General features: G+C 47.1%; 1 protein-coding gene across 3 annotated transcripts; it reads left to right on the top strand.

Moving 5' to 3' along the window:
* Nucleotides 1-19,241: 19,241 nt before the first annotated feature.
* LOC125512192 (beta-1,3-galactosyltransferase GALT1-like) lies at nucleotides 19,242-29,768 on the top strand. 3 transcript variants are annotated; one of them, XM_048677273.1, is made up of 8 exons: nucleotides 19,242-19,390; nucleotides 21,990-22,818; nucleotides 22,907-23,121; nucleotides 23,601-23,882; nucleotides 24,056-24,184; nucleotides 24,271-24,450; nucleotides 24,527-24,634; nucleotides 29,203-29,768. In XM_048677273.1, exons 2-8 carry the CDS (start codon nucleotides 22,107-22,109, stop codon nucleotides 29,407-29,409), a joined length of 1,833 nt encoding a protein of 610 aa, XP_048533230.1. In that variant the 5' UTR covers nucleotides 19,242-19,390; nucleotides 21,990-22,106; the 3' UTR covers nucleotides 29,410-29,768. The 3 variants fall into 3 exon arrangements, with proteins under 3 accessions (XP_048533230.1, XP_048533231.1, XP_048533233.1); XM_048677274.1 differs by having other exon boundaries at nucleotides 21,961-22,818; XM_048677276.1 differs by having other exon boundaries at nucleotides 19,243-19,390; nucleotides 22,201-22,818; nucleotides 29,203-29,765.
* Nucleotides 29,769-72,089: the final 42,321 nt, after the last annotated feature.

The following is a 72,089-nucleotide window of genomic DNA, read 5'->3' as shown; positions in this document are numbered from 1 at the left end:
TGGGGCCCGCCGGCTGGTGGGTCCCGCCGGCTACCAACTCCTTGGTCGACAGGCAGGCGCCACTGTCCGGGGCCAGGTCGGCGGCTGGTCACTGTAGCCTCATCTTGTTGACATGAGCTTCATCGTGGTAAGCGCGACTACAGTACCGCCGCCCGTCGGACGATCGTTGTAGACTTACCGCGTCTTGTCTCCTTAATGGGGCGTCTTCTTCGAGGGAGGCGGCAAGCCGGCTGCGGGGAGCCGGCTTCGTCTTGGGCCAGCTGGTTGGAAGCGTGGCCGCCTTCAGCCGTCTCTCTGCTCTAAGGGGCCCACCGCCTGTGGGCCGCGCTGGCGGCCCGTCGTGGGTGAGGCCAGGGTCAACATGGCAACAGTGCTGCGCCGGACGGGTCATGCCTACCCCGTACGGCGCACTGTGCCAGGCGTGCCCCGGGATTCGAGGGTGGCAGGCTCTTCTGTAGCCATGCCCCGTCGCACCGCCGTTAGGTGGGTGCAAACTTTGTGGGTACGGTCTTGACTGCTTTACGGGGAGCCGGCTCGTAGGAGTCGGCCTTCTCACAGCCGGCTTCTTGGAGTCGGCCCTCTCATGAGGGCTAAAGTCGGACCGCCTTCCGAAAGCCGGCCTTGATCGCAGCTGGCTAGGGGAAGGCGGCCCCTCATCTTGGGTTCTTGAGAGCCGGGCTGGCTCGTAATTTTCTCAGAAGTGCCAGGGGAGGCCGGCTAGGCTACCCATGGCTATTTACTCCGACAAAACACGATCTTCATCGAGCTCCCACTTGAGCTCAGTTGCGTCATCTGCACTGGAATCATCGGCACCTGCAACAGTTTGGAAGTATCTCTGAGTCACGAGGACTCAACAATCTCACACCCGCGAGATCAAGACTATTTAAGCTTATGGGTAGGAAAGGGTAGTGAGGTGGACCTGCAGCAAGCACTAAGAATATATGGTGCCTAACATACGCAAAGAAGAGCGAGAAGAGAAGCAACGCAACGGTCGTGAACTAGAAGTGATCAAGAAGTGATCCTGAAACTACTTACGTTCAAGCATAACATAAGAACCGTGTTCACTTCCCGGACTCCGCCGAGAAGAGACCATCACGGCTACACACGCGGTTGATTCATTTTAATTAAGTTAAGTGTCAAGTTCTCTACAACCGGATATTGACAAATTCCCATCTGCCACATAACCGCGGGGACGGCTTTCGAAAGTTCAAACCCTGCAGGGGTGTCCCAACTTAGCCCATAACAAGCTCTCATGGTCAACGAAAGATATTCCTTCTCCCGGGAAGACCCGATCAGTCGGAATCCCGGTTACAAGACATTTCGACAATGGTAAAACAAGACCAGCAAAGCCGCCCGATGTGCCGACAATCCCGATAGGAGCTGCACATATCTCGTTCTCAGGGCAACACCGGATAGGTCAAGCCGCGAGTAAAACCAGCCCTCAAGTTGCCCCGAGGTGGCCCGCAGGTTGCCCGGTTCGGACCAACACTTAGACAAGCACTGGCCCGGGGGGGTTAAAATAAAGATGACCCTCGGGAGCATGACTCCCAAGGGAAAAGTAGGTGGTGGTGAGGCAAAAGGTAAAACCAAGGTTGGGCCTTCCTGGAGGAGTTTTATTCAAAGCGAACTGTCAAGGGGTCTCCATAACACCCAACCGTGTAAGGAACGCAAAATCAAGGAACATAACACTGATATGACGGAAACTAGGGCGGCAAGAGTGGAACAAAACACCAGGCATAAGGTCGGGCCTTCCACCCTTTACCAAGTATAGATGCATTAAAGTAAATAAGATATATTGTGATATCCCAAACATATCCACGTTCCAACAAGGAACAGACTTCAACTTCACCTGGAACTAGCAACGCTATAAGAGGGGCTGAGAAAAAGCGGTAACATAGCCAAACAACGGTTTGCTAGGAAAGGTGGGTTAGAGGCTTGACATGGCAATATGGGAGGCATGATATAGCAAGTGGTAGGTATCGCGGCATAGCAATAGATCGAGAAACTAGCAAGCAAAGATAGAAGTGATTTCGAGGGTATGGTCATTTTGCCTGAGATCCCACAAGGAAGAAGAACGAGTCCATGAAGAAGACAAACGATCGAAGTCGAATGAAACCTCACAAACGCGACGTTATCGGAACTAACCTGAAGAAGCAACACCGGAAAGAAGCAAACAACATAGTAAACAACCATCACATAAACATGGCATGATGCACAAACAAGTATGATGCATGTCCGGTTTAATGAGGCATGGCATGGCAAAATGCACAAACAAACATAAAAATTAAGTGGAGCTCAATATGCAACTCAGTTGCATATTGACGAAACACCACGTGACTTATTTAGTTCTCTCTCGTTTATGTACCCAACAATCTTAAATGTTCTTAACATAGCAAGGGGTGAGGCATAGTAAAACTTCCTATCTAGGCAAGTTTAAATGAGGCCGGAACAACAAGCAACAAGTCCGAAAAATCCTCATGTGCATATTTTAGGTTTGGTACTGTTCTGCCCTAAACCATAATTTAGAGTTGTTAAACATGCAAAGTGATGCCACCATGTTAAACTAGGCATTTTTCTACCCCATTTACATATAAAGTTTATTTAAAACCGAGCTACGCTTATTTAGTTATGAAATAAAGCATTTTAACATGGCAAAATGGGAAATTATAAGCAAACAACAAGTTAAACATTTTAAACATTCATGAAAGTGTCATATTATGGAACTAGACAAGATTCTAAGCATTTTTCATATTAAGTTTGTTTTAATATGATGCACCGTTTGTGAGTAATAAAATGCATGAAGTTTAGGGGCTATTCTGTAAAACTGCAAACTCTCGAATAAAAGGAAAAACACAACAGGAAAAAAACACGCATGGGCTGAATCTATGCAAAGGCCCAACAAGAGCAGGCGCTGGGGCTGCTCACCCAGCGGGCTTGGCCCAGATCTGTGGAGAGGGAGAGGTCGGCAGGGCGCGCTGGGCCGGCCTGCTTGGATCGATCGGGGAAGGGCCAAAGTGGTCGTTCTCTCTCTCGGTGGAAGCAGAGGACGCGGCACCAGGGGCTTGCAGGCGAGGCAGGGGAACTTGGCGGCGCCATGCGACGGGGATCCGGTCGAGGACGGCGTTCTCCGGCGAGGCACCAGATCCAGGCTGCTGCGAGGGAGCGATGGAGATGGCGGGGCCCCGGGGTAGGCCTTCAGGTCTACACGGGGTCGGAGGAGGACGGCGCCACCATGACTACTCCAAGGTGCGGCGGCGCTGGAGGCAGGCTTGCGGGGCGGGCGAAGCAGCGGCTCTGTGGCGGCTGGAGACGGACTTGGCGAGGCAGGGACGCGCCATGGCCGGTCAACGAAGCTGGGGTCATGGGTCGAAGTGGTTGCCTGCGTTCCAGGAAGAAGAGTGGTGGCGGCGTTGGTGCTTCCGGCAACGGCGGACGGCGAGACGACCACCGGAGGCGGTGCGAGGTCGAGGGGAACCGATTCCCGGCGATGGGAGGCGGAACCGGTCCCCGGAGATGGGTCTAGACGGTGGTGCCCGATGAGCTCGAGCTCCGGGCGTCATGGCGTCGTTGTTCTTGTCGACAAGAGGTGAAAAGCAGGGGGTCAGAGAGGGGAATGGAGAGCAGTGGGAAGGGGAAGCAGAGGGAAGAGGGAGAGGCCTGGCTGCGCTCCGGTTGCCTGCTCCGGCGAGGAGCTGCAGGCGCGGTGAGGAGTTCGGGCAGGTGGGATTGGGTGCTGGTTGGTTCGGACACGGGTGGGCTCGGTGGATTTGGATCGGGGCAAGGTGGAGGCTGTCGGTTGTGTGGTGCTGAAAATGAAGGAGAAAAGGTGGCTGGATCAGGAGGGATCCCGAGGATGGACAGAGGTTGTCGGCTGGCTCGGTGGAGGATTAGAGGGAGAGTTGGTGGCGGCGCGAGGAGGGGAATAGGGTTAGGCTAGGGTTTGAACTGATTTAGTAGGTGGAGGACTAGATATATATAGTAGGTGGGTTTGACTTAGGGGTATATTGTCCCTCCGATCGTAATCGGACGGACGGGAAAAATAGGCTAAGGAGTCCAATTAAGAAAAACAGGGATGTTTTATAGATGTTTGGGCATGATCCGGACCCATCCGTAACGACTGCCCGGGTCGGGTCCGTGGAAGTTTCGAACACGCACTCGAGGGTGGTCGATGCACTGTGCAAGGAGGGGTTTCAGGGCCTGACGGTAGGTAGTGGACTGTGTAGACAGTCTAGGGAGGAAAGAGAGGGAAAGCCTGGCAATAGTTTTCGGAGACCGAAAATGTCCGGCGTATGACCGGCTATAATGCCGCTATGTTATCCGTTGGGGCGTCAAACGGACTCCGAATGCGATGAAATTTGGCAGGCGGCCTACTGACAACAAAACAACATCACACGCCAACTTTCATCCCATTCTGAGAACATTTTCCGGCCACTTATAAAATAATATTTCGGACATGCCGCGGGCGCGTGCAAGTGTCTATGGGCTCAGAACAGACAAAGGAGAGAACTGGGAGACCCGGAGGAATGCAAGTTTTGAAAACATGATGATGCAATGCGGATGATGACATGGCAAAATGCAACACGCAAACAAATGACAAGGCAACAACAGCGAATAACTGCAAGACACCTGGTGCAACGGTCTCGGGGCGTCACAACACTCCACCACAACAAGAGGATGTCGTCCTGAGATCTATGATGGCACTGGAGGGAAAACGGAAGAGGAAGAGAAGAGGTAAAGCTAAGTTGCTTCTTCGAAAAATGAGTGAAACCATGAACCTTGAGAGGTGAAACCAATTTGACAAAAGAATACAAGAGAGATAATCGAAGTTGAAAACACTCCGTTAGAAAAGAGGAACTAGGAAGAACAAATTCAAACAGCACTCCGGTTGAAAAGAGATGCAAGACTTGATAAGTTGAAAAGAACTTGAGCAGAGGACACAACACTCCGGTTAAAATGGATAAGCATGAAAAAGAACACGATCCTCACGATTCAAGATGATGAGTGAAAAGAGCAACATCACAATGCCTCCGGAACGAAAGAATAGAAGTTGGATCGTTGCAAAGGAAAGAATTGAGAAGAAAATGACAACTTCTGCCACACATGAGCTTGGAAAACACCCTTCCAAGAAAATTATAACGGAGTTGTTGGAAAACCAACAACGAAATGAATAAGCTTGTAGTGGGCTTATGAAAAACTTCTCAAAATTGAGGCGAAATTCTACCACTACGGAAACAATAGATTGGATTTATAGCAACAAGGAGACGAGAAGCTTATTTCACCGGGATAGGAAGGAGAAGATTGGATCATTGATAAGCATCATAATAGCAACATTCCCAATGGAAGGCTTTTGGTGAAATGTAAACCAAGATACTCCAACGAAGTAATTGTTGGATTTAATTATCTCATTCCTGACAACTGTTGAATCACGACATATGAAGAGAAATTGTCAAGAGTGGCATAACACCACCTCAAAAGATGAGATATGAAATAATTGCACTTCGGAATGCAAGATGAAGAATGCTTGACCTCGTCCAAACAAACATGTGTTGAGCACCATGTTTATTTTAGAGTATAGCTAGGCAGATCTTAGCTTCGAGAGAAAACTTGACGAACAATTGAAGAATGAAAGGAATCCTTGATGAACCACCATGTAGCCTCCATGAAGAACTCCGGTAATAAAAGAATGATCAAAAGAAGTGAAGGATGCAAAGAATAAGATTGAAGCCTTGCAATGATTAGATGGATCTTCGTGATGATGAGAGCTTGTAACTCCGGGAAAAGAAAAGATGAACCAATTGAAACCGAGAATTTGATGAACCTCCGGAATAAGGAATTGAATTCACTCGATGAAACAAGAATAAGAATTACATTATGCATATCCTTCACCACTTTAGATTGATGACAAGCAATGGATTTGGCATACTACTTATTCTCGTAGAAAGGATTAAGATAGATATAGCGCGAACTTGAGAAGGTCTTGATGGAACCACCGGTGGGATTTGGAAACAACGAATGAATCTATATGATAACAAAGGGATAGAACTCTTGAATGACCCACCGTAGCAAAGGCACAATTCACCAGGAAGAAATGGAAAAAAAACGAATGAATATACTTGATGGAATTTAGATACAAGGGAACAAAGATATCATGAACTGATTAGAGAACACTTAAACGATGCACCGGTAAGATTTGGATAACGAGAGCTGAAAGCTGGAATGAATAATATTTGAAAAGATGGCCTTCAGAGGAAAGAAATGAAAATAACTCATGAAATGCTCCGGATGGGTGAAAAGAATTCTCACAATCAAAACAATTATGAGAGGATGGCATCAAGCTTGAACTACCATCTTCGAGAGAACGGACCAAGATTTAAGAGAAAATCTTCTTCGGTCTTCAAATGTTGAGAATGACGATGAGAAACACCACCATGAATCATTGAGATACTCCGGGATGAATATTAGAAAGGTTGAACCGACGATGAAAATAATTTGAAAGATCTTGGAGAAAGACATATGACTGATGATAATTCATTCTTACGTCAACTTGGAGAAGAATTTGATAGTAGCTCCGGAAAATAGAAGAGTCAGGTAAGATCCTAGAAAAGACCTGTGGGTTAGGGCCCACTCAAAAGGTCCACCGTTGAACAACTTAAGAAATATTGCGCCGGTTGAATTAAATGGCTAGAATGAGATGACAACCTCGAGATATCTTGAACGGGTTGATAATGGAGACACAAATCTTCTGAGAAATCTTCAACACTCCGGATACAAAAATAACAAGAGGTGAATGATTAAGAGGTGCGTCGGCATGAGAATACATTTGAAACGAGGAAAGGAATACGATCAACACTGAAAGCTTGAGTTGGATCCACCGGAGAAGAAAATGAGTGAAGAGTGACGAACTTGAAGCTCCCTTAGCATCTTCCTGAGAATCACCGGATAAGAACATTGAAAGAAAAGAACGAAGAGACTTCACATGAATAAAATGGATACTTGATTAAGAAATCTGAATCCTTGAAGAAAAAGGGTGGGAGGGCGGGAAAAAACAAAGACAACTTGGGCAGATGGAAAATATACCGTTGAGAAAACTGAGGTTTGATCTTAGGAATGTTAAAAATGATCGGATCCACTTGAAGAGAAACACGCCGGATGAAAAAGGGTTGACATGACAATCTCGATGATCGAAAAGGATTAGCACTCCCATAGAAATATGAGAACACCACTTAGAAAGAGGCATGGGATCAACATTTGACTTCGAAGCAACTCGAATACCACAAATAAAAGAAAAGAAAGGACTGGCTTGCGGAATAAGCCGGAAACAAACATATGATAGATCTCGTATCGTATCATGTGTCTGTTGGAAAGATATTCTAGGAGCTACTTGAATTCCCACTTATAAACTTACAAAACTTTCTGGTTATGCAATCGGGTGTTGGGGATACAGGGGAAGCATAATATCTCACCCAAAACTAGCAAATCCTACATCCAGTTGTATCCATCCTTCAACACATAACCAAGAAACCTTCGGAAATCATTTACCTCAACCTTCGAAAAGCATCCGTTATACGAGTTATGGCAATACTCCCGAACTCCCGCCCCAGTACTGGGTGGCGTCGAAGTTATCTCACCAACAACTGCATAAAAGAGATTTTCGATGTCGGCGAACTCAGGTATTCCAGAACTGCAATGATAAAATTGTGACGACAACACCTCGGAGCTCAACTCCCCGGGACACTGCCACAACCCCTAAATGTCATGAGGCACCAAGAACAATGTTCTTGTCACAAAACCATCGAAACGATTCCAAGATACCCGCGTGATCCTAATTTTTTCATGAAATTTGAGGAGAGAAGAGTCAAAACTCTACGTCAGGAGGCCTCACCAGAGCAACGAAGGGACTAAGCAGTAAAAAGAATCCTACTCTCTGATATATATAATCCTAAGACTCAAAAACATTTTGTTCTAGACTCAACAATGTCAGTGATTCGATCAAGCAGGGGGCTCCTAAGTCGGGGATGGCTCTGATTACCAACTTGTAACACTCATGATGCGGCTATATCTCCCACGTGTCGGGGCACGACTTAGAGGCATAGCCGCATGGTAGGTTTGTTGCAAGAGGGGTAATCTTCACACAATCCCATGTACTCCCTCCGTCCGGAAATACTTGTCCTAAAAATGGTTGAAAATGGATGTATCTATAACTAAAATAAGTCTAGATACAACCATTTCTAGGACAAGTATTTACGGACGGAGGGAGTACTAAATAAGAAAGGGATAAAGAGTTGGCTTACAATCGCCACTTCACACAAATACAAGTTAAACATACATCATCCAGAATACAATCAAGGTCCGACTACGGAACCAAAATAAAAGAAGACAACCCCAAATGCTAGATCCTCGATCGTCCCAACTGGGCTCCACTACTGATATACTGGAAACAAAACAACACAACGAACACGATCTTCATCGAGCTCCCACTTGAGCTCAGTTGCATCATCTGCACTGGAATCAACGACACCTGCAACTGTTTGGAAGTATCTGTGAGTCACGATGACTCAACAATCTCACACACGCGAGATCAAGACTATTTAAGCTTATGGGTAGGAAAGGGTAGTGAGGTGGAGCTGCAGCAAGCACTAAGCATATATGGTGGCTAACATACGCAAAGAAGAGCGAGAAGAGAAGCAACACAACGGTCGTGAACTAGAAGTGATCCTGAAACTACTTACGTTCAAGCATAACACAAGAACCGTGTTCACTTCCTGGACTCCGCCGAGAAGAGACCATCACGGCTACACACGCGGTTGATTCATTTTAATTAAGTTAAGTGTCAAGTTCTCTACAACCGGATATTAACAAATTCCCATCTTCCACATAACCGCAGGCACGGCTTTCGAAAGTTCAAACCTTGCAGGGGTGTCCCAACTTGGCCCATCACAAGCTCTCACGGTCAACGAAGGTTATTCCTTCTCCCGGGAAGACCCGATCAGTCTCGGAATCCCGGTTACAAGACATTTCGACAATGGTAAAACAAGACCAGCAAAGCCGCCCGATGTGCCGACAATCCCGATAGGAGCTGCACATATCTCGTTCTCAGGGCAACACCGGATAGGTCAAGCTACGAGTAAAACCAGCCCTCATGTTGCCCCGAGGTGGACCCGCAGGTTGCCCGATTCGGACCAACACTTAGACAAGCACTGGCCCGGGGGGGTTAAAATAAAGATGACCCTCGGGAGCATGACTCCCAAGGGAAAAGTAGGTGGTGGTGAGGCAAAAGGTAAAACCAAGGTTGGGCCTTATTGGAGGAGTTTTATTCAAAGCGAACTGTCAAGGGGTCCCCATAACACCCAACCATGTAAGGAACGCAAAATCAAGGAACATAACACCGGTATGACGAAAACTAGGGCGGCAAGAGTGGAACAAAACACCAGGCATAAGGCCGGGCCTTCCACCCTTTACCAAGTATATAGATGCATTAAAGTATATGATATATTGTGATATCCCAAACATATCCACGTTCCAACAAGGAACAAACTTCAACTTCACCTGCAACTAGCAACGCTATAAGAGGGGCTGAGAAAAAGCGGTAACATAGCCAAACAACGGTTTGCTAGGAAAGGTGGGTTAGAGGCTTGACATGGCAATATGGGAGGCATGATATAGCAAGTGGTAGGTATCGCGGCAAAGCAATAGATCGAGCAACTAGCAAGCAAAGATAGAAGTGATTTCGAGGGTATGGTCATCTTGCCTGAGATCCCGCAAGGAAGAAGAACGAGTCCATGAAGAAGACAAACGATCAAAGTCGAACGAAACCTCACAAACGCGACGTTATCGGAACTAACCCGAAGAAGTAGCACCGGAAAGAAGCAAACAACATAGTAAACAACCATCACATAAACATGGCATGATGCACAAACAAGTATGATGCATGTCCGGTTTAATGAGGCATGGCATGGAAAAATGCACAAACAAACCTACAAATTAAATGAGGCCAAAACAACAAGCAACAAGTCCGGAAAATCCTCATGTGCATATTTTAGGTTTGTACTGTTCTGCCCTAAACCATAATTTAGAGTTGTTAAACATGCAAAGTGATGCCACCATGTTAAACTAGGCATTTTTCTACCCCATTTACATATAAAGTTTATTTAAAACCGAGCTACGCTTATTTAGTTATGAAATAAAGCATTTTAACATGGCAATATGGGAAATTATAAGCAAATAGCAAGTAACATTTTAAACATTCATGAAAGTGGCATATTATGAAACTAGACAAGATTCTAAGCATTTTTCATATTAAGTTTGTTTTAATATGATGCATCGTTTGTGAGTAATAAAATGCATGAAGTTTAGGGGCTATTCTGTAAAACTGCAAACTATGGAATAAAAGGAAAAACACAACAGGAAAAAAAACACGCATGGGCCGAATCTATGCAAAGGCCCAACAGGAGCAGGCATTGGGGCTGCTCACCCAGCGGGCTTGGCCCGGATCTGTGGAGAGGTAGAGGTCAGCAGGGGCGCACTGGGCCGGCCTCCTTGGTTCGATCGGGGAAGGGTCAACGTGGTCGTTCTCTCTCTTGGTGGAAGCAGGGGACGCAGCGCCAGGGGCTTGCAGGCGAGGCAGGGGAACTTGGCGGCGCCAGGCGACGGGGATCCGGTCGAGGATGGCGTTCTCCGGCGAGGCACCAGATCCGGGCTGCTGCGAGGGAGCGATGGAGATGGCGGGGCCCCGGGGTAGGGCTTCAGGTCTGCACGGGGTCGGAGGAGGACGGCGCCACCATGACTGCTCCAAGGTGCGGCGGCGCTGGAGGCAGGCTTGCGGGGCAGGCGAAGGAGCGGCTCCATGGCGGCTGGAAACGGACTTGGCGAGGCAGGGGCGCGCCATGGCCAATCAACAAAGCTGGGGTCATGGGTCGAAGTGGCTGCTTGTGTTCCAGGAAGAAGAGTGGTTGCGGCGTTGGTGCTTCCGGCGGCGGCAAACGGTGGGACGACCACCGGAGGCGGCAGACAGTGGGACAACCACCGGAGGCGGCGCGAGGTCGAGGCGAACCGATTCCTGGCGGTGGGAGGCGGATCCGGTCCCCGGAGATGGGTCTAGACGGTCGTGCCGGACGAGCTCGAGCTCCGGGCGTCATGGCGTCGTTGTTCCTGTCGACAAGAGGGGAAAAGCAGGGGGTCAGAGAGGGGAATGGAGAGCAGAGGGAAGGGGAAGCAGAGGGAAGAGGGAGAGGCCTGGCTGCGGTCCGGTTGCCTGCTCCGACGAGGTGCTGCAGGTGCGGTGAGGAGTTCGGGCAGGGGGGTCGGGTGCTGGTTGGTTCGGACGCGGGTGGGCTCCGTGGATTTGGATCGGGGCAAGGTGGAGGCTGCCGGTTGGGTGGTGCTGAAAACGAAGGAGAAAAGGTGGCTGGATCCGGAGAGATCCCGAGGATGGAGGGAGGCTCTCGGCTGGCTCGGTGGAGGATTCGAGGCAGAGTGGGTGGCGGCGCGAGGAGGGGAATAGGGTTAGGCTAGGGTTTGAACTGATTTAGTAGGTGGAGGACTAGATATATATAGTGGGTGAGTTTGACTTAGGGGTATACTGTCCCTCCGATCGTAATCGGACAGGCGGGAAAAATAGGCTAGGGAGTCCAATTAAGAAAAACAGAGATGTTTTATATATGTTTGGGGATGATCCGGACCCATCCGTAATGACTGCTCGGGTCGGGTCCGGGGAAGTTTCGGACGCGCACTCGAGGATGGTCGATGCACTGTGCAAGGAGGGGTTTCAGGGTCTGACGGTAGGTAGTGGACTGTGTAGACGTTCTAGGGAGGAAAGAGAGGGAAAGCCCGGCAACAGTTTTCGAAGACCGAAAACGTCCGGCGTATGACCGGCTATAATGCCGCTATGTTATCCGTTGGGGCGTCAAACGGACTCCGAATGCGATGAAATTTGGCAAGCGGCCTACTGACAACAAAACAACATCGCACGGAAAATTTCATCCCATTCTGAGAACATTTTCCGGCCACTTATAAAATAATATTTCGGACATGCCGCGGGCGCGTGCAAGTGTGTCTGGGCTCAGAACGGACAAAGGAGAGAACTGGGAGACCCAGACGAATGCAAGTTTTGAAAACATGATGATGCAATGCGGATGATGACATGGAAAAATGCAACACGCAAACAAATGACAAGGCAACAACAGTGAATAACTGGAAGACACCTGGCGCAACGGTCTCGGGGCATCACACCGTGAGACTGAAATCTCGTTGTGACGAGAATGATCGATGTTGGCATGTTGGGACATGCCAATTGGTGACCCTGTTGGGTACCACCAAGGATATATAGTGTGCTAACCACTTCAGGAAAACTTAAATCTCCTGAGTTGACCATAGATCGAGTCTTATTCCGGTAACCCCCATACTTGAATCGTTATACCACATGTCCCTTCCATAGGTGGGGTATGGTTCAATAGGTTTTCAACCCCTTTCCTTGCACACTTCATATAGATAGGCCATAGTGAATGATACCATTGGCCCTGGTAGTCTTGTCACTTGGTCCGGGGGTATGAATGGCCAGTCTGGGACCGAAGCTGAATGTTCATGCTATTGGAGGTTATTGCGTCAGGCCTTCCCAGTTAGAGTTTTACTTTACCGTTACCTTGGGTGATTCCTGGCCCTTGAGAAACTAAAACTGTGTGTGCTGGTTAGGTGTGTTTTCAACCCAAAAACCGTAATCGGAATTAGTCAACGTCTCAGGGTTGACTAAAGAAATCCTTTACTTGTGGGTAAAGAGTACAACCTCTACAGAGTATAAAAACCTATTCAAAGTTAAGAACTACAGTCTGGGATGGGTCAAATGTCGGTCTTAGTGCTGGTCTTTGGAGGAAAATAACTAAATCAGTAATTGATTATGATTTATGATGGAAGATTATTACTGATGTTATTATGGACTAACCCTTTCTCTTATATGAAATGTCGTGTATCTTTGGGAAGTTTGTACCACCTGGATACTCGTGCTTTTATTTTCTTATAAGCCATTTATGAGGTGTCGCTTCAGACACCCGACTGTGATAGTTATTTTCAAGACCTTTCGAGGCGTCGCTTTAGACGCCCGACTGACGCATATATTATTTTCTTTTGCAATTCACCGGGCAGTTCTACCGCCTAGAATTCCCTTTGCCTTTGATTTCATTTGAAGTAAAGCCCTTTGCGTGGCGTCGTGAAGACGCCCAACTGGGACATTCTTTTATAACTTTTATCTCTCGGGTTCATTTAGAACGGTCCTACATTCTGAACCCCGACTTTAAAATTTTGGTAACAACATGATTACTTATACTTTGCTCATACCATATGGCTAACCTGTACTTTCTATGCAATTATATTACTCTACATGATTACATTAAAACTCTTGCCATGTCATAAAAATTGTTGAATGTGTTTAAAATTAATTGCATGCATTCTGCCTGTGTTTATTATATCTTTTGTTCATGATGTTTGCGAGTATATTCAAACATACTCACTGACTTGTCCCTGACTATTGTCTTGGTCAGATCACGACTTGGAGAAGAGCACTACGAAGACACCCTGCAACCTAGGAATCGGAGATATCAGCCACGCGAGATAGAAATTAGCCAGGTCAGCTGTACCTGTGGAAATGGAGTCCCATCAACGTTGGAGATCCACGAGTCGCTTCCATCATCCACCGCTAGAGATCATTGTGATAACCAATGGACCTTTATGGTATTGTATTCAAATTCTTGTAACTGCTTGGAATTCTGTATCAAGTGTCCACCAGCAAACAGTAATCCTGGGGATGGTGATGACACAAGGGTCATTTACTGGGATTTTATGTCCCGAAAACCCGGCCCTGACAGTGGTTCGTTAGATAAATCATTTTAAGAGTGAATCTAGCAAGTAATGTGATGATGTTAACATTAGATTGGAGATTCTTGCATGCATGGATGTGCTCTCTCTATAAGGGAAAACAAAAGGTCCAGAACCAATCTTGAACTTGTAAATGAAAGCTAAATTAAACCGTGAACTTCAAATCCTTGAAATCGCCACACCAAATTCTCTGCTCCCGGACCATTTTGAACCTTGGGAGCATTTATCTGGTATTCGCCTGTTCTGCTCTGGCTTTTCTTTTCTTTTTCTTTTTTTGTTTCTTTTGTTTTTCCTGTGTTTTTTCACTGGTTTTTTGGTTTTCTTTTTTCCCTTCCTTATACTTTCCTTTTTACTGGTTTTCTTTGGTTGCTTTTTGCTTTGCTATACTTTGGTTTTTTTTTGTTTCTTTGTTGATTATTTTCAAATTGTTTTTTTGCTTTTCTTTTTGTTTCTTTGCCGGTTTTAATTGGTTTTATTTTTTACGCATGTCTAATTTTTCTCAATACACAATGTACATTTTTATCGCACATATGAAACATCTTTTGATACACTTTCGATATTTTCCAATAAATTATGTACATTTTTAATATACATTTTCATCTTTTTTTAATACACAATAACAGTTTGCCATGTTTTACATTTTCTTAATGGCAATAAGGAACTTTAAAATAGCATGAACATTTTTCTACATTGTTTAAACATTTTTATAAATGTATACACTTTTTTCAAATACATGTCTCGTACATTCTTTTAATGGTATGGCACATGTTTTACACTAGATGATACCCTGCACGTTGTTGCTGAAATATTTGCAATATATTCAGTTAGAATTGGTTGTATCAAACTCGAATATTTAGAGTAATAATCCTCTATAACACTAAGCTCCATAGTTTTAAAGAGCCCACATTCAATTGAGGTCTCCAATTGAGATTGGGTCACCTAATTTTAACCGGGTCAATAATTTCTCAAAGCTTTTCCGTTTAATTCTTTATACTGTACATTATGCTCCTCAATTTGTAAGGCCTCGTAATTAATTGATGTCTCCAATTTAGAATTTGTCGAGGTCGATTTTGGCCGGGTCAACAATACCGCTAATTTTGAAGGCCTCACAATCAATTGAGGTCTCAATTAGAACCGAGTCATCCAATTTTGACTGGGTCAACAATTTCTCAAAGCTCCCCCGTTCAATTCTTTTATACTATACGCTATGCTTCCTAAGTTTTAAGGCCTCACAAATTAATTGATGTCTTCAATTTTGAATTGGTTCACTCGATTTTGACCGGGTCAACAATTTCTCAGGAGCTCTGCTATCAATTATTATAATTCACCATGTTCCTAATTTTGAAGCTTTTTCATTTTATTGAGGTATTCAGTTTTAGATTTGATTTATGATTTTGATTGGGCAATGATTTTTCAAATCAATCAGTAGCAACCGGCCTATAGAAACATATCAATCTCGCCCACCCTTCTACCACCTAGAAAAAAGAAACGCCACCATCTGATATTGTAGCAATAACATAGTACATGCAGCTACCGACACGGAAATTTTCCCACATAAATACGGGTTTATGAGCGGATAACACATAATCACACTAGAAAGGCCGACCAAATCACCGTGTTATAAAAAAACACTCTATTATCTCCCCGCCCCGCCGAACTAAATATTCCATCAATTTGAAAATATAAGGGGTATTAGTTTTTTGGAAAGTTAAATTCCTTTAACTTTGACCAAGTTTAGAGCCAAAAATACACAATATAAAACAAAAAATATGGAAATTTGGTTCATGATGAATCTAATTATACCGATTTGATATTATGGATTTTGATATATTTTTCTACAAATTTGATAAAGCTTAAAAAGGTTTGATTTTTCAAAAAAGTAATACACCTCATATTTGAAATAAAATGAGTTTTTTTTTAAGATACTCAACAACATCAACAGCGCAGCAAAGCGCGCCCAACCCTTCTAGTATGAGAACTGAAGCAGAAAATAAATATGATTTGTGGTGTTTGATTATTGTATAATGAAATATCGTAATAGAACGTAAACTCTTATGCATGTTGGGGTGGCTTTTTTATAATTTTTTGCAGAGTGGGGTGGCTTTTTATTATGCATAATTGCATGTTATGGTGGACATTTCTACATGCACGTTAAATGATGAGATGTCATATTTGCATGTCGAGAGCAATAAGCTACTGAGGGCTAACTATTTAGATGTATAGTAGAGATATCAGATTTCAGGATCCGAGTTGACTCATTTCTTCAAATGACAACTAGTACAACTAGTACTTAGCGGAGGTACTAGTTGATGCTCAGCACGTTGCTTTCATTATTGTTCAGTCAAATCTTTTCACGTGTACTCCCTTTGTCTTTAAAAAAGTATACTTTCAATTTTGTTGAAAAGTCAAACTTTTTGTGTTCAATCGTATATTTATACAATAATAGACTAACATTTATGGCATCAAATTAGTAGCATTATATTCATGATAAAATATATTTTCATCATATACCTATTTGGTTTCACAAGCATTGACATATTTTTACACAAACTCGATCAAACTTAAAGATAGTTTGATTCTCCAACAAAATTGAAAGTACACTCTTTTAAGAACGGAGGGAGCAGGGAGTAGCAAGTGTCTTCATTATTAATCAATCAGATCTTAGGATCCGAGTTGACCGATCTCTTCAAATGAGAACTAGTACTTAGAGCACTAGTTGATGCTTATCAATAGGATTAGTAACGCATAAGTACCTTGCGTAATTTTTATTGTCTCGGGTAGGGCCTAGCTTTGTTCTTTTAATCTTTTACTCCCTCTGTCTTAAAATAAGTGTCTCAACTTTATATTAACTTTAATATAAAATTATACATTAAGACATTTATTTTAAGATGAAGGAATTATATTATATTGAACTCACTAACTAAGAATAAAATGGATGCTCCTTTCATCAATATCAACAAAAATCAGTTTCTTGTTACTCTTTTACCTGACCGCCCCTCCCCCTAAAAAAAGCTAAAGGGGTTAACCCCCCTCCCCCCCCTCCCCCCCCAAATAAAACCCCTCCCCCCCCCCCCAAAAAAAAAAGCCTAAAGGGGTGATCTCTCTCCCCTCTACTCTACTCAATGAGGGAATCCAAATTGCTTACGTGAATCACCGGCTTCCATGTTCCATCCCAAATACACCCACAAGGAAAGAAGAGCAATAAGAGCATCTCGAATCACAACCCTCAAAAAACCTCCTGCATCCGTTCGTGTAAGGGAGGATCAGTCCGTGGACACTGATGCGGGAGGATGCCATCCTACCATAGCCGCATACATCTGGCCTTTCGGTTTTTTTTCCTAGTTCGCACGATCAAGTAGCCGCATGCAAAGGACACGGAAGTTCAAATAGCCGCATGCAACAGTAGTTCAAATTTTACAAAAGTTCAAATATTTACATCCCAACATTGTTGTGCCCTTTCACCGCCCACTGATGCTTAATCATATCTTACTTGAGCTTCTCGTGAGTTGGTCGATGCCGAATTTGTTGATGCATTTGAATAAACTCCTCAAATGTGGCCGGATTCTGGTCCGGAAGTTGGATATGATCACCCATGTTCTCAAATTCCAGAGCCGCGACGGCATCATCACCCTCATCCTCGACGATCATGTTGTGCATGATCACACAACATGTCATCACCTCCCACAAGGTCTCCGGATCCCATTGTTTTGTAGGTCCACGACCAACTACAAACGAGCCTGAAGAACAAATGCCCTGCCTTTTTTTGGCCAACTGGATTTGAGATGGTGCCAACAAAGATAGCCCATGGAGGATAGAAACCGTCAACCAGATAGTAGTCCATGTTGTACTCATGTCCATTGATAGTATGGTGACAAGGAGGAGCTTTTCCTTCAGTCAGCCTTGTAAACAACGATGATCTTTGCATCATATTGATGTCATTGTGAGACCCCGACATGCCAAAGAAAGCATGCCAAATCCAAAGATCCTGTGATGCAACTGCTTCAAGAATGATGGTGGGCTTCTTAACATGACCATGATATTGCCCTTGTAAAGACTTTGGGCAATTCTTCCATTTCCAATGCATGCAGTCAAGAGATCCAAGCAAACCTGGCCACCCTCTTGCTTCTGAGATTGTCAGGAGCCTCTCGGTGTCTGCCACCGTTGGTTCTCTCGGGCACTGAGGTCGAACACCTCAACCACCGCAGTTGCAAACCTAACCATGACATCTCCGCATGTGTTGTCAGACAAATGTAGGTACTCGTCCCACGAATCAGCGGTCGTGCCATATGCAAGCATCTGGAGTGCGGCCATGCACTTCCGGTAACCAGAGAAGCCAATCGTTCCCATGGTGTCCTTCTTCAGGATGAAATAGTCATCGTAGGACCAGTTGCCATGGTACAAATGATCAAAGACAGTCTTGCGCATCCAAAAATGCCGGCGAAAATGGTCATCGAATAGTGCACCTGCGGCGAAGTAGTCGGCCATCAGTGTCAAATGCTTGCACGCCCTGTTGCGGTTGAGCACTCGATGACCCTTGATTGAGCCCTTGAAATTGAGAACATGCTCCTTCGCACGCTCCACGTCTTCAAGAACCGCCTGCATCATCACCGTCTCATCGGAGTACTCCTCCTCGTCCGACGATCCATTGGATGACTCAACATACTGCTCGTATATGTACTTCAAACAGGAATCCATTGCTATAAACAAGGGACAACCGTTTTCAGCTCCGACAATTCATCGAACAGTTGCCGGGCATGGTAGAGGATGGTACCTGGCGGGCCGGTAGGAGGACAAGGGGTTGAACGGAGACGGAGAAGCGGCGGGGAGCCCTGCTGGATCTCGCCGGAGGTGACGGAAACACAGATTTCCTGCAGGTGTGTGCCGTGGTGGCCGGGGTGGTCGAGCGGCGGCGACGGCGAGAGAGAAAGAAGGAAGAAGGGAAAATGGGGAGGATGGAGTCGCAGGGTCCGGGAAAGGTTTTGGTGGGCCCGGGGTGTTGAATTCGTACGTTTTGCGTGTCCGGACTCCCGCAAATCTCCTCCACTTTTATCTCCGTTTTGCGGAAGAAATCGCCTTCGGACCGCCCTGCGAACGATACGAAACTGTGTTGAATGAATTCTGTGGTCCGGACGGTTATGAGAGATTTGTGGGGCCGCTTTGGGATGCCCTTAGATAGTTGCACGAACCCACGAACAAACGGTGTCAAGCCATCTGGTGGCCATGTGTTCAGATTACACAATCGCGCCAAGTCAACGGCCAATCGTGGGCCAGCACGACACTGACACACTGTATGCACAACAAGGGAAAGGGGATACTATACTGTATAAGGACTTGCGTTAAGCCATGCGCCAGTTGCACCACTTGTCCCCCCTCAATTTTCTCGGCCGCTACCGTTAGCATTACATTTATATGCTCCTCCCTGCCTCCTCTACTCGTCTCCTCCCGTCCTCCTCTTCTCTACTTGTCGCCATGACGAGCACATCTTCCCAGTTGAAGCATTGAAGATCGAACCAGTGCAAGCAATAAGGTAAGCGTCATCCCGTATGATCAATTTTCCCTTGCATGCAATTAACCTCCGGTGCTTTGCTAGTTGCTTGCTCATTTGAGAATTAGGTGCGTGCGGCTTTCTAGATAGGTGATGCAGCGCACAGGGTAGTTAGACCATTTAGCAAATTCATCATCAGTAAATAGATTATCCACGTTTTGCTTTAAGCTTGGTAGAAGCAGGTCTTTTAAGGTTAAGGCCTTAAGGGTCCATAGCTTAGCTTTGGTAAAGGAACAAGATGTCACGTATGACGATGAAGAGCAAATCAAAAATCATCACCTGAGAATAACCGTCGTGTTCATAGAGTAGGAAAGGAAGGGGTAGGCCTACCGTCTACGCCTTCCAAAGACTGCGTGAAACAACGTCAATTGCAGGCGTTTTAAAAAACAAATGACAAATGCATGCTTGACTGATCACTGGGACGGCTTTTTTGGTTTTTGGTTTTCATTTTTTTTCTGGTTTCATCAGGTTTTTCAGTTTATGTCCACAAGGAGTCTATACTTCTGCGTCAAAGCACACATGTGCTTTTCATGTGAAAAAGCACAATTGTACTTCCACGTGGAGCACATAAGTTTTCACTTTGAGAAAGTATTGTTGTGTGTGCTTCTGTTGAACGACGGTTGTGCCTCACCACGTGGGAGCACAGGTACTTAGTATAGTTTAGAAACACATGTCAGTTCATTTGGAAGCACAAGTTTTGTCAGAAAGGTTCATCGAAACCTATTAACATGAGAAGTAGTTTTAAAAATTTGAGTGTGAGAAACACAATGGTGAAAATGATTTGTAGTTTAGATGTACAGTTCAAGAGATAAATCATTTCAAAAAATCAAATCTAAAAGGCACACACAAAAAAACCCACCCATCTCTTCCTGTGAGTTGGGAAGAAATCCCACCAAAACATAGTGCCGCTTATCATTACTAGAGAAGGTGGGGTAACTTTAGCAAGAGATACCCTTTAACTAATGATTTCGCCTCGGTATATACCTTTTTATCTATCCCGGTGCACATGCACGTGAACGCTGGTGTTTGGAACCAAACGGTAAATATACCCAGAATTTTAACAACTCTGTAGCACATTGTCGTACGTGTATGCTCATAGTGACAGTAACTTAGCTAGTAACAATGACGCATTCGAAGGCAAATTTGCTCACGTGGCAAGTAGTTAAGGGCATGTCCAACACTGACCGACAAATTTTTTCCGGCATCCGTCCGTAAATAAGGGGGGCCAGTCCATGGACACAAATGCGGGAGGTGGCCATCCAACGCTACCCGCATACATTTCAAACATGATTCAACTAAACCGGATGAAATTCATGCAAACACCACGAATTTCATTAAAGTTTGGATATAATTTACATAAAACGGATGATATTTCGACCGCTTAACTAAAAACTATAAGAAAATCTAAACCATATACAGGACGACCACTTTGTTCGTGTGGCTGCCCTGTCCTGCCACATATCCTCGTTGTCCGTCATGTCGTCGTCGTTGTCATCCCTCCAACAACGGAACGGCGTCGGAGGGCCGTGGCAGCCTTATCTGACGGTTGCCTGCCACTCACGAAGGAGCCGCTCCGCCTTCTAATGCGCAGTCTGGAGGGCCGCCTTGGCCACTGCAGACAGCGCCGGCGGAGACCCGGCAGCGGACTTGTCCCTGCCGGCGTTGGTGGAGCAGTCGCTAAGTCACCACTCTTCGGTGATCTTGGCGAGCTCGCGTCAAGGCAGCGGCGCCGCTTGGTGGTTGTCTCTGCGGCGGTCACGGAGCGGCCAAGCACCCACGCGGCGGCGAGGTATGGGTCGTTATGGACCCATTTTGGCGCCACGTCACTCTTGGTAAACATGGAGTGGCGAGCGGCATTGTGTCAGCCGTACCACGTCTGCTGCCTCGCACCCGAGGCACCGCCGTAACCACCTCCTCCGAGGTAGTGGAGGATGCGGCCACGTGCCTTCGTGATCGCGGGCATATAGTATTCTACTCACTCTGTTAAGATAATTTATTTTTCTATTCCATTCAAAAGATCACATAAACATCGTCTGGCTATTGAAACAAAAAAAAATAGATTCATCTAGCACTAGTAATTGACAATATAAATCTCTACGTACCAATCTAACATCGCACAAAATTACAAAGTAGCTCATGAAAAAGATGTATTTATTTAATAACACACAAATGACACCGCTAATATAGTGCTTTTTGAAGTGGCATAATGATCATTGTCCTATAAACTAGAGATGCTACATGCATATGTTGTAAAGTAGTGATCTAGATCTTATATTTCTTTACGAGGAAGTACTTTCCTTAGCACAATGTTTACGTTGGTTATAGAACTACACTATTTCCTATCACATAATATAAATATGCATACACTTAACTCACTAAAGGAGGTCTCTCTTTTTTGCTGGGAAAAGGGGATCTAGTTAACACAAAAGCTAAAGGGGTTTTCAATTCCTAGGGCATGGTTTGCTCCCATAGTACTTTGATGGTTTTGGCTTGCTAACGAGCATCACCAACTTAATATTCAAATTCTATTTAAAAGAATGCTTACAATGAAGGTAAGAAGTGGTGTCAATTGCATCGACAGGTGCTATGCAATACCTTGACCAGAAGCGAGAATAGACTTAGTGCAAGTGTTGGTTTTCCATTCAAGTCAGTAGTGCCCTGCCTGATTGCCACAGTTCCATTGAAAGTGAGTTTAGAGATGTGGACAACAAAGCAACTCTGCATCGCGGTTCTGATCACCTTCTTTTCTCCGGTTATTGTGCGACATCTGATAGAGAACAGCCTCATATCAGGAACATCTTGCTATCAAATTCTCAATGCCAAACCCCTTGCATGGTTTAGCAACCGAGTGGATGCACCAGCAGCCAATCTAGCGGAGGATTATTCAAGCAGACCGGATCGTAGAAACTCCTCCACTGAGAGGCTACATTGGCTAGACACATGGGACCATATGAAGCACCTAACCAACATCTCCACTGGCCTTCCTCATGCGACTGAAGCGATCAAAGATGCAAGAACCGCATGGGAAAACTTGACGGCAACGGTTCAAAATGCAACTTCCCCGGGGATAGAGAAGAGGAGGCTCTGCCCGTACTCGGTTCACGGAATGAACGCTTCCAAGTCGGAGGGTGGTCACTTTACCATGGACATACCATGTGGGCTTGTTGCAGGTTCCTCCATAACTTTCATAGGCACTCCTGGCAGCCTCTCTGGTAATTTCTGGATTGATCTTGTCGGGACGGCACTCCCGGGGGAACCTGAAAAACCCATTGTGCTGCGCTACAATGTTCGTTTAACTGGCGATAAATTTGCTGAAGGTCCAGTCATAGTGCAGAACGCCTTCACTGCAAGTAATGGCTGGGGTTATGAGGATCGTTGTCCTAGCAGCAACTCCAACAATGCAACTCAAGGTAGTAATTTAAACTTGCTTATTACTAGTAGTTGTTATTGTGGTGCCTCACACTACTTAGCTTAGTTAGCTGATATCTCCTTTCACAGTGGATGATTTGGAGAGATGTAACTCCATACTGGGTAGAGAAGAAAAAAGCATAATGAACTCTACACATCACACTGGTCCCAAGCAAGGTGGAAAGCCAAGCACATATTTTCCTTTTAAGCAGGGATACCTTGCTATCACAACTCTCCGGATAGCACTTGAAGGAATCCATATGACGGTTGACGGGAAACATATTACTTCATTTGCATACCGAGCGGTAATTTTCTCAATCCGAGACAGGATTTTCAGCACCCGGGTGCTCCTACACCGTCTATGAATAGTAAATTAAAAATTGAAAAAAAATCTAAAACTTTGGGACATCAAAACATGATCAAACTTTTGATGATCTTGCAAAGTTTTAGCTAAAAATAACATTCGATGAGCCCTCATCTGAAAAAACAAAATTATTTTTCAAAGTTTATGTACATTTTTAGCAGTGATTTTGTTTTTCTGGTGAGGGCTCCACGAAGGTTATTTGTTGTTGAAACTTTGCAAGAACATCAAATCTTTGGTCATCTTTGATACTTTAAAGTATCCGATTTTTTTTGTTTTTTCTTCATTTCTTTACGAATTTACTATTCATGAGGGTGTAGGGGCATCCGGGAGCTGTTACACCTTTCTCAATCTTCTCCCATGTGGATCATGAAATAAATGTGATGTTGCTCAAATCCTTACAGTCTAAGTTTCTGTTATTAGGGCTCGGAACCTTGGTTTGGTACTCAAGTACGGATTTCTGGCGAGTTCAAGCTAGCAAGTGCCATTGCAAGTGGATTGCCTACCTCCGAACACTTGGAAAATAGCCTTGATCTTGAAATGCTAAAGTCATCACCTATTCCAGACGGCAAAGATCTCGACCTTCTGATCGGGATCTTCTCAACAGCAAACAACTTCAAACGTAGAATGGCGATTCGAAGGACGTGGATGCAATATGATGCAGTGCGTAACGGAACAGTTGCTGTCCGATTTTTTGTTGGCCTGGTAAGATACTAAACAATACTAATGATTTCAATCAACTGACAAGGTTTTTTTTTTTGCGGGGATGACAAGGGTTTCAAAGTGTTGCTTTTTTTCTTTCACTGCTTCTGTTTACATATTATTAAGACGGTCCAGACTCCTGACACCAAAGTTGGTATTGTTTTATTTATTAAAAGCATACAAATCTGATGGTAAATAAGGAACTCCGAAATGAGGCACGCACATATGGTGACATTCAGGTGTTGCCCTTCATTGATTACTACAGCCTAATTACATGGAAGACACTAGCAATATGCATCTATGGGGTAAACACTGATGTTTTCACAATTAATTTATGCTTCTCCATATCTTTGCTTTTGTGTGCTCAATTAACACTGATTTATTTGAACAGACCAGTGCTGTGTCAGCCAAGTATCTGATGAAAACAGACGATGATTCTTTTGTTCGAGTACATGAAATCTACTCCTCCGTAAAACAGCTGAATGTCAGTAACGGTTTGCTTTATGGTCGCATCAATTCAGACTCGGGTCCTCACAGAAATAATGAAAGCAAGTGGTACATAAGCCCGGAGGTAATGTCCCCACATAGAAACGTTCGCTGCCATATATAGGGGTGCTGAGATTTTCTGATGCATTCTGCTTCTGTAGGAATGGCCTGAAGAGAAATACCCACCATGGGCCCATGGACCAGGATATGTGGTTTCGGAAGACATTGCAAGGACAATCAACATTTGGTATAAAACAAATCGTCTAAAGGTATTTTTCTTTAGGCGGAAGTGTAACCTATGGCTCTGTGCTATACATGCTAGATTTTTTTTCTTTTTCGACAAGGAGGATAACCCCCCTCTGCATTTAGTGATGAACATAGACATATTTTTTATACTAGCAAAACAGCCCGTGGGTGCAACGGGAGAAAAAAAAATCATAATCTCCAATTGCCATGACCATATTTTGCTACATCACCGAGATACACTATCACTCTCAATTCCGTTAAATCATGAACAGTTTTTTAAATCATGAACATGTTTTTAAACTCGTGCACATATTTGAAATCGTGAACAATTTTCAAATTCATGAACACTTTTATAAATTTTCATAATTTTCCAAGATCAAGACCATTTTTTGAATTCACAACATTTTATGCTATTTGCAAACATTTTTCTAAAATTGTGAAAATTTTCTTGAATCGGCGAACATTTCTAGAATGAACGAACATTTTCTTAAAAATTTGGGGAACCACTATTAAAATTCAAGAATATTTTTCCGATTTCACGAACATTTTTTTGAAATGCATGGTATTTTTTTAAATCAACCAAAAAATTATGAATGAATAAACTATTCTGTAAGTCATGAACAGTTTTTGAATTTTTGAGATATTTTCCCATTCATGAACATTTTTTGAATTGGCCAAATTTTGTTCAGTTTCATTAACATTTTATAATACACAAAATTTTTAAATATCATGGTTTTTTTGATTTCCTGAACATTTGTTTTCAAAATTACGAACATTTTTTAAAAAATCACGAACATTTTTTTGAATTGACAAACATTTACGATTTATTAAAAAAATACTTAAAAATTCTCATTTTTTATAATTTTCGGAACTATTTTGAAGTCCCAAAATATTTAAAATATAAAAACACAAAAAGGAAAAAATATATAAAAACAAAATTAAAAAAACAGGCTGCCCGGACATGTGCCGGCCCAAATGGGCGCGCTGCGTCTTCTCTCAATGCGCAGTATAGGAGGGCCCTACTGCATGGGCCAGCCCAGGTGGTAATTCCCCAGTAAGAAACATTTTTTATCATTAATATGTGGGCATTGATGGGTAATACTTTGCAACTTTGGGGCAATTTCCGTAATGTTTCACCAGAAGTAATAGCCCTTTTATTATTAAGTATAGATTATTCAACAAAGCCTTACAAAATAAATATATGGATCAACCTAAAGCCATCTTCCTGGTGAAGCCTGTCGCCCTACCTACAATGTTAACTATGTGTCCTGACCTCTCGCCAACACACACACTGAAAACCGGTGGCCTCACCAACCCTCTCGTCGGCTAACCGGGAGCACCAACTAGTGTAACACACCCTCAACGCACACCACATGTGTACGCTCTAGAATCCACCGCCATTATTTTCCACCATCACATCTTCAAGCGTCGACGCCATCACGACACCAGACAAAGCCACCCTCATGCCCGCGACCATCAAACAGTGTCCAACGCTGAGACCCCATTGCACCATGCTGCCCAGACTTGCTGTCGTCGAGGCCATAGATGCCATGCCGCTTCACCTGGTCACCGCATGAGAAGCATGCAGAGACCCGCGTCCAGCCACCAAAGCCAAACACTTGCCCCTCCAGCTGATGAATGGCTCCAAAGATGATGCCCCAATGGGGGTGACAACGCCGGAATGTCGCCATCATCCGATCTGGAAAGCCCAAATCCAAGTTCCCCCCGGAGCACACAGGGACAAAGAATCGCCGCATGACGCCTCTAGCGAGGTAATGATGCCCATAGGCGCTGTCGTCGATGATTCCGACCGAGGTTGAAATAAGCTTTCGTTGGCATACTCACATTCAATGCTGGCTAAACAACCGGATCCATCTCCACTGTCTTCCACCACACCCCAAGGGAACGTCCCTGCCATCGGTAGACATCCGTACACGAGCAAAGCCACAACCATGCCATCATCGCCAGGAACCACCGCACCGCCGGGGTGGGTCGTTGACTGCGGAAGAAGTCACATTGCTGCATGACCGACACCGTACACACGCGGCATATGCCAGACCGGGACACCCGCTTGAAGATCCACCGCGGTCGCGCCCCGGAACCACGGGAGAGGAAGGTCCTGTCACCCCGTCCTTGGCGGCCTCATGGCTTAGCCCACGGCGACCTCAGGAGGTGACGAGAGAGTGGGTGAGAGTGGAGGGGCTTTAGATGAGAGATCTCACCGGCGGCTGATGGTTGGGCGGGAGGGGTACTGAGATCGGCCGATCCTTTTTCGGATTACCCTCCCACTATACATGCTAGATGTAAACTAACAAACGACCTGCCAAACCACAAACATGTCACCTAGAGGTATATTAGTTTAGGAAAGGAAAATGTTTCCGGCCGCAGTGCTGGTTGAAACGTTGCGGCGGACGCACGCGGGCCTTGCGATCACTCTCAGTCATGCGAGTACTAAGCAATGGGAGCACTCCTTTCGAATCGTTTTTTATCATCTTATTCTCCCCCACGACGCGGACGCTAGGGGTTGTTGCAACCGCTCCGTTTCCTCCAACTCCGCTGCCTGCGCGCAATGCACCAGCATGAAGAGCCCCGGCTGGTAAGGCGAGCCACATCGGGAGCGGAGAAGAGGACGAGGGTGGAGAAGTCACGACAGGGGGAGCTCAAAGAGGTCGCGCGCGGTGCTTGTGCCCGTCAATGGCCTGTGACCAACAATGGCGTGCAATAGCGGGGCGATGCTGAAACCATTCATACGAAAGCTTGTTTGGGTAGAGCCGGATCTAAGTGTTGGGTAGGTATATAAAGGTTCAACTAGTGGTATATAAAGCTTCAACAAAGACATCATACAACTGAGAAGCTACAATCGTTCATAAGAAATCTTCAACTGTAGTTTGAAAAATCTTTGACTGGACAAGCGTGCGACTGAAAAAAGATTCAACCAGAAGACTGCTTTTGGGGCACACGGCGGGAGCTGCATCCAGCGACACAAAATGCTACAACCGGCATCGTTTTCTATTGGAAGCATGGAGAGCATGTTGATGTTGGTGCTAAAGGGGCGGCTATAGTGTGCAGACGATGGCGCGTGCTGGAACCATGAGAAAAAAATGCTGAAACAAGGCAATGAAAATGTTGTGAACATGGTTGCTGCGAGCTGGAACCAGCGATGGGCGCGAGCTGCAAACGGGGAGGCCCTGGTGCTACAACTAGCTATGCGGCGAGCTGGAACCAGTACGTCGCCAAGCTAAAAACGGCCATGCAACATGCTACTACGAGGTGACGCTGACGACCATGGAGGCGACGAGGCGACAACCGATGCTGCGAGGGTGCTGGTGGAAACTACGCGGGGTGGGAAGGGTCGTGGAAACTGCCGGGGAAGGGGGGTGGAAGACGTTGGGAGGAAGAAGAAGCCATCAACGACATGCACCGAGGGACGAGATGGGGAGGCGTGCGCGAGAAAGATTAGCAGCGGGGAGTGGAGGGCGGCGCTGCCGCTCATGCGTGCGAGGAATGGGACGAGGAAAGGGCGTGATCTAATGGCCACACGTGAGGCGATTGGTGCTGGGCAGGCGACTGGCCGAATTGCTCGGACGGCGCACCGGTCTAGTACTCGCCTTTAGCAAAAATAGGCTACTAGCCATGTCTGTAAACCGCAAAGAGGTCACATATGGGAGTATGATTTCCCTATTAAAAGAGGCACCCAAGATATATTCAAGTTGTTGTTTAACGTAAAGCTCTACTACAAGCACGTAGTACACATATAGTAGATACCTCTATGCACATAGTTAGTACTGCTGCGACAGAAATAAATACGAGCGGGATAAATGAGTTATACCTTCTAGTAGGCTAGGCCGAAGCCGCGACTGTGGTGGCAACGATGTCCTCGGCGGCCTTATTCTCGGCTTCAAGTTTCTTGGTGGCGAATCAATCGGCTTTGGATTGTTGACTAATGATGGCGGTCAAGGCGAAGACGATGAAGACGAACGGCGGCGAGCAGTCGTGTAGGAAATGCTTCCCAAAAACCTGATCGCCCCTATACCATATAGGATCGTGAGAGACGGGGTTTCGGAGGCCTACCCTCCCGTCAACCGTGTATGCGATGGATGGGATGGGATCGGCAGCGGTAGCGGCAGCAAAAGGAACGACAATGGAAGCAGAGCAGATGCGATATGTTCTTCTAGTGGCGGCTAGGGTTGCCAAGGCGTCCACTATATATGCGCGGTGGGGTAGGAAAACATGGGCTAAACCCACACGTCCGAGTCGGCGACAGCCCCACTATCTGACGTCATAGGTGTGAGCTCGGTCGGCTCATTCCCGCAACCCACGACACGCGCGCACATCATGACGAGGCGAGGCGGATGGGAAGCACTTCTCTTCTCAAGCTCCAATAGCACGTCGAAAGAGAATCTTTTATAAGAAAGTCTAACTCCTCTTTCACTAAGGGTGAAACTAAATCACAACCCACATGGACCTTTATAGATTTTCTGAAATTGTTACCTAGGCCCAACACCCATCCTATATTTCAACAATTATTTGATCTTGTCTGCTACCGGCGGACAGACTAGAGAGCTAAACAAGATGTCCTTGATTCTTGCAGATGTTCAAACTAGAAGATGTGGCAATGGGCATATGGGTTGACGAAATGAAGAAGGGTGGTTTACCCGTGAAATACGAAACAGATGAAAGGATTTACACTGATGGCTGTAAGGAGGGGTACACTGTTGCTCACTATCAAGAATCAAGGAACATGCTATGTATGTGGGAGACACTCTTAAGGACAAATCAAGCAATGTGCTGCAACTAACTAATCCAGAAGCAATTTTGATGTTGCGAATATATTTTTTGTAAATTCAGGAGTATATTTTTTAAATTCATGAACATTTTTAAAAATATAAAAATCCGGATTTTTTTCAAAGGGAGGAGTTGTTGCCTTTTTAATCTGTTTCCTATTTGGGAAGCAAACAGCTACGCTAGAAGCTTCCGGTGGCGTCGGAGGAAGAGGTTTGTGGGGTCCTGATGGCGGACAAGGCACAACGATGGAGGGCGCGGATGTTGGAGACGGAGAACTTCGGGCGTGTTTGGTTCCAGTTTGGAACAGTAGCTGTATTGCATACACATCTCAACCCAGCCTGACTCTGAAAAAACAACCTCATAGACGACATCTGCGAGTTGTTTGGTTGTCTACATATGGACTTCCTGCATTAGGGGATCAACTTTGGCATGTTGTTTGGTTGCCTGCATTGTCTTGGCTCTTGCAACTACAAGTTGTTTGGTTGCCCGCATGGGGTATGATTAAGATTTAGCACTTGCACTTAGCACACATGGCTAAGAGCTAGCAGAGAAAGGAGGAGAAGAAATGCAGTGTGTTCGGACCATGGCGACTGCGGTGGATAGTGGTCGTGGCGCCGTGTCTGACATGATGAGCATGGAGTCGTGGACGAGCGACCCCGCCGGCGGCACGGCAAGCGACACCGTCGGTGAACTGGTTGTGGTGCTCGCGCAAAGACAGTGGACAGAGGAGGAGAATGCGATGCTCGCGCCATGGTATCGTCAGTGCAGTAGACGAGAGAGGAGGTCGAGATGATCGACGCTAGAAACGACTCCAGTGTAGTAGGACGAGAGAGAGGAGGCGAAGATGATCGACCCCGTCGGCGGCGTGGCGAACTGTAGTGTGCGCGAAGGCAGAGGACACAAGAAAGCAGTGTGCGCGCCATTGCAGCGTCAGTGCAGAGGAGGACGACAGAGAGTAGGCCGAGATGAGCGACGCCGGAAACGACTCTAGTGTAGTAGCACGCGGGTAAGGAGATCAAGGGGAAGGGCTTCGGCGTCAAGAGGGATGAATAGGAGGGCTCGGAGCAAAGGATAGAGGAGCTCGACATGATGGCGTGAGTGCAGTAGACTGCTGTTGAAAGAGAGATAAAGCTACAATCATTGAAACCAAAAACTTGCAACGCGAATGTTGTGAGGGACTGCGAGATTAGGCTGTTGGTCAAAGGAAATTTCAAATGATCGATCGTGCACAACGAATCTGACAAAATTTGTCCAGAATAGCTTCAAAAGGGAACACGAGATTAAAAATTTACGGCCGACGAAAGTACGAACCGATCGCCTGAATGAAACCGTAGTATCGAGGTACATCTTTTTCGTGTAGAGCTTACCTCGAATCGAAGCACTGTTGTATAGATCAGAGGGAGGAGATTAGACACGAGCTTAGTGGAGGTTGAAGAAGAACTCACATAATCACCTCGCATCCCTCACATCTCCACTCGTGCAAGGGCCCATCGGCTTGCGCTCGCCTCGGTCTAACTCACGAGAAACTACCGATTTCTGAGTTTTTAGTGAGCTAGGCCCAGAGATGTTTTAAGTTTTGTACTATGCAGGCCAACATGAAAACAAAGCAACCAAACAACCCATTTATTTCCCATGCGAGCCTGGTTGAGCCTCATGCGAGCAACCAAACACACCCTTCATAAACGTCATGTACCACATTATCTCTCCCTCGTCGCCTTCTCGACCTAGGTCGCCGGAGAGCCTGCCAGATAACTCCAGCGCAACAACAGATGTAGCCGTCCATGTATGCTGCTAGCGGAATCGAGGCTTCCAGTCCAGAATTCATGAGCACCATCACCGCAAAAAATCATAAAAATAGAATCATGAGCACCAAATACATCGACACTGTAGGTACAAACAGTTCGCGGTAGACAAAAGATCTTGAGCAATCAAGGGCTAAATGCGTGTGAAAGCATTGAAAACATTACCACTGCCTTCATATTGTTACTTAGTCAAAATCAATCGAAGCAACAAGTGGAGTCACGAAAAGCAACCATTAAACCACGGAACTGGCAGTTTATATTGTAACTCGGTTTACTCCATGTTAGAGCTCGGTTTACTCCATGTTAAAGCATCTCTAGCAGACCTCGCATAACGTCGCGACCCATAAAATAACCGCGAAAATACGGGTTGGCACGGAAAATCCTGTCCGACCCATAAATTTTTTTGCGTGGCGTGACAAAAAATCTCCCTCAACCTTTAGATTCATGAGGTGGGAGGCCGACCTGAGCTCGACCTTTATCCGCAGCGAGATTTGGCGCGAGGGAAATTTCCGCGCGGCCGTTCCCGCTCCCTCACCCGTCCGCCACCATTGCCCCCGCCACCACCCGCTCCGGTGCATCTTCCCCGGTAGTTTTCCGCCGCCATGGATGACTCCCTACCGTTCCCCGTCACCGTCGAGGTCGCGCACGGTCAATCCCTTCCGGCGGATCTCGTCGTCGGCCATGTTGGCCCCGCCATCGCCCAAGGCACAACTGCGCCTGCCCACAAGCGGCAGGGCAACGTGGTCGTGCAGAGTGGGAATCCGGCTGGCCCCGCCGGGAAGGCCCGCGCTCTAGGCGCCAGCGCCGCTGCGCGATCCCGGCCGGCGGCGGAGAAGGTTGACAAGGTCTCGGGCGTAAAGTGGAAGAGGATTCCGGCTACAACGAGTCCGGCTCCTTCATCCACTCCCTCCGCCCCGGCAAGAGTTCCCTGACGATATCGTTCAACGGCGCTGCTTCCATCGCTAGCGAGGTGTTTGATGAAATGGCCGGAAGGTATGCCTCTTCGGTCCCTTCAATTTTATTTGCTTTTCGCCATTGCGGTAGCTCGTGACTTGTTGTCGTTCACTATAGTGGTGGTTCGAACAATGCCACTACCGAGTTCATGAACTTGTTGGACACCAACGTCGTTGACATCGATCAAGCCCCATTCGCTGCATTCGATTACAATGAAACGGAGGGCGGCGTGGATGATCACGGTGGTGAAGAAGAAGTGGAGGAGATAGATGAGGGGGCGTATGAGCAATCGCAAGCAAGAAAAAGCAAGAGATCGAAGAACTACACGATCTTGGAAGATCAAATCTTGATCAAGGCCTGGAGTGCGGTGTCTATTGATGCTTGCATGGGTACTTCTCAAACCGCAAGAGGTATTGGCAAAGGATCGAAGATCAATACTTCCGCATGATGGCAAAATATCCCAATAGGACTCCACACACCTGTTGGTCACTCCAAGGTCGTTGGGACGTGATCAAGCCGATTTATAGGCGTTGGGCTGCTTGCTTGGAACAAGCTCGCAAATGCCCCACCCCCCTGAGTGGAACAGTGGAATCCGACTATGTGAGTTCACGTTCCAAGTGATGCAAATCATTTGTAGCATTTAAAGTGATTGCATAATTTGACATTGTTTTAATTGTGTAGGACAAAATTTCCCAACAAAGATACAAAGACATGGAAGCTTCGGAAGGCAAATTCTTCAAACTAGAGCATTGTTGGGACTTGCTCAAAGAGTGTGAGAAGTGGAAGTTGATTGACAAAGAATCCCCACCGAAGGGAGGTTCACTTACGAACATGGATGAAGATGAGGATGATGATGGCCCAAGAAATTTGAACAAGCCCAATGGTGACAAGAAGACTCAGGAGAAGATGAAGAGGGAGCACGAAGCGTCGAGCTTGTGGGACAAGATTGATGCCAGGGTGCAATCAAATGAGTTGATATTAGCGAAGATGTTGGAGATTAAGAAAGAGTTGGCCGAGAAGAAGGCATGGGAGAAGCAAGAAAAATGGCAATTGCTCAAGGACGAGGGGCTGCGCAAAGCGGCCATTGAGGAGAGAAGAGCACGTGTCGCTGAAAACAAAGCCATGTCCAAGTTGCTTGCCGAAGAGAACAAGATCATGACATTGAACCGCAATGACATGGGCGACCTTACCGAAGAATGGCATGATATGGTAAGAAGAGAAATCTTGAAGAGGATAATGGTTGCATCGGCCAGTGCATGGTACAGTGCTAGAGATGTTTTCTCAACGGGGTTTGGAACCAATGTCGCTGATGCATTCAGTGCACCAGCCGATGATTTCGGTGCAGGAGTTGGAACAAGCGTCGGAGGTGGACTCGGTGGTTCCGATGACCTCCATGGACTCGATGGCGCGGAGTGAAAATCGACCAAGATGATGCCAGACGTGTGAACTGTGTTCTATTGTTTGAATCTAAACTCATTTGATGGAACCAATGTCAAATTCGATAATTGGCCGTCTTCGATTTGCGGGTCAATGCGACGGCGCCCATGCAGGCCCTGCGTAGCCGACCCGTAAAAGAGCATATTCACCGAATATCCTTTTTTACGGGTCCGTTTCGTGGGTCTGAGTCTGATCTCGCCCGCGCCGGCCCGCATATACCCTTTTCCGCGAACTGCAAAAGCCTTATACCGGTCAGCGTTTTACGTGGTCTGCTAGAGTTGCTCTTATGCCCAGTGCACCAACGGGGTCTCAATCTAACCAATATGACCTTTTAAACCATGTGTACTACCAATACAAGCTTCTAAACCATGTACAGTTAATATACCATGTAGTCAAGACACAACTATGCTGAGTTCCATCGTCTGTACGAGGAAAAATGGACTCTACATATCTGTCAATAAGTTCGGACATTTCAGTCGCCAAAAAAAATTTCGGACATTCAACAATTCATTTTTGTGAAAGAGTCTGAGACAAAGAAATATTGGCAGATGACAAGTAACCAATGTGAGTTCGGACTAGCGTCAGCCATCAAACATGTTAGGAATTAATTATATTTAATTAATGGGATAATTTCCTTTTGTAACTAACGTGTGGTTAGTACGTGCTAACCGTCGCGTCCCTCTCTCCCGCCTATTGTAAGGAACATGTTGTTCCGGATGCATCCCTTCTTTAGGGGATATAAATTGCAAAGACATCATTATTAGTAATAGTGGGATTGTTACTCATCAATCGTTTTGTTTTCTATCACACTATCATATCTTCTGGACACCATAGACCTTGGTTTATTCTATGAAAATAATTAAGATATAACCATAGTTGGATGTTGTGATACTAGGCATGTATAATATCCCCATAATCCTAAATCATAGACTGGTCATGTCTTCTCTAACGGAGGAGAACCTTTAGTGGCTGCACCCACCAGTCATTCTGAATCATTGTTTTGTATGAAGCATCACAAAGATGTATGTGGCTTCTCAGAATGATGAACTTTGTGGAAAGTTCAATAGCGATTGGTTCATTGGGACTACCCAGCATTATCTATGAAGATAATGTTGTTTGTTTTGCGTAGATGCAAGCAGGTTATAAAAGCATATTGGAATGTGTATTGCTCTGAAATTATTTAGCTCCATGAGTTGCAAAGAAACTAGAAGCTAAATACTTGCAAATGACGTCATGTGATAATCTCGGTGGTTTACAAAGTCTTTACCAAGTTTTTAATTCCCGAAATATGGTAATGGAATAGGTATGAGATGACTTGGTTGTTTGCAATGTTCATGGGGAGTGCGCTCCTAAAAGATAACATGTTTCAGATTTTTGGATCTTTGATATTGCACTCTTTTTCTTTATGAGTTTTTTCCTAAATGATTTCTCATAGAAGGTTTTTAATGAGGCAATAATAATACAAACATTGTAATATGTTATTTTCTCCTTATTTTCCCATTGGGTTTTTGAAAGGAGTTTTTGGTGGCATATTATGTATATCTCCTCATATTTTTCTCAAAGTGTTTTTGGAGGGGAATTTTTCAAGATGATGATTCTAAATAGTCAACGCAGAGATTAGAGGGGGTGTTAGGAATTAATTATATTTAATTAATGGGATAATCTCCTTTTGTAACTAACGTGCGATTAGTACATGCTAACCGTCACGTCCTTCTCTCAGTCTATTGTAAAGAACATGTCGTTCCGGATGCATCCCTTCGAGGGATATAAATTGTAAAGACATCATCATCAGTAATAGTGAGATTGTTACTCTTCAGTTGTTTTGTTTTCTATCAAAGCAAACGAGTGACATAACAGAAATCTTCACAGCCCTGCCTTGCGAGTCAGGGTCCGCCGCATTAAGTCGGCTTATATGCCTCACGTACCCCTGCTTTTCCGTGTTCACGTATACATCATGAAAATACATCTAGCACACATCTCCAATCAAGAAATTACAGTCCATTAGATACCAGGAGCAAGTGTGCACAGGTGCCAAAACAACACCGCCTTCTATTACCAAGAGGCAAGAGCTTTAAGGAGGTCACTGATCAAGGGGACAATCTTTGGATGTGCCATTCTGTACTCCCACTTACTTCTCGTTGTGAATACTATAGCCTGTTTATATCAAAAAGTATTTTGTTCAAAACTACATTGCCATGTTCAAGGATATTCAAATGACGATTACTGACAAAGTCAAAATGAATTAGCAAAATCAAATGAAAATGTGTAGAATACTCAAGACATGCAGGCGAGACTGTTGGACTTGCCAGATCTCAAAAAGGTTTGGTGTCAATCTATAGCCATCCCAGTAATCAGGTTTTGGGATGAACCTACGACAGACCAAGAAAACGGCAACGGGGTTAGGGCATCTCCAAGGCTGACACGCAAAGTTGCTCTAGCATCCGTCCATGATAGGGGTCCAGTCCGTGAACACGGATGCGGGAAGCGGTTATCCAACAATGTCCACATCATTTGAAACAAGGTTCAACTATCTGATGATTCTATATTTTACGCATTTTTAGAGTTCATTTGTTGCATGTTCTCTTTATATATCATGTCATGTTGAACCAAATAGTTGCCCATTATGTATGATTATCGGTATTTACACTTATCATTGTGAGAATTGCACATTTAGTGTTTTATTTAGGTTTTATTAGTTTTCTCTCTTTACTTGTATCTACAAGTGTTTTGAAGCAACTTAGGACCAAGCATGATGAAAGGACCAAGGATGGGTTCGATACAAAGTCAGCCATGGTCAGACTTAGCCATTTCAGAGGTCGGAAAAAGACATTTTTTTGAAGTGCCCCAAATCAAGATATAAGACCAGAAACAGATCGGCGTCGTTCATACGAATCCAACGAGCCCAAGAACCTCAAATTCCGAGTTCGTGTGAAGATTTGACGGCCATTTTACCGGAGGAGTACATATCAGAAGATGGCGTTCCGAACGACCGCACATGGTCGTTTCGGCGGTCGTTTGACATGCAGACAGCTTCGAAAGTTGCCTTACAAACATGATTCTTGACCGATTTTCTCCCCATTCGATCCCACGGGATCCTTGGCTCGTAAAAAGAGATTTGGAAAGGATTTGGCTCATTATGAGTCCTTGGATGAAGCCCACGTAGAGAGGAGGCTAGGGAGGCTCGATATATATCATCCTCAACCCTAGCCAACGTCTCCATCATCCAACACATTGAAGGAAATATGCCCTAGAGGCAATAATAAAGTTGTTATTTATATTTCCTTATATCATGATAAATGTTTATTATTCGTGCTAGAATTGTATTAACCGGAAACTTGGTACATGTATGAATACGTAGACAAAAAGAGTGTCACTAGTATGCCGCTACTTGACCAGCTCGTTGATCAAAGATGGTTAAGTTTCCTAGCCATGGACAAAGAGTTGTCATTTGATGAACGGTATCACATCATTAGAGAATGATGTGATTGACTTGACCCATCCGTTAGCTTAGCACGATGATCGTTTAGTTTACTGCTATTGCTTTCTCCATAACTTATACATGTTCCTATGACTATGAGATTATGCAACTCCCGAATACCGGAGGAACACTTAGTGTGCTATCAAACATCACAACGTAACTGGGTGACTATAAAGATGCTCTACAGGTGTCTCGGATGGTGTTTGTTGAGATGGCATAGATCAAGATTAGGATTTGTCACTCAGTGTATCGGAGAGGTATCTCTGGTCCCTCTCGGTAATGCACATCACTATAGGCCTTGCACAATGTGACTAATGAGTTAGTTACGGGATGTTTCATTACGGAACGAGCAAAGAGACTTGCCAGTAACGAGATTGAACTAGGTATTGAGATATCGACGATCAAATCTCGGGCAAGTAACATACCGATGACAAAGGGAACAACGTATGTTGTTATGTGATTTGACCGATAAAGATCTTCGTAGAATATGTAGGAACCAATATGAGCATCCAGGTTCCGCTATTGGTTATTGACCGGAGATGAGTCTCGGTCATGTATACATAGTTCTCGAACCCGTAGGGTCCGCACGCTTAACGTTCAGTGATGATCGGTATTATGAGTTTATGTGTTTTGATGTACCGAAGGTTGTTCGGAGTCCCGGATGTGATCACAGGCATGACGAGGAGTCTCAAAATGGTCGAGACATAGAGATTGATATATTGGACGGCCATATTCAGGACACTGTAAGTGTTCCGGGTGATTTCGGAGAAAACCGGAGTGCCGGAGGGTTACCGGAACCCCCCCCCCCCCCCCCCCCCCCCGCTGACTAGTGTGGGCCTAGATGGGCCTTAGTGTAGAGAGAGAGGGGCTGCCAGGGCAGGCCGCGCGCCCCCTCCCCCTTGGGTCTGAATTGGACTAGGAGGAGGTGGCGCCCCCTTTCCTTTCTCTCTCCCACTCCTTCCTTCCCCCTCCTAGTAGGACTAGGAAAGGAGGAATCCTACTCCTACTAGGAGGAGGATTCCTCCCCTCCTTGGCGCGCCCTAGGGCCGGTCGGCCTCCCCCTTGATCCTTTATATACGGGGGCAGGGGCACCCTAGAACACACAAGTTCACATTGTTTAGCCGTGTGCAGTGCCCCCCTCCACCATAATCCACCTCGGTCATATCGTTGCATTGCTTAGGCGAAGCCTTGTTCCGGTAGCTTCATCATCACTGTCATCACGCCATCATGCTGACGAAGCTCTCCCTCAACACTCAACTGGATCAAGAGTTTGTAGGACGTCACTAAGGGAGTCCTGGATTAGGGGGTCCTCGAACAGCCGGACTATATCCTTTGGCCGGACTGTTGGACGATGAAGATACAAGATTGAAGACTTCGTCCCGTGTCTGGGTGGGACTCTCCTTTGCGTGGAAGGCAAGCTTGGCAATTCGGATATGTAGACCTCCTCCCTTGTAACCGACTCTGTGTAACCCTAGCCCCCTCAAGTGTCTATATAAACTGGAGGGTTTAGTCCGTAGGACAACAGCAATCATAATCATAGGCTAGCTTCTAGGGTTTAGCCTCTACGATCTCGTGGTAGATCAACTCTTGTAATACTCATATCATCAAGATCAATCAAGCAAGAAGTAGGGTATTACCTCCATCGGGAGGGCCTGAACCTGGGTAAACATTGTGTCCCCTGCCTCCTGTTACCATCCACCTGAGACGCACAGTTCGGGACCCCCTACCCAAGATCCGCCGGTTTGGACACCAACATTGGTGCTTTCATTGAGAGTTCCACTGTGTCATCACCATAAGGCTTGATGGCTCCTTCGATCATCGGCAACGAGGCAATCCAGGTGAGGTTTTTCTCCCCAGACAGATCTTCGTATTCGGCGGCTTCGTACTGTGGGCCAACTCGCTTGGCCATCTGGAGCAGATCGAGAGCTACGCCCCTGGCCATCAGGTCAGGTTTGGAAGCTTGTACTATACTACCAACATCCGCGGAGACTTGATCTTCGACGGATTCGAGCCCACGTTAGGTGCACCGCACAGTCACGATGAGCATGACTTAGCTCTGCCGTCGGACGGTGTTCGGGAGATCACACCTGTGGCTACTCCGACCCTCGATTCAGAGCAGATCGCACCGTCCGAGGACGGCTGGATGGACCCCGCCATGGAGGCCGCACACTCAGTGGCGATAGAGCCGAATACTGACTTCACCTCCTATGAGACCTGTGTTGCCGGACCCTTGGATCCATCCCCGGCCATAGACTCTGAACCGCCTGCGTCCGTGCCTATCGAATCTGATTGGGCACCGATCATGGAGTTTACCTTGGCAGATATCCTTCAACACTCGCCCTTAGGCGACGTGCTAAATTCATTAAGGTCTCTCTCCTTGTCAGGAGACCCTTGGACGAACTATGTCCGGCTTGAGTGGGAAGCGGATGACGAAGAAATTCGTTCCCCACCCACCACCCACTTAATAGACACTGTCGACGATCTAACCGACATGCTTGATTTCGACTCCGAAGACATCGACGGTATGGGCGACGATGTAGGAGAGGAACAGGAACCACCGCCCACAGGGCGCTGGACAGCCACTTCATCACACGATATATACATGGTGGATACTCCCAAATAAAACAATGAGGAGGAACGGAAGGATGCAACGGAGGATAATCCCCTCGAGAAGCAACCGAAGCGACGACGTAGGCGCCGCTCCAAATCCCGCCTCGGCAAAAACAGCAATAACAACGCTGGAAAGAATAATACCCCAGTCGACTCCCAAGGAAATGGCAACCACATGGAACCAGCAACAGAGCAGGATGAACTAGCGGACGGTGAACATAGTACGAAGCCGCTGCCCGATCGCGGAGATGCCAAGGGTAAAGCTAATCAACCTGTCTCCGAAGAGGAGAACAGTCCGGACGACGATGCACACATCATCCCCGAAAGGCACTCGAAGCAAGAGAACCTCCATAAAAGGCTTATTGCCACCACGAGGAGTCTAAAGAAGCAGAAGCAAAGGCTTAAAGCCGCGCAAAATACACTCAACAGTAGATGGAACAAAGTTCTCGACATTGAAGAAAAGTACGATGGCAGTCGCCACAAAGAGCTATCCAAAGCGCCGGATCAACCACCCCGTGGCCGCGATAGGGCGGCTAACGATGTCGAACTTAAGTCAGTACATGATTTACGTGAGGACTTGCACCAAAAAGCTGGTCTGACCAAGTCCATCTACGGATCTAGGAAGCGCGCTCCGGCACAGAATCAAAACCGAACACTACAGCCGTCAGAACGCCATGACACATCCAAATACAGGGGTGCCGCGCACCCCCTATGCTTCACCATGAGGTACTGGATCACGAATTTCCCGAGGGATTCAAGCCCGTGAACATAGACGCATACGACGGAACGACAGACCCTAGGGTCTGGATCAAGGACTTTATCCTCCATATCCAGATGGCTCGCGGAGATGATCTCCACGCCATCAAATACTTGCCCCTCAAGTTGAAAGGACCAGCTCGGCACTGACTGAAGAGCCACCCCGAAAACTCAATTGGAAGTTGGGAAGAGCTTGAGGATGCTTTTAGGGCTAATTTTCAAGGGACCTATGTCCGACCTCCAGATGCAGACGACTTGAGTCACATAATTTAACAGCCCGGAGAGTCAGCCCAAAAGCTTTGGAACAGATTCCTCACTAAGAAGAATCAAATTGTTGACTGCCCAGACGCTGAAGCCTTAGAGGCTTTCAAACATAATGTCCGGGACGAATGGCTCGCCAGACGCCTCGGCCAGGAAAAACCGAGGACAATGGCAGCCCTAACAAGCCTGATGACCCGTTTTTGCGCGGGCGAAGATAGTTGGCTGGCCCGCAGTGGCACCAGCGACCCAGGCACATCCGAAGTCAGGGATGGCAATGGAAAACCACGATGCAATAAAAGCAATCATCGAAACAATGAAGACAGCCCAGACAACACAGCGGTAAACGCCGAATTCAGGGGCTCTCGACCCGGTCAGCGGAAAAAGCCATTCAAAGGCAGCAGAGATGGACTGTCCAGCCTAAACAAGATTCTAGACAGATTATGTCAGATTCATGGCACCTCTGACAAACCTGCAAATCACACCAATAGAGAATGCTGGGTCTTCAAGCAGGCCGGCAAGCTAAACGCCGAACACAAAGGGAGGGAGACACCAAGAGAAGACGAGGATGAGCCTCGCCAGCCGAACACTGGGGGACAAAAAAAATTCCCACCAGAGGTCAAACAGTGAACATGATTCACGTAACAAAAAGGAGGAGCAAACGCGCACTCCGAGATGTATGCACCGTAGAGCCCGTCACCCCCAAGTTCAACCCTTGGTCGACCTGCCCGATAACCTTCGATCGCAGGGATCACCCGACTAGTATCCGGCACGGAGGATCGGCTGCCTTGGTACTAGACCCAATAATTGACGGATACCATCTCACCCGAGTCCTTATGGACGGTGGTAGTAGTATTAATCTGATATATCAGGACACAATCCGCAAAATGGGGATAGACCCAACAAGAATCAGCCAAAGAAATACTACCTTTAAAGGAGTAATACCAGGCCCAGAGGCCCGCTGTACAGGCTCTCTAGTACTAGAGGTTGTATTCGGCTCTCCTGACAACTTCTAAAGTGAAAGGTTAACCTTCGACATCGCTCCATTCCGAAGCGGCTATCAAGCCCTACTCGGAAGAACGGCCTTCGCTCGTTTTAATGAAATACCGCATTACGCTTATCTTATGCTTAAGATGCCCGGTCCACATGGCATCATCATAGTTAGCAGAAACACAGAGCGTTCCTTACGTGCGGAAGAATGTGTGGCGGCTTTAGCAGCCGAACACTGAATGACCTCTACAACCAGAATAAATGATCGGTCGTCAAGACCGCAGACACGGCTAGACGAGTCTGGCACACCCCTAGCTATAACAGCTCAGATAAACCTGAGATTGGGTTGAGGGATATACCCCCATAGGTGGCGCTAGGGGCTTCCCGCATGTAAAAAGGCCTACCGTCCTGCTTGACCTTATTTAGATTAAATTTTAATGGTTTATTAAGAATAACCAATTTTTTTGCACGAAGACTTTCACCTGGGTTTTTTCTCTTTTACAGATGATAATCGTGCTACACTCTTCTAGGATACGGCACAACGGAGACACAGCCGCAGACGTGCAGCAGGGCCCCGCTCAAAGGTTTCTTTTTAGATTAAGACCTTGTGTAAACCTTTTTTACTGTCTCTTGTTGCTTCACACCCTCCGGATACTCAACAGAACCAAGAGGGATGCTGGCGTTCTTGACATTTCGTCACGTCAGACTAATGCATGTACCTGGAAATTCAGGGCTTATTATCGAGGGCCTTACTAAGCCCAGTATACGTTGTAAAGACCGAATACCTTAGGGAGTGTTCGGCGTCGCGAGTTTGGCCTTATATGCATCAGCTCCGAATCATGTCTTTGGTCAATAGTTGGGTTTGCCCGGCTCCCGTGTTTTGCAACCTTACGTTCCGCTCTATCGGCTAAGGTGGCACCGGGAGAACTACTGCGATTGTGCCCTAGTTCATCTGGATGAGCACCTCAGTAGAGAAAGCCGAAAACTGACTGTCATGATAAAGTGCGGGACTGGTAAACCACTCGAGGACTCAGCAGAATCTTCGCGATTCCTCCACATTAACGAAGGACCGGTTTCCTGGTCATGTATGTAGGTGCACCGTATTCGGATAAGCGCGGAAGTACCAGGGGCTATATAGTAGCCCCACTGTCAAACTCCTATGGCTAAGTGAAAGTGTTAAAGTAATATAGTCCGATTGCATTGTTCGCCGTGCTAACACCTCCTTCATGGACCAAGACGTTGGATCAAGTGTGAATACACGCTTTTCCGAACACCCCCGCATTATATGCGTGGGGGCTGAAGCCGACGACTGCAAACTTTCAGGTTATATACATACATAAAACGGCCACACAGGAGGCATCATAATACTTTCAGGCAAAAGTATAAACACATCCTTTATAAGTCAAAATAGCATTGTTTTTACAATTGGGATACATGTCACTTGAACATGACACTCTTCGAGCACTGAGCCTCTATTAAACGAGCACCTTCTAGGACTTCTTCAAAATAGTTCTCGGCCGAGACCTGGCCTACGGCCGGACCCCGGGTTGCAATAACGGTGGCATCCATCTCTGCCCAGTATGTCTTAACACGGGCAAGAGCCATCCGTGCACCCTCTATGCACGCCGACCTCTTTACAGCGTCGATATGCATCATAGCACCAAGGAATCATTGCACTAAACCAAAATAACTATTCGGCCTTGGTCCTTCTGGCCAAAGATGATCCACGACAGACCTCATGGAAGTCCGGACAACCTATGCAGCTCAGCCCACTCGGCCATTTGCTCATTTAACAGCAGCGGACGCATTGGAGCACTGAACTGCGACCAGAACAACTTCTCCACTTCGTGATCTTTTTGATCTTTGAAAAACTCAGTCGCATCAGCAACACTTGTTGCCAAGTCCACGTACGCATCCGCACCACTCCATAATTGATCCAGAGGGGCATACTTCGGATCTCCAAACTTCGTCCGCAACAAAAAGGTCTTCCGAGCCGTGCTATCTCCGGCTTGACGAAGTTCCTCCTTCACCGCTCTAATTTTAGAGCGGGTTTCCTTGCCTGCTACCATGGCTTTCTTCAGGTCCTCCGTTTTCGCGTGGCTTTCCTTTTCAAGAAGCTCATACCGGGAGGCGGCATCCTTCAGCTCAACAACCATCTTGGCTATTTTATCTTCACTCTTGCGATGAGCAGCCTGTTCAGATCTTAAGTCTTCGGCCGCCTTTAGTGCGGCCGCATCACTCCTCCTGGCTTGTTCCTTGGCTCGGGCAAGTTCCGCCCGAAGGGTATCCACGATGGCAGCTCCAACTGTAGTCACAACATATTATATATACTAGCATCATGCTCCTCTTAATATTTGTTGACCACCCGCAAATACATACCTTGTGCCTCGTCAAGCCGCTTGTTCACAAGCGCAATGTCGGCATCTGCCGCGTCAAGTTGCCGGCTCAGTCCGGCAAACTCAGCAGTCTGGCCAGCCACCGGACCGTCAGCCGCCTGCACATGAAAGCAGCGCGATTATTACCTGGGACTATGATCCTCTGTTTGCCGCCTCTGGACAGCAACCAGAGTCTTAGGGACTACTGTCTGTATAGAGCACAACTAGCATGTGCGGTACCGTCAAAAAGTTTCTATATTACTTTGCGTACCTCAAAGCCTCTTAGCAGGCTCGTAAAAGCTTTATGCAACCCGCTTGCGGCGGATGAGATCCTCTCAACCACCGTACCCATTAAAGTACGATGCGCCTCTGAGATAGCCGCTTGCTCCAGAAGACCCATCAGTGCGTCCGGACGTGCACTGGACAGTCCCGGACTCTTTCTATTACTCCCCTTAGGATTCGAATACTTTGGACTTTGGGTGACCGAAGGGTTACCTTCAGTCCTCGGTGGATCAGGAGAAATCCTCCGTGATGACACCTCAGGGTCGTCCGCGCCAGGAGGCGGGGAGACAGGGGGAGGCGTTTCGCTCTTCATCACCTCCGGAAGAAGATCCCCCGAAGACGAACTCTGTTGAGAAGGGCTACGAGCTGGACAGCAAGATATATGTCTCGGTTATTGTCCTCAAAGATAAAGTAGGATATGTTTACCAAAAGTACTCTTGATTCACTTACAGCTCGGTGGAGGGTTGGCCCCCTTGTGGGCACTGTGCGGCAAGGACGCCCTCCGGGGCAGGGCCCCCTGGCGAAAGTTTCTTCCCTTGTTTGGAAACCTTCGTTTCCAAGTCTTCAGAGGCGGTCCTTTTCCTTTCTTGGGGAGAGGGAATGTTAGATTCTTCTCCCCGGTTATCCTCCTTCGCGGAGAGACTAATTCCCCCGGTTTGGATGAGTAATGCGTGAGGCCCGCTTTCGGCTTCTTTATTCCCCCCTTTATCTTCCCCTGATGGCACTTGATAAGGTGCGAGCTCAATCATCCTGGCTAGTACAAGATCTGGTGAGCCTTCGGGAAGGGGGGAAGGATTGAGCGCAAGAAGAAAAGGACAGGCCTTGGCCCCTTTATAAAGAGGGCGAATATCAAGCGTCCTCCGCGTGGCCGTTTGGAACTTGCCTAAAATCGAGGAGTCGTACCAGCAGACGCGGTTGGGTTACCCACGCCCGTATTGATGAGAATCCCATGATAAGGGGACACGATCTCTGCTTCGACAAGACGTGCCAAGAAAACCGCCTCACAAAATGTGCAGTAGCTGGTTGAGAAAAACGGTTCGAATAGTGACCGGGCCATGGCGTGATGCCACATTATAAAAAGTTGTCGGCAGATTAGATTTGTGGAAATATTATACTCTCTACGGTGGTATGTGGAACTTGTTTTGCAGAGCCGTACACGATCCTTGTGTTCAAAATCTTCTATGGAGTATTCGGAGAAGGAACCCGCCTTGCAATGCCGAAGACAATCTGTGCGCCGGACTCATCCTCATTGAAGTCTGGTTCAGGGGCTACTGAGGGAGTCCTGGATTAGGGGGTCCTTGGACAGCCGGACTATATCCTTTGGCCGGACTGTTGGACTATGAAGATACAAGATTGAAGAGTTCGTCCCGTGTTCGGGGGGGGGGGACTCTCCTTTGCGTGGAAGGCAAGCTTGGCAATTCAGATATGTAGATCTCCTCCCTTGTAACCGACTCTGTGTAACCCTAGCCCCTTCGGTGTCTATATAAACCGGAGGGTTTAGTCCGTAGGACAACAACAATCATAATCATAGGCTAGCTTCTAGGGTTTAGCCTCTATGATCTCGTGGTATATCAACTCTTGTAATACTCATATCATCAAGATCAATCAAGCAGGAAGTAGGGTATTACCTCCATCGAGAGGGCCCGAACCTGGGTAAACATTGTGTCCCCTGCCTCCTATTACCATCCGCCTTTGACGCACAGTTCGGGATGCCCTACCCGAGATCCGCCGGTTTTGAGACCGACAGTCACCGAGTCGAACGTGTGCAGATCGTGGAGGTGCCGTACTTTCGGTGCTAGGATCGGTCGGATCGTTAATACGTTCGACTACATCAACCGCGTTGTCATAACGCTTCCGCTTACGGTCTACGAGGGTACGTAGACAACACTCTTGCCCTCTCGTTGCTATGCATCACCTAGATGGATCTTGCGTGTGCATAGGATTTTTTTTTGAAATTACTGTGTTACCCAACACACATCTCATTCATCCAAAACCCATCTCCATTGCTACTCCATGCCTGAGAAGAAGGGATAACAAGCAAGGGAATAAGGAGGAGGCTCCACCACCATGAGCACCGGCCTCCGGGCTGGTGCCCTCGCGCTGGTGCCGCCACCATAGGTGGTGCCCCCATCGCCATCAACTCAGGCACGCCATCATCATCATCATCATCATCGTCATCGTCATCACCGCTCCACCGCCATCACCACCATGCCTTCGCCCTTCACCGACTTGATGTCATCTTGTAACCTGGCCCTAACCTTCATGTGTTTTATTGAGTAGTTGTACTAGTTCTTGAGGATATTATTAAACCCTATATGATATTTGTTGCGATCCAATATTACCTGTTCATGATTAAAGTTAGTAGCCTTCGCGAATGTTGAGAGGAGCGCTCAATCATATCTATGCCTTGTGCTCTGTAGTATATATGTTACAGTCCTTGTGATGGTTGGGATATTGGGGTAATTTGAGATGACCGTAAAAGCCTTGGTTCCTCGCCTTTGCAAAGGAATGAGGAATAACAAAGAACCCTTATAGAGGTTGCATCCACGGGGCAACCCTTAATTGTCATAAGTTGTAACCTTATGGGGAAGACTGACGGTGGCGTGCGTGGCATGAAGTCTAGATCGAGTAGAATGTGTTCTGTACCCGGCTCCGCCCACTTATGTATTTGACCAGTTACTAGATAATACAATAGTTCATATGAGGTAGTAATTCCAGATACCTCGAGATCGTTTACCACTCAAGCGTCGTCACAACTAACTTAGTGTCTTTTATTTCCTACTTTCATTGTTTTTGTTAGTAGTTTAATTAATTATCATTTTTATCTAGTTTCCCTAGCAACGATAGAATAGACTATTTCCAAACTCTAGTTTGGGTGCGTATGTGGTTGCGTGAAAGTGACAACGTAGTTACGGGGTTTGTGGTGCCTTCCTATCAGCTTCTTGTGGGTTCGACAATCTACTTATCACAACAAAAGTTCTACAACAAACATGTGCACTTGCAGGTCATCAAACATTTTCTGGCACCGTTGCCGGGGAGCATAGTGCTTGGTCATTACTTACCCGCTCGCACTTAGTTTATTTTGTTTGTTACTATTTATCTTACTATTTTTATCTTAGCCCAAAATATTTCTCTCTCTCTCTCTCTATATATATATATATATATCTTGCTTTGAGATGTTGGATGAGGACACTGAGGCTGCAATGGGACAGTACTATGAAAAGAAGAGGATACTTCAACAATATTGGAATACCAACGAAGATAAAGAATTAGGTGAGAAATTTATTGAGTTAAAGATTATAGCTTATGATATCCCTAAAGGTTGCATACAGTTCCAACCTCTTCCCCACATGAGTTTTTATTGCAGAGATCACCCACATATGGTTGTGAGAGCATACTACCATGATGAATATCCTCGTGAAGATATTGAGGTAATTGAGGAGATAATGTTAATGCTTAGATCATTTGAGATTTTAAAGTGGATTGGCAGGTTTCCTGAAGATTATACTTCGGTGACTAAGCATGAAGACTTGGTGGGAGAAGTTTATAACTTTTGTCTAGATAATAATTTTTTATGAGAATTTTTTGGTTATGAACTATGAGAAGCAGATGACCACCATCTCCCAAGTCAATAATTCGCAAGAAAATAACCTTATGCGGGAACATGAAGAAAATATCATGGAGCCACAAGAAGAAGAGAATATGAAAAACAATGAACCAGAGGAACACAGAGATGAAGGATGGAACAACTGATGTCCCGAAACTCCCACCAATGGTAATTCTTTTGATATAATTAATGTGCAGCTTGATGAAATGAATGAAGGTTATGACTCACCTGCAACTCCTCATTCTCTTAATTATAATATTAATGTGAAATGTAGCCACTAACATTTTAGGCAACTCCACTTATCTCGGTGCATCGATACTCGCCCAAGAGCATGTACGAATTTACATATATGATGCCGAAGCACCGTAAGAGAGTGCGACTCCGAATGAGCCCTGCTATGAGGTGCTCCAAACCCCGGCCGGAGTATGGTCTAACACTCGGGGTTGATATCCCTTGGGATGGCTATAAAGAAAGCAGTGCCAGGGAGACAACCCGGAAGTCAGTAGGTGTCTTTCTTAGCTTTATGTCTTAAGTCTAGTTGCATTGGCACTTTTATTTTTGTTTTAAGTAGTTTCTATTTGAGTCAGTTTCGTATTGTTTTCATTGGTAAAATCTCAAGCATGTTGGTAGCCTGTTTTTGTTGCATATCTCCTCCTATTTATATTGAAAAATTACTATGTGTCCAACGTTACGAGGAAGCATAAAACTTTTCATGAAGTTCTCCAGCTACAGGAGAAAAACGACATTCAATATGACCGCCCCGGTCGTTTGAGCCCCCGTATGAGATTGTGGCCGCAAGAAAGAAGAGGACCAGAGCAAAAGATGGGCTACCGTACGAGCGCAAGCACCCATACGAGCAGTCATTTCACCTGGCGTCCACAACGAGCATCTCCCAGAGCGAATGATGGTGTTCCATATGATCGTAACTGATCGTTTGAGCGCCGTATGAAGGAAAAAACCTCCAATTGATTATTTTTCGACGTCTGAGGTCGATGGGGTATTTTCTAACCGACTATTTGCTTTATAATAAGTGTTAATTACCTTTGAAATTCTGTAGTCATCAATCCTCTATAGCAACTATGTTTTCTTTTATTTATTTTTGCCGGTTGGTATATGAACTCCGTTCCTATACTGAGTCGATGTTTTTATTTCGTGTGTTCTCTTCGTAGGGGCTTGGACCTTATGTGAAGAAGTGTACGGTAATGGTGCCAACCTTATAAATGATCCACACAAGCCACTTGGTTGCTTCAACATGATGAAATTCAACAACAAGTGCCTGATAAAGTTTTCGAATACGAACCTTGCTCAAATAAAAGTTGTGAGTCTCACCTTAAGTGGGATCTCTCTTTTAATGAGGCACTTAGGAGCTGCACACTTGTGTTTCATATTTTGTCTCACACACACTTCATATAGACTTAGGAGTAGCGCACTCCTAGACTTAGTTTGTTGACTTAAGCGAGGTGCTTAGGCTGATGAACCGATCATATGAGGCATATATTTTTATCACTTGTGTTTCTAATCCTTTGTGCTAAAAAAAGAAAAACACAAAAGCACAAAAATATTTTGTTTTCATTTTAGTTTGTATTCAATAGGTTCTATGAGAGGGCAGCCGCTGGACCAGAACAAGGAGATCACATGAAGTAAGGTCCACATCTATTAAAAGAGAGGTCATATGCGTCTCAATGATAAAAGTATCTAACCCTTGCTTAGACGTAAACTTGGGGAGCTAACCACTTCTCGTGCCCTATTTTAATAACCACACTTTCTTTCACTTTTGTAATTTCCCCTAGTTTAGTTCTAAGCGTGGGGAGGTTACTTTTGCATGTGTAGTGTCTTCTGCAATGCTCTTGATCATATGGTTTTCGTGCATTAGTGTGTCCTGCTATTTTGACATGCTTCCTTTGTACCTATTTAATTTAGCTTGCGGAAATCTTGTTATCTTCTGAAAAACATTGCCATGTTCTTTTATCAAAAACCCAATAAAGGAGTCCTTTGAATTGTTGCCTTTATTTCACATCATTACATAAGTTGGGGACTCTAATTGTGGCTTGATTAGCGATTGAATTATTGTAGAGGGTTTTTGCTGATGAACCCAACATCTTTGGTTGATCTGGGACGCGCAATGGGGTTTATCTCTGCCAAACTATCCCCTCGAGGTGCTTAGCTTTTGAGTCTTATGCAACATGACACAGTCGGCGTTCTGGGAACGGGGGTCCCTAGACTTGCCTACCTGTGGCCCATGGCGCGGCTAAGCCAGCAAGTCGTACGGCCCATCTTCATCAACAAGGCATCCAAGACCCTTGCGAGGGTCCAAGCCTCGCGAGGCAGACGACGCAAGACCTCCTCTAGAGTAGCCTAGCTAGGCAGGCTCACGAGGAGCGGAGATATCAAGGCGGGGCAAACCTCATGAGGCCCTTGTGACATGAGCCATGACGCATGATACCAGGCGGGCGCCAGCGCGCACAATGTCCTTATTTCCGCTTTGGTGCTAAGGAGGCCAGCGCAGACGAAGAGTATCGAGGCATCAGACAAAGGTTGCTATATTGGTGCAACAAGACCAAGACCAGGAGGACGGCAAGACGGAGGTCATCGTGGAGCCCAAGACGGCATCACCGCCAGAGCTTTTCGCAGGCGAAGACCACTTTTGTCAGGATAGCTTCTACTAGCTGTCCCCCTTCAAATTTGCCCGCCGTTGTTAGCTCCCTTCTCACTCGATATTTGGGAAGAGGACCAGGGCCTATGTAAGTAGAGCTAGCCACCATAGTAGAGGCATCTCATCTTAGCTTGATCCAACCCGATCGAGAGCCTACTCACAGGAACACCTCAACCTCAGGAGGCTGTTCTTCCCTTGTACTGTTCATCATCTACCCTAGAGGCAATCCACCACCACCACACTGGAGTAGGGTATTACAACACAATGGTGGCCCAAACCAGTATAAACCTCGTGTCTTTCTGTGTTGCGAGTTCGTCGAGTTCGTTCGCGAGATCTTAGCAAGCTAGGGCGTTGATTGGTGGGAAGGAAAGACTTCATGCGCACCCCAGTGTTCGAACCTTAAGGGTTTGCCGGAACCCCACATCCGACATTTGGCACGCCAGGTAGGGGTGCGCCGTAGCTTCCCTTCCATCAGTTCGTCGCTCCGTCGTCTCCATGGAGGATGCTCGCCGTGCTCGAGCTGAGCGTCGGGATGCACTCACCGCCAGCGTCGCTCAGACGGCTCCTGTTGGCGGGCCACATCACCGTTCTTCGTCTCCCACCGCCAACGCTGCCACCGGCCCGGCGGGGAACGAGCAGCAGGCGTCCTCGCTGCATCCTTCGGTGCGGTAGGACGGCCGCACCGCCACTCCATCGCTGACCCTGCCGGTTCTTCGTCTCACGAGCACCGCGCTCCCATGGAGGCACAGGCCGCGCTCCTCGTGGCGAACGAGCTCCTGCGCTACCGCCCCATTGACGACCTCTACGAGGAGTGGCTCGACCGCATCGTCGAGCTCGTCCGCGCCGCAGGGGGCTCTCCGGCGCCATCCCACTCTCTGCCTCCCCCTCAACCAGCCGCGGGCGACGGGGCTCATGGCGTGCCTCCACCACCTCAGCCCCAAGACGGCACCTTGGCACCAAGGCGCGCGGCTCCGCGGCGTGATCCGCCGCGCCTGGCGCCCGCACGCGAAGAGAGAAGCTGCCAAGAAATTCCGCGGCCACGAGAAGCTGCACCAGCGCTCCCCGCGCCACCTCGTCAAGTGAAAGTGCAACTATCCCTGGGTGGTTTTGGTAATTCCTAACAACATATAGCTCATTGAGCTAACATTATTCCAAGATTAATATTTCAGGAAAAGCTCAATGAATGGCATGGCATGGATGAGGAAAGTGGATCCCTCAAAATTCCAAGGACAAAAAGTTTGGCTCAAGCTTGCAGCTCAAGACTCTACATTTTATATTTTAGTGATCAAAGATCACACTGAGTCTATAGGAAAATCCAATACTATCAAGGAGGGATGAGGTGTTTCTTAATGGCTCGCTTGCTCAAAGTTCTTAGTGATATGCTCCAAAAACCCTCAACTACCTTCCCACATCCACATATGACCTAAACCAAAAGTCAAACTCGGCCCCACCGATTCTTTCTATCCGGCGCCACCGAGTTTCAAATGTCATAGCCACTGCCACAAACCCTAGGCAAATCGGTCTCACCGATAGGGATCTCGGTCGCACCGAGATGGGATTGTAATCTCTCTGTTTCCCTTCGTAACGTTTCGTTCTTACCGAGATGAGCGATCGGTCCCACTGAGATTGCAATGTAAACTCTCTGTTTCCCTTTTGTAACATTTCGGTCTCACCGAGATGAGCGAATCGGTCCCACCGAGTTTACCTGACCAACTCTCTGGTTAGCTTATTACCAAAATCGGTCCCACCGAGTTTGTGTAATCGATCACACCAAGATTACGTTATGCCCTAACCCTAACCATATCGGTCCTACCGAGTTGCATCTCAGTCCCACCGAAAATCCTAACGGTCACTAGGTTTGCTGAATCGGTCCGACCGAGTTTAACCATTCGGTCCCACCGAGTTTGGCAAATTGTGTGTAACGGTTAGATTTTGTGTGGAGGCTATATATACCCCTCCACCCACTCTTCATTCGTGGAGAGAGCCATCAGAACATACCTACACTTCCAATAGACATTTTCTGAGAGAGAACCACCTACACTTGTGTTGAGGTCAAGATATTCCATTCCAACCATATGAATCTTGATCTCTAGCCTTCCCCAAGTTGCTTTCCACTCAAATCTTCTTTCCACCAAATCCATATCCTGTGAGAGAGAGTTGAGTGTTGGGGAGACTATCATTTGAAGCACAAGAGCAAGGAGTTCATCATCAACACACCATTTGTTACTTCTTGGAGACTGGTGTCTCCTAGATTGGCTAGGTGTCACTTGGGAGCCTCCGACAAGATTGTGGAGTTGAACCAAGGAGTTTGTAAGGGCAAGGAGATCGCCTACTTCATGAAGATCTACCGCTAGTGAGGCAAGTCCTTCGTGGGCGACGGCCGTGATGGAATAGACAAGGTTGCTTCTTCGTGGACCCTTCGTCGGTGGAGCCCTCCGTGGACTCGCGCAACCGTTACCCTCCGTGGGTTGAAGTCTCCATCAACGTGGATGTATGATAGCACCACCTATCGGAACCACGAAAAAACATGCGTGTCTCCAATTGCGTTTGAATCCTCCAAACCCTTCCCTTTACATTCTTGCAAGTTGCATGCTTTACTTTCCGCTACTCATATACTCTTTTGCATGCTTGCTTGAATTGTGTGGAGATTGCTTGGCTTGTGCTAAGATAGCTAAAATCTGCCAAGAATTAAAATTGGGAAAAGGCTAGATTTTTATTTGGTCAAGTAGTCTAATCACCCCCCTCTAGACATACTTTCGATCCTACATCAAGACCGCGCACCGCCCGTAGCGGCGCAGCGCGGACCTCGTCAAGACCAAGCTCCACCTCGGAAGCAGGCCCCGGCAACCACGGCTGGCTGCCGTGCCTTCACCCCCGAGCTGCGTAGCCGGGAAAGTTCAAGCCGGATTTGCCTCCTCGCTACGACGGTACCGCCAACCCCGCGGAGTTCCTGCAGCTCTATGAGCTGAGCATCGAAGCGACCAACGGCGACGAAAAGGTCATGGCGAACTGGTTTCCCATGGCTCCCAAGGATGGAGCTCGCTCCTGGCTCCTGAACCTGCAGCATGGCTCGATCTCCTCCTGAGACGAGATGCGCGACCGCTTCATCGCCAACTTCCAGGGCACTCGCGACCGCCCACCGGCCGCGGGTGATCTACGCCGCATCAGGCAGCAACCATGAGAGACCCTCCAGAAGTACATCCAGTGCTTCAACAACACCCGCCTCAAGATCCCCAAGGTCACGGATGAGGCCATCATCTCCGCGTTTTTCGACGGCGTCAGTGACGTCAAGATGAAGGAAGAGCTCGCCATCCACGAGGAGCTCTGCACATCTCAGGAGCTGTTCAACCTGGCGACCAAGTGCGCAAGAGCCGAGGAGGGGCGCCTCTCTCTCCTTGAGCTGCCAGCCGTGGGCGGGGAGGAGAAGAAGGCCAAGGCCAAGGACGTGAAGCGCAAGGAGGCAGCTGTGCTCGCAGCGGAGCCCGACATCAAGCGGGGCAGAGATCAGCCCGAGTCATCCAAGAACGGCCGACCGTTCTGCACCTTCCACAACCTGAACACCCACAACACCAGCGGCTGTCAAGAGCTTAGAGCCATACGGGAAGGACGCTACGGTCGACGCCCCGAGCACAACGACCGGGGCTACGGTCGCGGAGGAGAACGTGGAGGCGGACGCTGGGACGACCGTGGCCCGCGCCAGGAGTGGTGCGACCGGCCTCGTGAGGACCGCTGGCAGGACCAACCTCGCGAGGGCGCCTGGAGGGACCCGCCGCATGAAGATCGCCCCTAGGGCAACACCGGTCTTCCCCCGCTGCCACCACTAAGAAGGAACGACGACTACCACCAGGACAAGGGGGCTGGGGGCTTCCAGGAGCCGCGTGCGATCGCCTGCATCTTGGGCGGCACCCAGGCCCCAGCCTCTCAGCGCATCTTCAAACAGTTCACTCGCAAGGTGAACGCGCCGCTCCCCAAACTCGAGGCCACGCGCCCGCTCAGGTGGTCCCAATGCGCCATCACTTTCAACTCGGTGGATCAGCTCAAGTGCGCAGCCACCGCTGGCGCCCTCCCTATGTTGTGTTCCCCAGTCATCGGCAATGTGCAGGTCACCAAGTCCCTCATCGACGGCGGCGTAGGGCTCAACGTCCTATCCGTCGACACGTTCGACAACCTCCAAGTGCCATATGAACAGCTCCAGCGGACCAAGCCTTTCTCAGGATTGACCGACGACTCCACCACACCGATAGGGCAGGTCCGCCTGCCCGTCACCTTCGGGGAGCGCAAGAACTACCGCACCGAGCTCATCGACTTCGACGTCGCGCACATCTGCCTGCCGTACAATGCCATCCTCGGGTATCCAGCCCTGGCCAAGTTCGTGGCTGTCACTCATCACGGCTACAACGTTCTCAAGATGCCAGGAAGTGGAGGAATCATCACGGTCCCATGTGAAGAGAGGGATGCGGTGTGCTCCCTCGAGCGCGCCTTTCAAGCCGCAGCAATCGACGACCCCGACAGCAGAAATGAAGGCCCTCTAGAGGCCATCCCCAAGAAGAAGAAGCCGTGCCGTGCAGGACCTCAGGAGGATGGCGTCGCGACAGGAGCCTCATTAGGACTAGCGCCCGCTCTAGGGGCGCCTCCCTCCATTGCATAGGAAGGCGTGCCCGGTGCCCTCCTCAGGCAGGGCTCGGGGGCTCTCTTCTGGAGGGCCTCAGACCTTGCCAACCTCACGAGGGAGGCGCTTGGGCACCACTTGGAGGCGTACTTCACGGCACGTGACCCTAAGGAGAGCACAGGGCAAGGAGTGCCCACCACTCAAGAGTTCATCACCAAGACCACCCAGGAACTGCAAGAAGCAAGAGCCATGCGCGGCGACAGCCGCCCACGAGGTGCAGCTCCGCATCCTGGGGAGGATGCTGGGCTGCGTGTCTACATCGACGTCCCAGGGCTCAATAGGGCCGCATCTCAGGAGCGTTTCTGGCCTTCGCGTGTGGGCCGCTGCGAGGGCCCGCCGCACAGCTACGTTCGTATGCCCTTTGGCTTGCCGAGCGTGGCGTCGGCCTATCAGCGCAACATGCGACGTGTCCTAGCGGCTCAAGAAGCCAGGTACCACACCGTTCTGGAGGAGATGGAGATGGTCTTCAGGGAACCTCCCGAGCCCCCAGAGCCTCCCAAGGCTCAGGGTTCCGGCGGCTCATGAGGAGTCGTTTCTTCAACGCACGCCTTCAGCTGCACCAACTCTACTTCGTCTACAGAACCAGGTGACATCTTCCAAGCTCGTTTAGCTAGGAGCGCCCCTCGGGCTGCATTATTCCCAGGCCATGTGGGTCCGTCCCTGCAGGATGTATCCCTTTTTGCTTATGTCTTTAGCTTACCTTGTTGGGGGCGCCCCTCGGGCTGCATCATCCCCAAGCCGCTCGGGCCGGACCCGGTGGCGCGCATCTTCCTGCATTTATCCAAGTTGATCTGCTCTCCATGCTTAACCTGCCAACTGCTATCACCTTCTCGATCATCGCCTCCCCCAGGGCCTCCACACATGCACGGCACAGGTGCATTGGTCCGTCCCTATCATGCCGACAAATCTGAGTGGTCAAGCTCTGGCTCACGGCACGCCCCGCGCACGTCACCTCACCAGGCCCTCAGTGCCCTCACCTCATCCAGAGCAACCAGCGGTAGGCTGACAACTGTAGAGGCAAACCGTGTTTCTTCTTGTGCCTGTTCACAAGGATCCCGTGGGAAGGATAGCAGGTGGCACCGCGAGTCTCCTTTTCTCTCGTGCAATTCGCTTGCGCGTTAAAAGGGGGTTCCTGAGCATCGCGACTCAGGAGCTCTTACTAGCTCTCCAGCCCTCACCCCCTGGCCTTGACCACGGCATCGCGACCTGGCATACCAGCGGCGGCTGAGCTCGCTCGAGGGCCGGGACCTGAGGATGTAGAGCACTAAGGAGAGCATGAGGGGAGGGAAACTCGTATGGTCCGGCCTAGCTATGTCGCACGAGTAGGCGCGCAGCCCTAGCGCAATGTCAGGAGTCACCACGAGATCAACAAGATAAGTCCCACACTCGGATCGGCTAAATGTTTGGGCCTAGTGGTCACTCATGCCTTGCCGCAACCCCGTTGTGGCCACATCAACTCCCTTTCTCGCCTTACCATGGCTGCTTGAGCGCTAAGGGGGACCTCCTGAGCATCGCGCCTCAGGGGCACTTACTGGACCTCGGGCCGCACACCTCCTGGCCTTGACCACGGCACGCGACCTGGCATACCAGCGACGGCTGTAGCCTGCCTGGGGACCGGGACCTGTCAGCGTAGAGCAACAAGCTATCGCGAGGAAAGAAAGGGGGGCCAAGCCTTAACGGGACATGCGTTCACCAAATTCTCATAACAGGAAAGATAAGCACAAAAGACATTACAGACCCTTACATGCCCCCACGGGGTAATTCATGATTCTTCGCAAGAAATAAAAGCTGATACTAAGGGGAATCCTATCTACATCCTTCCGCAGTGGACACCATCATCAACAGTGGGCCACGGGAGGCCGGCGCCAACCCCATCCAGATCAGCGGAGGCGACGGCTGGACACCGCAGCTCTGCTCCGAGTGCGGCGAGAGCTCGGGGGCACGTAGCTGTTATCGCTCGTCTCCGGAGTCTCATAGAGCTCAGGAGCGTTGCTGGACTCCCAAGGGCTTCTGCTGGAGTGGCCACGAGCGGGACGCGCGTCAGCCTCATGCTCCTTCCCGGAGCAGCACTCCAGGCGGCGGCCCTCAGCATCAAAGACCTTGAAGAAGAGAGTGGAGACGCCGTCGTACTCAAAGTGGATCGCGAGGGCGCCCCTCGCACGGCAGACCCGCGCGATCTTGCCCCAGCCGCGAGTCATGAAGATCTTGCCGGTGGGGACCACTTCGATCTCCGCTCCGATCACCAGAGCGCTTCAGTCGGCGTGCTGCAGCCAGAGCTCGAGAGGCCCCCTCGGCGGCATCACGTTGGATAAGAACCACAGGAAGCAGATCCAGGAGCTTGGAGGCATCGGCGCCCACAGCACCAACTCGCACGAGGAGTCCGCGGCGTGAACCCCAGGGGCGACGGCACACGTCGCCGTGGCGCGGCGACCCCGGATGCAGCGTGGGCGGCGCTGCTCGTCACTTCGTCCTCCTGAGCCCTCGGCTCGGGCGTACAAGGGCAGCGGGTACCCCGAAGGAGGCCGCTCGCACCAAGGCCTCAACACCACCTGCATCGCCGCTTCATCATGATGATGGATCGACCTTTTCTTCGGTGGAAGAGGCCCGGGATCATCACGGGGAGCCTTTCCTTTCTCTTCAGTAGAAAACTTTCTGATGGGTGCCATTGTTGTCAGCAGTGGAGCAAGGAGGAAGAAGCATGCAAGCGAGGAAGAGATGGGCGACGGGGGCTCCGCCCCCTCCCCATTTATAGCAAGAGAAGGCCAACCGACGTCTCCCATGATCGCAGGTAATGATGGTTTTCCTTGCATGTCGCAGGGACTTGTCAAGTCGTGCAGTTGCCGAGGCAACATGGGGAAGCGGAGACGCCCACGCCCAATCAACCGCCACGCGTCAACCGAGGTCGCGGGCTTTCGGGGCCCGCGGTGCTCCGAACTTGACCCTTGGCTTCGCCGTGAAGCCAAGCCCGAGCGCACCGGGGGCTATTGTCGGTGTTCTGGGAATGGGGGTCCCCAGACTTGCCTGCCTGCAGCCCACGGCGTGGCTACGCCAGCAGGCCGTACGTCCCATCTTCATCAACAAGGCATCCAAGACCCTCGCGAGGGTCCAAGCCTCGTGAGGCAGACGACGCAAGACCTCCTCTGGAGTAGCCTAGCCAGGAAGGCTCACGAGGAGCGGAGATATCAAGGTGGGGCAAACCTCACGAGGCCCTCGTGACGTGAGCCATGACGCACGATACCAGGTGGGCGCCAGCGCGCATAGCATCCTTATTTCCTCTTTAGTGCTAAGGAGGCCAGCGCAGACGAAGAGTACCGAGGCATCAGACAAAGGTTGCTATATTGGTGCAACAAGACCAAGACCAGGAGGATGGCAAGACAGAGGTCATTGTGGATCCCAAGACGGCGTCACCGCCAGAGCTTTTCGCAGGCGAAGACCACTTTTGTCAGGATAGCTTGTACTAGCTGTCCCCCTTCAAATTTGCCCACCGTTGTTGGCTCCCTTTCCACTCGATATTTGGGAAGTGACCAGGGCCTATATAAGTAGAGCTAGCCACCATAGTAGAGGCATCTCATCTTAGCTTGATCCAACCCGATCGAGAGCCTACTCACAAGAACACCTCAACCTTAGGAGGCTGTTCTTCCCTTGTACTATTCATCATCTGCCCTAGAGGAAATCCACCACCACCACACTGGAGTAGGGTATTACACCACAACGGTTACCCGAACCGATATAATCCTCGTGTCTTTCTGTGTTGCGAGTTCGTCGAGTTCGTCCGTGAGATCTTAGCGAGCTAGGGCATAGATTGGTGGGAAGGAAAGACTTCACACGCACCCCAGTGTTCAAACCTTAAGGGTTTTCCAGAACCCCACATCCGACAGACACCGCGATACTCTTGTGTAGTGTTTGAGTTCTTTTTGACTAAAGTATGTTTAAAGCCTTTTGCACTTCTGTTCATCTTATTTTGCTAGCCTCTATAGTATCGTGCATTGCTTACACTCACAATGAGACTTGGAGCATACTTTGCAGGTACATCGAAACTCATGGGAGGACTTTCTGTTGTTCTCCTACACATAAGACAACCCATCTTCACAAAACAACCACCATACCCACCTACATGGCATTTTCATAGCCATTTCGAGCATATCGCCATTCACTACCATCATTTTAATTACATGCCTAGAGACCTGTTTTCATTTTCCTTGCGTGATCATAGTATGGCTAGCTCGACATTTTCATGGCTTGTCTACTTTTTGATGACTTTGCTACGCAGGATCATTGCACATACTAGTACACCACTAGAGGCATTCATATGTAGTCATCTTTTCCAGTTTATCAAGTTATAAGTAAACAAAAGTGTGATGATCATCATTATTAGAGCATGCCCCAGTGAGGAAAAGAATGGTGAAGATTTATGAGTCCTCAAAAAGTGGAGAAGGGGCATGCTACTATCCTTTTACCACACTTGTGCTTCAGAATAGTACCATGTACTTCATATAAAGAGTTTTCATATACTTCATGACTATGCTAGAGGGATCTGTACATTATAGAACTCGGCTTTGTACAAAACACGGCCTACACAGATGGCGCTCTTGCAACCGCGAAAGCGGTGGCTGGGCGTGCGCTGCCGCCGCCTGGATCTCCGGTCTCTGACCTCCATTGCGGCCGCCGACACCGGATCTGAGCTCCCCGTGGCATGCTCTCCCACGACAGACTCGACGCTAGCCCATCTGTCTGCTTGCCCAGCGGTGCCGCTGCCGCGAACCTCTATGGCGGTCGCCGCTCCAGCGTCGTCTACCACCGCTGCTGCAGCCGCCGCTCTCCTGCCGTCTGCATCGATCCGTCAAGGTCTCGGTGCCGTGGTCTCCTCTGCTTCCTCGAGTACAGGTCGGAGGTCCCTTGCTCGTTAGTTCTCTGCTCCGCCGCTGCCGCTGCTGGGTGCTACTGGCTATGTGGGAGCAGGCCTGAAGACCAGGCCATGCTCAGCGCCGAGTGCTCCAGGTGTTGTCACCAACCCGTCTGCCAGCGTCCTCCCTCTACCACAGCCGCAACCCCCAACCTGCAGATTCAGGAAAGAAGACGGGGGTGTGAAGGCATCACTCACGCCATGTCCCAAGCTTGCGGCAATTGCTTTGGCTGCAATGCCCACTGCCCCTGTCCTGCTTGCCAGTGCCACCTCGGATGTGCTGCTACCGGCTCCAGTCCTACTTGCCGGTGCCACCTCGGATGTGCTGCTGCAGGCCCTCGTTGCCTCGGTCAATGTTGTCGACGAGGACAATGCAGAGAAATAGGAGTGCAACATCGTTGGCACGGGGGATGAACTGACCGGTGTGACACGATCTGTGTTGTGGACCTCCGCGGGTGACGACGACGACGAAGATGCTGAAGAGGTGCTAGCTCCCCAAACACCGCTGGGTACCACCAAGGCCCTTGAGTTGGGAGGGATGTGCGTGGGGCATGATGCTTGCACAACTGGGGATTGGCAGGAGGTGCTTCTGCGGCGCAGCCCGCGTGTTCCGTTGTCGTCGCCATCATCGAAAGTGGCTCCACGTCCCATCCCTGCTTGGCTTTACGGTAGATGTTGCAAGTGCCTCACTGCTACCTCTTGAGCACTGCGTTGGATTTCCCCGAAGAGGAGAGGATGATGCAGCAAAGTAGCGTAAGTATTTCCCTCAGTTTTTGAGAACCAAGGTATCAATCCAGTAGGAGGCTACGCGCGAGTCCCTCGTACCTACACAAAAACAATATCTCAATGCAACCAACGCGCTTAGGGGTTGCCAATCCCTTCATGGTCACTTACGAAAGTGAGATCTGATAGAGATGATAAATAATATTTTTGGTATTTTTGGTATAGAGATGCAAAGTAAAAAGTAAAAGCAAAGCAATAATAAAGTGATGGAGATTGATATGATGAGAAAGAGACCCGGGGGCCATAGGTTTCACTAGTGGCTTCTCTCAAGAGCATAAGTATTCTATGGTGGGTGAACAAATTACTGTTGAGCAATTGAAAGAACTGAGCATAGTTATGAGAATATCTAGGTATGATCATGTATATAGGCATCATGTCCGAGACAAGTAGATCGACTCCTGCCTGCATCTACTACTATTACTCCACTCATCGACCGCTATCCAGCATGCATCTAGAGTATTAAGTTAAAAACAGAGTAACGCCTTAAGCAAGATGACATGATGTAGAGGGATAGTTTCATGCAATATGATAAAAACCCCATCTTGTTATCCTCGATGGCAACGATACAATACGTGCCTTGCTGCCCCTTCTGTCACTAGGAAAGGACACCGCAAGATCGAACCCAAAGCTAAGCACTTCTCCCATGGCAAGAACAACCAAGCTAGTAGGCCAAACCAAACTGATAATTCGAAGAGACTTGCAAAGATAACCAATCATACATAAAAGAATTCAGAGAAGATTCAAATATTATTCATAGATAGACTTGATCATAAACCTACCGCAAAAAGAAGATTACATCGAATAGATCTCCACGAGAGAGGGGGAGAACATTGTATTGCGATCCAAAAAGAGAGAAGAAGCCATTTAGCTACTAATTATGGACCCGTACGTCTGAAGTAAACTACTCACACTTCATCGAAGGGCTTGGGGGATGATGTAGAAGCCCTCCGTGATCGATGCCCCCTCCCGCGGAGCTCCGGAACAGGCCCCAAGATGGGATCTCGTGGATACAGAAAGTTGCGGTGGTGGAATTAGGTTTTTGGCTCCGTATCTAATCATTTGGGGGTACGTGGATATATATAGGAGGAAGAAGTACGTCGGTGGAGCTTCGAGGGGCCCATGAGGCAGGGGCGCGCCCTAGGGGGGGCCCTCCACCCTCGTGGCCGCCTCATAGCTTTCTTGACGGAGGGTCCAAGTCTCCTGGATCTTATCTGATGAGAAAATCACGTTTCCGAAGGTTTCATTCGGTTTGGACTCCGTTTGATATTCCTTTTCTTCGAAACCCTAAAACAAGCAAAAACAGCAATTCTGGGCTGGGCCTCTGGTTAATAGGTTAGTCCCAAAAATAATATAAAAGTGGATAATAAAGCCCAATAATGTCCAAAATAGTAGATAATATAGCATGGAGCAATAAAAAATTATAGATACGTTGGAGACGTATCAAGCATCCCCAAGCTTAATTCCTGCTCGTCCTCGAGTAGGTAAATGATAAAAACAGAATTTTTGATGCGGAGTGCTACTTGGCATAATTTCAATGTAAATCTTCTTAATTGTGGTATGAATATTCAGATTCAAAACATTCAAGACAAAAGTTCATATTGACATAAAAATAATAATACTTCAAGCATACTAACAAAGCAATTATGTCTTCTCAAAATAACATGGCCAAAGAAAGCTATCCCTACAAAATCATATAGTCTGGTCATGCTCTATCTTCACCACACAAAGTATTTAATTCATGCACAACCCCGATGATAAGCCAAGCAATTGTTTCATACTTTTGATATTTTCAAAACTTTTTCGATCTTCACACAATACATGAGCGTGAGCCATGTATATAGCACTATATGTGGAATAGAATGGTGGTTGTGGAGAAGACAAAAAGTGATAAGATAGTCTCACATCAACTAGGCGTATCAACGCGCTATGGAGATGCCCATCAATAGATATCAATGTGAGTGAGTAGGGATTGCCATGCAATGGATGCACTAGAGCTATAAGTATATGAAAGCTCAACAAAAGAAACTAAGTGGGTGTGCATCCAACTCGCTTGCTCACGAAGACCTAGGGCATTTTGAGGAAGCCCATCATTGGAATATACAGGCCAAGTTCTATAATGAAAAATTCACACTAGTATATGAAAGTGACAGAATGAGAGACTCTCTATCATGAAGATCATGGTGCTACTTTGAAGCACAAGTGTGGTAAAAGGATAGTAACATTGTCCCTTCTCTCTTTTTCTCTCATTTTTTGGGCCTTCTCTTTTTTATGGCCTCTTTTTTCATCCGGAGTCTCATCCCGACTTGTGGGGGAATCATAGTCTCCATCATCCTTTCCTCACTTGGGACAATGCTCTAAAAATGATGATCATCACACTTTTTATTTTTCTTACAACTCAACAATTACAACTCAATACTTAGAACAAAATATGACTCTATATGGATTCCTCTGGCGGTGTACCGGGATCAATGAATCAAGAGTGACATGTATGAAAGAATTATGAACGGTGGCTTTGCCACAAATACGATGTCAACTACATGATCATGCTAGCAATATGACAATGATGGAGCGTGTCATAATGAACGGAACGGTGGAAAGTTGCATGGCAATATATCTCGGAATGGCTATGGAAATGCCATGATAGGTAGGTATGGTTGCTGTTTTAAGGAAGGTATTTTGTGGGTGTATGATACCGGCGAAAAGTGCGCGGTATTAGAGAGGCTAGCAATGGTGGAAGGAAGGAAAGTGCGTATAATCCATGGACTCAACATTAGTCTTAAAGAACTCATATACTTATTGCAAAAATCTAGAAGTTATCAAAGCAAAGTATTACGCGCATGATCCTAGGGGGATAGATTGGTAGGAAAAGACCATCGCTCGTCCCCGACCGCCACTCATAAGACAATCAATAAATAAATCATGCTCCGACTTCATCACATAACGGTTCACCATACGTGCATGCTATGGGAATCACAAACTTTAACACAAGCATTTCTCAAATTCATAACTACTCAACTAGCATGACTCTAATATCACCATCCTCATATCTCGAAACAATTATCAAGCATCAATTTTTTCTTAGTATTCAACTCACTCAAAAGAAAGTTTTACAAATCTTGAATACCAAGCATATTATTATTAAGCAAATTACCATGCTATTGAGACTCTAAAAATAATCTAAGTGAAGCATGAGAGATCAATAGTTTCTATAAAACAAATCCACCACCGTGCTCTAAAAGATATAAGTGAAGCACTAGAGCAAAATTATATAACTCAAAAGATATACGTGAAGCACATAGAGTATTCTATCAAATTCCAAATTATGTATGGCTCTCTCAAAAGGTGTGTACAGCAAGGATGATTGTGGTAGACTAACAAGCAAATACTCAAATCATAAAAGACGCTGCAAGCAAAACACATATCATGTGGTGAATACAAATATAGCTCCAAGTAAAGTTACCGATAGAAGTTGACGAAAGAGGGGATGCCTTCCGGGGCATCCCCAAGCTTTGGCTTTTAGGTGTCCTTAGATTATCTTGGGGGTGCCATGGGCATCCCCAAGCTTAGGCTCTTGCCACTCCTTGTTCCATAATCCATCAAATCTTTACCCAAAACTTGAAAACTTCACAACACAAAACTTAAAGTAGAAAATCTCGTGAGCTCCATTAGCGAAAGAAAACAAAACACCACTTCAAGGTACTGTAATGAACTCATTCTTTATTTATATGGGTGTTATAACTACTGTATTCCAACTTCTCTATGGTTCATAAACTATTTTACTAGCCATAGATTCATCAAAATAAGCAAACAACACACGAAAACCAGAATCTGTCAAAAACAGAACAGTCTGTAGTAATCTGTAGCTAGCACAAGATCTGGAACCCCAAAAATTCTAAAATAAATTGATGGACGTGAGGAATTTATCTATTAATCATCTTAAAAAATAATTAACTAAATATCACTCTCCAAATAAAAATGATAGCAGTTCTCGTGAGCGCTAAAGTTTCTGTTTTTTACAGCAAGTTCAACAAGACTTTCCCCAAGTCTTCCCAACGGTTCTACTTGGCACAAACACTAATTAAAAACAAAAAACACAAACAAAACAGAGGCTAAATAATTTATTTATTACTAAGCAGGAGCAAAAGGCAAGGAATAAAAATAAAATTGGGTTGCCTCCCAACAAGCGCTATCGTTTAACGCCCCTAGCTAGGCATAACAAGCAAGAATAGATCTAAGTATTGCCATCTTTGATAGGCAATTATTCAATGAGGCATCTATATCCCTTAGGAATTTATTTATTTCTAGTGATTATTAAACTCTTAGGCACAAGATCAAAAAATTCATTTGTAGCAATTGATTCCTTAATGATAGCAAAAACATTGGGATGAATACTTATAGATTTAAGATCCGCGGTTTCCTTACTAGATGATTCACCCTTATTTTTAGGAACATACATAAGCTTGTAAATTTTAGTAGGAGGACTTGGAGTATTCTTTATGGAAGAAAAAGCGGTTCCCAAGTTCGTAATGATACCCTCAAGTTTATCGATTCTAGTAGAATCTAAGTTTATTTTCTCATTAACTATGGGTTCCTTTTCCTTAATATTTTTCAAAGTCATTCCTACCTTAGATCCATATTGGGTAATTTGATTGTGGATTTTTTTATCTATATTTTCAATTAATTTAATAGTAGCAACTTTATTTTCAATTATTTCAAGTCTTTGCATAACATGCTCCAAAGTTAACATAGTTCCATTAACCAAAAGAGGTGGTGAGCCAAATAAATCTAACATAGCATTATAAGAATCAAAAGTATGTCTACCCAAGAAACTCCCTCCGGTAATGGTATCAAGGATATATCTATACCAAGGACTAGTACCTACATAAAAATTGTGGAGAAGAGCTGAAGTAGATTGCTTCCTGGTAGATCTATTTTGAGCATTGCAAATTCTATACCAAGCATCTTTTAGATTTTCTCCCTCCCTTTGTTTAAAATTTAGAACTTCATTCTCGGGAGACAACGGAGAAGGTATGAGACTAGCCATGACGACAAGCGAGCAAACTAACACACAAGCAAACAAAAAAGGCAAACAGGCAAAAAGGCAAATAGAGAAAGAGAGGGAGGATAGAGAGAGAGGTCGAATAAAACGGCAAGGGTGAATTGGGGGGAGAGGAAAACGAGAGGCAAATGGCAAATAATGTAATGCGGGAGATATGGATTGTGATGGGTACTTGGTATGTTGACTTTTGCGCAGACTCCCCGGCAATGGCGCCAGAAATTCTTCTTGCTACCTCTTGAGCATTGCGTTGGATTTCCCCGAAGAGGAGAGGATGATGCAACAAAGTAGCGTAAGTATTTCCCTCAGTTTTTGAGAACCAAGGTATCAATCCAGTAGGAGGCTACGCGCGAGTCCCTCGTACCTACACAAAAACAATAGCTCAACGCAACCAACGTGCTTAGGGGTTGTCAATCCCTTCACGGTCACTTACGAAAGTGAGATCTGATAGAGATGATAAATAATATTTTTGGTATTTTTGGTTTAGAGATGCAAAGTAAAAAGTAAAAGCAAAGCAATAATAAAGTGATGGAGATTGATATGATGAGAAAGAGACCCGGGGGCCATAGGTTTCACTAGTTGCTTCTCTCAAGAGCATAAGTATTCTACGGTGGGTGAACAAATTATTGTTGAGCAATTGACTGAATTGAGCATAGTTATGAGAATATCTAGGTATGATCATGTATATAGGCATCACGTCCGAGATAAGTAGACCGGCTCCTACCTGCATCAACTACTATTACTCCACTCATCGACCGCTATCCAGCATGCATCTAGAGTATTAAGTTAAAAATAGAGTAACGCCTTAAGCAAGATGACATGATGTAGAGGGATAGTTTCATGCAATATGATAAAAACCCCATCTTGTTATCCTCAATGGCAACGATACAATACGTGCCTTGCTGCCCCTTCTGTCACTGGGAAAGGACACCGCAAGATCGAACCCAAAGCTAAGCACTTCTCCCATGGCAAGAACAACCAATCTAGTAGGCCAAACCAAACTGATAATTCGAAGAGACTTGCAAAGATAACCAATCATACATAAAAGAATTCAGAGAAGATTCAAATATTATTCATAGATAGACTTGATCATAAACCCACAATTCATCAGTCTGAACAAACACACCACAAAAAGAAGATTACATCGAATAGATCTCCACGAGAGAGGGGGAGAACATTGTATTGAGATCCAAAAAGAGAGAAGAAGCCATCTAGCTACTAACTATGGACCCGTAGGTCTGAAGTAAACTACTCACACTTCATCGGTGGGGCTTGGATGATGATGTAGAATCCCTTCGTGATCGATGCCCCCTCAAGCGGAGCTCCGGAACAGGCCCCAAGATGGGATCTCGTGGATACAGAAAGTTGTGGCGGTGGAATTAGGTTTTTGGCTCCGTGTCTGATCGTTTGGGGGTACGTGGATATATATAGGAGGAAGAAGTACGTCGGTGGAGCTTCGAGGAGCCCACGAGGCAGGGGGCGCGCCTTGGGGGGCGCCCTCCACCCTCGTGGCCGCCTCGTGGCTTTCTTGACGGATGGTCCAAGTCTCCTGGATCTTATCTGATGAGAAAATCACGTTTCCGAAGGTTTCATTCCGTTTGGACTCCTTTTGATATTCTTTTCTTTGAAACCCTAAAACAGGCAAAAAACAGCAATTCTGGGTTGGGCCTCCGGTTAATAGGTTAGTCCCAAAAATAATATAAAAGTGGATAATAAAGCCCAATAATGTCCAAAACAGTAGATAATATAGCATGGAGCAATCAAAAATTATAGATACGTTGGAGACGTATCACTCACTCATGGGCATCGTGCAGCTGATTGCAGAGATCCACTACGGTGCTCTCGTTGTTCGGAAATGGTCACCGTGCGCGTGGATGCTGCAATCCCTACCGTCCTCTAAGCTTGGTGGCATGCCTTGCCATGCCGCATGTGTCCTGCCCCGCCTCCATGCATCGTCCTGCTCCTGCTCCATGTGATGGTCCGATGAAATCAACGCTCCCCTCCAAGGCACTTTATTGTGGGTCTTGGGTGTCTGTCATCTCTGCTTCTGCTAATTCGACAACCCAGTCTGAAGTGATGGTGTAGTTTGCTCTGGCTGATCAGATTATGCTGCTGCAAGGCTGTCTGGCGCGGTTGAAAGTTTTTTTTGGAGCGAGCGGAGGCTGCTCTGAGTGGACTCTTGAAGGAAATATGCCCTAGAGGCAATAATAAAGTTGTTATTTTATATTTCTTTATTCATGACAAAGGTTTATTCATTGTTGAGGAAATCGTTAACTGGTAGCTGCTCGATCGGCTGGTGAGTAGGGGATTAATAGGCTAATCGGCAAGTTAATCGGCCATTTAATCAATTAATCGAACGATTTATCGGGTAATTGACTATTCGGGGACCCTATGAGTAGGTATTAATCGGCAAGTTAACTGGTTAATCGGATGAATTCTTGAACAGGGGGTTTATTATTCATGCTAGAATTGTATTGATCGGAAACTTAAATACATGTGTGAATACATAAACAAATACCATGTCCCTAGTAAGCCTCTACTAGACTAGCTCGTTGATCAAAGATGGTTAAGGTTTTCTAACCATAGACATGTGTTGTCATTTGATAACGGGATCACATCATTAGGAGAATGATGTGATGGACAAGACCCATCAGTTAGCTTAGCTTTTGATCATTCGGTTTATTGCTATTGCTTTCTTAATGTCAAATACATATTCCTTCGACTATGAGATTATGCAACCCATGGATACCGGAGGAATACCTTGTGTGCTATCAAACGTGACAACGTAACTGGGTGATCATAAAGATGCTCTATAGGTATCTCCGAAGGTGTTTCTTGAGTTGTCATAGATCAAGATTAGGATTTGTCACTCCGTGTATCGGAGAGGTATCTCTGGGCCCTCTCGGTAATACACATCATAAGAAGCCTTGCAAGCAAAGTGACTAAGGAGTTAGTTACAAGATGATGTATTACGGAACGAGTAAAGAGACTTGTCGGTAACGAGATTGAACTAGGTATGAAGATACCGATGTTCGAATCTCGGGCAAGTAACATACCAACAGACAAAGGGAATTACGTATGTTGTCATAAGGTTTGATTGATAAAGATCTTCATAGAATATGTAGGATCCAATATGGGCATCTAGGTTCCACTATTGGTTATTGATAGGAGAGGTGTCTCATTCATGTCTACATAATTTTCGAACCCATAGGGTCCGCACGCTTAACGTTCGTTGACGATATAGTGTTATATGAGTTATATGTTTCGGTGTCTGAATGTTGTTCGGAGTCCCAGATGAGATCACAGACATGACAAGGAGCTCCGGAATGGTCCGAAGGTAAAGATTGATATATAGGACGATGATATTCGGACACCGGAAGAGTTTCGGAGTTCACCGGGTAGTCATCGGATCGCCGGAAGGGGTTCCAGATGGTGTATGGGCCTAATGGGCCAAGGGGGGGACAGACCAGGCCACAAGGGGCTTGCGTGCCCCTCTCCCTTGTTGCCCGCCCTAGGGAAGGAAAGGGGGAGGGCTAGCCCCTCCTGCCTTTCCCTTCTCATGGGAGAAAGGAAAAGGGGGGGCGCCTCCCTCCCCTGCCTTTGCCCGCTCACCTAATAAGTAAAGGGGGGCTTGCGGAGGACCCCAAGTAGGATTTGGTCTAGTTGGGGCGCCTCCTTGGCTGCCCCCTCCTCCCCCACCTATATATATGTGGCAGGGGGCGCCACATATAACCACGACAATCTCTTAGCCGTGTGCGGCGCCCCCACCACAGTTTCGTCCCTCAGTCATATTTTCGTAGTGCTTAGGCAAAGCCCTGCGGAGATAGCATCACCACCACTGTCACCATGCCGCCGTGCTGCCGGAACTTATCCACTACTTCGCCGTCTTGCTGGATCAAGAAGGCGAGGACATCACCGAGCCGAACATGTGCTAAACATGGAGGTGTCGTACGTTCAGTGCTCGATCAGTCAGATCATGAAGAACTTCAACTACATGGCATAAAACCCTACTCTTGCTTTGGTGGATTGATGGTGGAATGTGGATAATCCAACGCAGTACACTTGCCCGGTAGGGGTCGTTGTATGGCAGCAGCGACTACGCGCATATGGGGTGCGGGTTCCTCAACTTTCCAACCCCTCCTACGGGTGCCATGGGCCACTTTTATAGATTAAGGGGTCACCACAATGGCAAAGTGGTCATTATCCACTGATATGATAGCAAATAGTGCTATCATACCTAACTCTGCGGGCTGGCAGGGTGCATTATATGCACCGCTTAGTGTCACATCACTGGTTACCCGGCAAGGCTTGCCGGGCTATCTCGCTAGCTCCGCGCTTGTTCTATTGACATGTCGTAGGAAGGGTGTCATATGTATGTTCCTTCTATAGAAAACAGCCGCCATGTGGCAAATGGCTTCCACTTAATCACCTTGCGGCTTGACACCGCACTAATTGACGACATGGGTCGCGCTTGAGTGGTTCGTGGGGTGATTTTCCCTCTGCGAGCCCCGGCAGGCCCTGTCGGGTGGCTTGGTTGCTTCTGGTGGTGGCCTTTCCCCTTGCATGGTTCGCCTGCCCGGCAAGAGAGGCCCTTTTCTTGCCGATATTCTGCTCCTCTAGCTTGATCTTGATCCCTCTGAGCTGCATGTTGGTTCTTCAAATCTCTTGGTCCTTCAATCTCTGACTCCAGCTGGTGCTTCAATTCTATTCTTGTGCCTGTGCATGGTCTGGGCAATGGACCCAGGGTTTGTTGCACTGACAGAAGCCCCCGTGCCTGCCTCGAACGCGCAGTTGAGCGTCGTCGGGGTAGGGCCTAATAAGTGCACAGGTAGGGTTGCTGAAGGGGTTGGCCCCTTGAGATTTCCATTGCTTCTTCATTAGCCTTGATTTCGGGCCAGTTTCCGGGTTCCCCGCGCGTGGCGCGTAATGCTGATAGTGGTGGGGCCGCTCAAGTAATGGCCCGTGAATGACTTAACGCACGGGGTAGAAACTGCCAATTTACTCTTCCCACTGCGCACGTATGCTGCATGCATCACGCGGGGTAGGTGATACGTCTCCAATGTATCTATAATTTTTGATTGTTCCATGCTATTATGTTATCCATCTTGGATGTTTTATATGCATTTATATGCTATTTTATATGATTTTTGGGACTAACCTATTAACCTAGAGCCCAGTGCCAGTTTCTGTTTTTCCTTGTTTTTGAGTTCTACAGAAAAGGAATACCAAACGGAGTCCAATTGACGTGCCATTTTTTGATGATTTTTTATGGACGAAAAGAAGCCCCCGGAGTAAAATAGTTGGGCCAGAAGAGTCCCAATCCATCCACGAGGGTGGAGGGCGCGCCCTACCCCCCTGGGGGCATCCCCCTATCTCATGGACGACCCAGAGACCCCCCCCTAACATGAGACCGACGCCAAAAAATCCTATAAGTATAGAAACCCCCGAAAAGAAACCTAGATCAGAAGTTCCGCCACCGCAAGCCTTTGTAGCCACCAAAAACCAGTCAGGACCCTGTTCCGGCACCCTGCCGGAGGGGGTATCCATCACCGGTGGACATCTTCATTATCCCAACGCTCTCCATGACGAGGAGGGAGTAGTTCACCCTCGGGGCTGAGGTTATGTACCAGTAGCTATGTGTTTGATCTCTCTCTCTTGTGTTCTTGATATGGCAGGATCTTGATGTACCGCGAGCTTTGCTATTATAGTTTGATCTTATGATGTTTCTCCCCCTCTATCTCCTTGTGATGAATTGAGTTTTCCCTTTGAAGTTATCTTATCGGATTGAGTCTTTAAGGATTTGAGAACACTTGATGTATGTCTTGCATGTGCTTATCTGTGATGACAATGGGATATTCACATGATCCACTTGATGTATGTTTTGGTGATCAACTTGCAAGTTCCGTGACCTTGTGAACTTATGCATAGGGATTGGCACATGTTTTCGTCTTGACTCTACGGTAGAAACTTTGGGGCACTCTTTGAATTTCTTTGTGTTGGTTGAATAGATGAATCTGAGATTGTGTGATGCATATCGTATAATCATACCCGTGGATACTTGAGGTAACATTGGAGTATCT

This window comes from Triticum urartu, chromosome 6 (genome assembly GCF_003073215.2).
Source record: "Triticum urartu cultivar G1812 chromosome 6, Tu2.1, whole genome shotgun sequence".
Taxonomy (NCBI): Eukaryota; Viridiplantae; Streptophyta; class Magnoliopsida; order Poales; family Poaceae; genus Triticum; species Triticum urartu.
This window is presented reverse-complemented; position numbering and strand designations above follow the sequence as displayed.

Coding starts and splice junctions, on each gene's coding strand:
- LOC125512192 (XM_048677273.1), top strand. CDS start 22,107: ATGTGGACAACAAAGCAACTCTGCATCGCGGTTCTGATCACCTTCTTT. Junction 23,883..24,055: donor TCCGATTTTTTGTTGGCCTG/GTAAGATACTAA, acceptor ATTTATTAAAAG/CATACAAATCTGATGGTAAA. Junction 24,185..24,270: donor TAGCAATATGCATCTATGGG/GTAAACACTGAT, acceptor TTATTTGAACAG/ACCAGTGCTGTGTCAGCCAA.